The sequence below is a fragment of the Trifolium pratense genome, linkage group LG6 (genome assembly GCF_020283565.1).
Source record: "Trifolium pratense cultivar HEN17-A07 linkage group LG6, ARS_RC_1.1, whole genome shotgun sequence".
Classification (NCBI taxonomy): Eukaryota; Viridiplantae; Streptophyta; class Magnoliopsida; order Fabales; family Fabaceae; genus Trifolium; species Trifolium pratense.
The window spans coordinates 8,930,976-9,003,064 of record NC_060064.1 but is presented as its reverse complement, the minus strand read 5'-3'; the positions used below and the strand labels follow the sequence as shown (position 1 = coordinate 9,003,064).

The 72,089-nt window shown below is 34.2% G+C and overlaps 4 protein-coding genes and 2 pseudogenes across 6 annotated transcripts; 3 read left to right on the top strand and 3 right to left on the bottom strand.

Moving 5' to 3' along the window:
* The first annotated feature begins 5,498 nt into the window (after positions 1 to 5,498).
* LOC123891679 (homeobox protein Hmx-like) lies at positions 5,499 to 6,173 on the top strand. The gene has a single exon (XM_045941588.1). It carries the CDS (start codon positions 5,499 to 5,501, stop codon positions 6,171 to 6,173), a length of 675 nt encoding a protein of 224 aa, XP_045797544.1.
* A 2,064-nt stretch (positions 6,174 to 8,237) lies between these two features.
* On the bottom strand, positions 8,238 to 18,901 carry LOC123889731 (acyltransferase-like protein At3g26840, chloroplastic). Of its 3 annotated transcripts, none has more exons than XM_045939200.1 (14): positions 18,199 to 18,901; positions 14,389 to 14,440; positions 14,177 to 14,232; positions 13,918 to 14,076; positions 13,395 to 13,499; positions 12,543 to 12,649; positions 12,069 to 12,190; positions 10,992 to 11,100; positions 10,711 to 10,841; positions 10,172 to 10,541; positions 9,851 to 9,964; positions 9,371 to 9,456; positions 8,875 to 8,984; positions 8,238 to 8,803 (listed from the first exon to the last, which is right to left on the bottom strand). In XM_045939200.1, the coding sequence occupies exons 1-14, from the start codon at positions 18,581 to 18,583 to the stop codon at positions 8,613 to 8,615; spliced, it is 2,097 nt and encodes a 698-aa protein (XP_045795156.1). In that variant the 5' UTR covers positions 18,584 to 18,901; the 3' UTR covers positions 8,238 to 8,612. The 3 variants fall into 3 exon arrangements, with proteins under 3 accessions (XP_045795156.1, XP_045795155.1, XP_045795157.1); XM_045939199.1 differs by having other exon boundaries at positions 10,711 to 10,844; positions 18,199 to 18,878; XM_045939201.1 differs by lacking the exon at positions 18,199 to 18,901 and adding an exon at positions 15,912 to 16,660 and having other exon boundaries at positions 10,711 to 10,844; positions 14,389 to 14,548.
* Positions 18,902 to 26,938: 8,037 nt separating this feature from the next.
* On the top strand, positions 26,939 to 28,948 carry LOC123891678 (protein MAIN-LIKE 1-like). Its single transcript, XM_045941587.1, has 3 exons — positions 26,939 to 27,155; positions 27,374 to 28,057; positions 28,223 to 28,948. The coding sequence occupies exons 1-3, from the start codon at positions 27,027 to 27,029 to the stop codon at positions 28,946 to 28,948; spliced, it is 1,539 nt and encodes a 512-aa protein (XP_045797543.1). The 5' UTR covers positions 26,939 to 27,026.
* A 1,624-nt stretch (positions 28,949 to 30,572) lies between these two features.
* On the bottom strand, positions 30,573 to 32,054 carry LOC123891677 (PKS-NRPS hybrid synthetase cheA-like). Its single transcript, XM_045941585.1, has 2 exons — positions 30,817 to 32,054; positions 30,573 to 30,732 (listed from the first exon to the last, which is right to left on the bottom strand). The coding sequence occupies exons 1-2, from the start codon at positions 32,052 to 32,054 to the stop codon at positions 30,573 to 30,575; spliced, it is 1,398 nt and encodes a 465-aa protein (XP_045797541.1).
* A 2,133-nt stretch (positions 32,055 to 34,187) lies between these two features.
* On the bottom strand, positions 34,188 to 48,759 carry LOC123890131 (annotated as a pseudogene).
* A 6,496-nt stretch (positions 48,760 to 55,255) lies between these two features.
* Positions 55,256 to 56,769, top strand: LOC123890130 (annotated as a pseudogene).
* The last annotated feature ends 15,320 nt before the right edge of the window (positions 56,770 to 72,089 follow it).

The following is a 72,089-nucleotide window of genomic DNA, read 5'->3' as shown; positions in this document are numbered from 1 at the left end:
GCTATATTTATAGCAAAATAAGGTTAAGAGAGACATGATGGAAACAACACAATAAAAAAAAATATTAACTATTTAATGTTTAATTGATCGTGATTTGTGGGTCATCAGATATAAATGGTAAGGGAAAATGCTAAAGCTAATGAACTAATATAAAGGCTAATTACTTCATTTGACATATTCCTTTTATCCCTTTTTTTTTGACATATTTCTTTTATTCTTTTTATTTCTTTTATAATATAATATACATGATTTTTCTTGACCCAAAAAAAAAGATACATGGTTTTTTTTTTGGTGAAATATTGTACATGGTTTTAACATTGCATTAATATTGCTAAAGAAAAATATTGCTTTGTTTTTCGGTAAGTGCAAAAATAAAAAATAAGCGTAAAAATAAAAGTTTTACTAATGCAGTAATGCTATATAATTTTTATTTCTCCATATACATAAAATAATACAAAATAATTTCGTTGATTTATATAAATTAATTTTTTTTTGACAAACAATTTCATTTTTTTTAGTTGACTACCTGTTACGTATTGATGATATGAGAGAAGATTGGAGAAATACTTTAATTGTAGTTGATCAATATATTAATATTCATAATAATATTGCTAAAAGAGTGATTGCATTCTTTGAATTCTTTTGAATTGTAGTTTCCTTGAATAAAATGTTTTTTAATGCATCAGATTTGAATTTGAATTGAGGAGAATGATATTGAATTATTAGGAAAATTGATGTTTTTAATGAGTAAATGCAATAATGACATTGATGGCCAAATGAAGGAGAGAGCAGAGTTGCTGAGGCAAGTGAGAGACGAACAAAATAATTGCATATTGTATTTCTTCTCTTAATTAATATATCTATATCAATATTAAATATGAGGAATGAGGTTGAATGAGAAGATGAGAGAGAAAGGGAAATAAGTCTGGCTTATTACATATTATAAATTTATCTTCATTAATGGGCTTGTTTAAGAAAATGAAATATGGGCCCGCTAATAATAATAATTGCCAAACGTTTATTAAATGTTTTTTTCTTGATGGTTTCTCTCCCAACCCCCCTCAATTCTTTTCTACCCCCTGAATTTCCGTTTTTGCCCCTGGGGGGTACTGCGGTTTATACAAACCGAAATAAGCTAACATTCTGATAAATTTCGGTAACCACTTACCGAAATCTGGGACATTTCGGTTCGCAGGTACCGAAACAATTATTTCGGTAAACTTCTACCGAAAATGGCCTAATTCCATCGACCAACGTACCGAAATCTAGGACATTTCGGTTCGCAGATACCGAACAAACTGACGTTCGTTTTTTGTGTACCGAAAACGCTAATGTTCGGTTTGCAGTTACCGAAATGGTCTAATATTTGGCTTCGGTGAATACGAACCGAAGTTTTTTGGCAAAAATGTTTCAAACCGCAAAGGGCAAACTTGGATTTTTGGGGGTAGAAAAGAATTGAGGGGGGTTGGGAGAGAAACCATCTTTTTTCTTTAGTTTTTGTTATTTATCTTCATTAATGGGCTTGTTTAAGAAAATGAAATATGGGCTTTAAGAGTCCAATTCAAACTTCTTCTCTAATCTATAGCCAGAGAGATGTTCTAATTTTTTACAGATCTGCAATATGAAACGCTAAAACAAGATTTAGAAGAAAATTTGAGGAAAGGGTAAATCATCGTCACTGTCGCCATTTCGTTAAATTGGAGAAAATTGGTTTACAATTGTATTGCTCTTGTATGGAAATGTTAAAGAAGCCATGTGTAATTTGGGAATAAAATTTCTGTCATAAAAAGTGAAATTGCATAATCACGTTAAATTGCCGCAGAAGCTTCAACTTGTAGCTTCAGGAATGCTCGCGTTTGAGTAGAAAATCACGTCAATGGGATTCATGTTTGCTTTAAGCCAAACAACTCAGAAATCGACGGAATCACTTTTGGAGTCGAGAAACGCGTTTGGTAATAAATAGGAATAAATAGTTAAAAGTATAATAGGAAAAATAGCATTAAATATTTCATTGATAATGTAAAGTGATTTATAATTTTGTACAAATTTTTTTCTCTCAAAGTGAATTATAATTTTGTACGGAAGTAGTATCGAGGATTAAAAAAATAATTAATATCCAGTCCATCTTTTTCCTAGTAGCTAGTTAAAAATAACGTCACATATATGACCATAAAAGACTACGTGATGCCTTTGTTTCCTATGGCCAAGCATCAAATATGCCTTTGTTTAACATCATTCATGGGACTTCAATCAAAGAGTGGCTGCAAAGATAGTGCAAATTGGAGGCATAACATAACATCATAGAACAAACCCATTAAGGAAAGTGTGGAACATGAAGCTATGGACCCATTTGATTACGACCATATTGAACCATCATCTAAATCTCCGGTCTTGAGAAATGGCTATGACCACAAACTCAATTCATGGCCCCAAGGTTCTTCACAAAATATCACAGCATGTATATTCATTATCTATAATAATATACATTTATTGATTCAATAATAAAAACAATTATTATTTTTTTAAATAGACACAATATAAAGCCATTACAAATTGAAATTTCACACACACAAGTAGAAAAATCAAGGTTCGAATCCGGGTCATAACGTCCGACACTCCGACCTAACAATTTCGGTATTTTTTGTCAGTTGAGAATGAGTTAAGATTAAAAACAATTTCGACCTAACAATTTCGACCAAACTGTTTTTACTATTTAATTAATGAGTGTCATCATTTGATCAAAATATCGCATCATATATTATTTAATTCGATATTAATTTAGTTCCCGTGAACTTAGCTCAGTTTGTAGAGACATTGTACTATTTGTGCAGGAATCGGGGTTCGAACCCCGGACACTCCACATATTCACTTTTAAGATGAAATTTCCAATTACTAGACTATTTGAATAAAAAAAATTATTGATTCAATAGTAAAAACAAATTGACCTAAGAAAAATAAAATAAATTTGTACATGATCAAAATTTTGTTTCACTTATCCATTTTAAGACTTGAACCTATTATAACAAACATACTTAAGCCACTTCAATTAGTTTGTAGAGGCAGGTAATTGAAGTGAAGGCAACGTTAACACAACACAATAAGTCACTCAGCCACCTTTCAACTAATCAAATGTCATTATCATATCTAAGGCTCGACGTGGTGGCCTTGTGGCTCTTTAATAGAGTCCTTTCTTTTTATACAATTATTAATTCGACTCAATCTGTTTTTCATTTCTTTTCTTTTCACATTCACTATGCAGGTTGTTTTTTAACGGCAACTTCTAACATGGATATCACTTCTTCGGGTGATCCATGATGGATCAGTCATGAATAACGTTATTATGAATACGAACTTTATAAAATCTACCATTTGATTGAAATTTTATATCATATAAATCATTTACAAAAAAAATTAAAAATTATTTGATATGTTATGGATTTTACAAAATTCGTATTCGTTATAATAGTATTTATCAGCACTTTTTTACTTTTCACAATCACATTTGCACAAATAGAAATGTACGGTGGAGTGTATCATGTATGTAATTGTGAAGTCCCGTTACTCCAAAAATGGCGAAGTATCGTGTCCGATACGTACTCGATACCGATATTCATTCGATACTCTCCGATACACGTAAATATATAATCCCCGGTTACATTTATAGTTTTTTTTTTTTGAAGCAGTTTTTATTTATTTTTAATAACATGGAACTAGGCCGTTCAAAAAAAAAACATGGAACTTACTAGAGATATCAAAACGGATTATTCAACCCTAAACATAACGGTCCACGGATTTTATTGAACTAGACTAAAAATTCAATTTAAAAGACGGATTCTAAATATACTATCCAAACTCGTCCATATACGGCAGTAGCGACCTCTAAACAGGTCGGTTTTTATTTAATTTCACCATCTCATTTTCAAGCAATCGATTATCATGATTGTTGACTACAAACAATTTGTTTATTTAATTTCATGCTTCCTTTAAATAAATATAGAATGTACCCAAAAAAAAAACCTCTTATACAAATATGGATCGCACTCTCCTTTTGAACTGATCAACAAAGAAGATAATGAGATGTGTATTTTTCTAGAAAGAGAGAGTAGTAAGTAATAATAAGGTACATACATAGCTGAAAAAGGCACATTCATTCATATATCATATCATATCATATATGCCTTACATAAGTCCTTCCTAACCGTTTAAGTTTGTTGTCGCACAATGAGAGGATACGACAAAATTATAAAAAAAAACTAAAGAGATTATTATTTATGAGTTGGCACTGTACATGTGTGTGTGCTTGGCGCTTGGTGTCAGAATCAAAGAGCACAAAATATGCAATATTGGTTTTGCAATGCAACAACGTAGTAGTAACAGCATCATTCATGACTGTGAATTTGTTGTAGTACAACTATTATATGTTATGAGTGTGAGTAGTGAGTGAGTGAGTGCTCTCATCCCACTACTTCTTCTTTGTCTTATTCATGTCTTTCTATTCCTTTTTCTTCTTTTTTGTTATTCCCATTCTACCCTTCTTTCTCTCTACTACAAGATATAAATAACAAAAAAATTTTAGAACAAAATTTTTTTTTAAAGTTTTTTAAAGTTGAACACACAATTTTAGAACACATTTTATAAAATTGAGTTCCTTAATTAGAACACACGTTAGCATTTTACAAAACAATATCACATTTATCATTATTGATTTTAGTTATGTTTATTGTGCATTTATATATATTTAATTTTAAATTTAATTTTTAAATAACGTATCGCGGTCGTATCATATCGTGAATTTTGAAAATTTCCTCGTATCGCCGTATCGGTGTTGTATTGTATCGATATCGTGTCATGTATCGGGGTTTCATAGGTTTATATTATAAAACAAATTTATGAGTAAATTTTTTTTTTTTATGTGCGTGTGTCAAAAGCAGATGCCACTATTAAATATGCTTCATTTTTCACTATTGATTGCTCAGGTACAAAATAAATAAAACTAAATATGTAAAACCTACAAACAAAGTATAAAAATAAATGTAAAAAATTAACCTCCTTATTTAATTTAATTTTTTTTTTCATTTTCAATCGCTTCATATTATATTCTTACATCTAAAAAAATACCCATTAAGCTCATTACTAATAATACTCGTACATGTTGTTACAAAGTTACTAAAATTCCAACACCATCAGAAAATAATTTACTTGTAATTTTAGCTGACTCACCAATATCAGAAAATAAGAAAAACAAAAGTTTGTTGATTTTCTTACCATTGTTTAAAAGAGATTCTGTCCGAGAAAAGGGGGGATAATGGATGGATATCCATAAAGGGTAGGCAAATCAGTAATTTCAAAATTTAAACCAATCATATCAAGTGACAAGTTTTATATAACAAACAAACAACACCACTCTCTGCTCATTCTTCACTATACTCAGAAAAAGAAAAAAAAACTCTTCAAATTTGTTTCTTTCTTCCAAAAACACAAACAATTTCTCTGCAAATATGGCAGATGATTCTTCATCCATTTATGAGTATTTTAAGCAGCAGCAACAACAACAACAACTGCAACAACAGCAACCATCTTCATCAACAAGAAGTGGTGGAAGAAGATCTTCATCTTCAACAGCAAAAACTTTTCAATGTCTTTTTTGTTATAGAAAGTTCTACACTTCTCAAGCTCTTGGTGGTCATCAAAATGCTCATAAGCTTGAAAGAGCTGCTGCAAAAACAAGAACCATTAACCTTAACAACTACACCACCACCACCACCAACAACAACAACAACAACGTTGGTACTGTCTCTTTCTCTTCACCACAACCACAACAGTCACCACCTTCATTTTCTTTCATGAATGAACCAGAAAACTTAACTACTATGTCTCATCAACAACTTGAACCGTTTCATCCTCAATATGAATACCCTTATTGGCAAAACCTTGAAATGGAACAGTTTCATCAAACTCAACATCCTCAGTTTCATCAAAATCAACAGTACCATGTTACAACAAACACTTTTCCTATGGATCCTTTCAATGGTTCTTCTTCTGCTTCATACTACACTCATCCTGATGAGCAACATGTTTTCTACAACAATGCTACTGATGATGTTGCTGCTGCTGGTTCTCCATCTCATGATGCTTCTGAAAATGTGAATCTTGACCTCACACTTCACTTGTGAGAAAAAAGTTTTCATTTTTTTTTAAGGTTTTATTGTTAGTAATTTGTTTGTTAAAAAAAACATTATCCTCTTTTCTGTTATGGTTTTCAGTAGTTAATTAGTACTATGATGATGATGAGTCATTGGTGGAAATATGAAGAGGGTTTTTTCTCTCTCATGATTCTGTTATGGATGTATGATCAAAATGGAATCTTAGGGTTTAATTTTGTTTTCAAGTGTTGAGTTGTTCTGTTCAAATCTCAAGCTACTATCTTTTAATATCTTTGATAAATTTAGTTTCTGTTTGTTTAAAATCTCATTTTGTTTAGTTAACATACTGTTTAATTTGCTTGGATGATTTTATTTCTATTATTCATTTTCAAATTTCAAAAAGATGAAGGAACCCATTTTGTTGGTAATGTTATTATGTTAATGGTAAAAATTATATTATAAGGTGAATATATAAATTAATTTGTACTTTTTGAGTGACCAATTAATATTATTTTCTTGACGGTAGAGTGACCAATTAATATGTTAAAAGAAATTTTGCATTTTATTACATGTATTGTACTCTAATATTTGATTTGGAATCGTACAATATTCTGATTTTATGAACCATCAATCACTTTTGTGGTCATTACAACAAATGTTGCACTTTCACCAATTGTTTATGGATGATTGATTTTGATGGGGTGGTAGACTCATAGTTGAGAGAATTTAATGAATATTCACTACTATGTGATTTTGAAAGTAATCAAAATTTAATCATGTATAAAACACATGAAATTAATGATCAGAAGGTGATGCCCACGGTTTCAAATCAATTGTAAAGTGGATTCCTACTCAAAAAGTGAAATGTGATAAGACCTTGGTGTTTTAATCTTTATGTCATTGTTATTTCTTTAAGCTTAAAGAGGGATCTTCTCAACATAGTTCATTGTTGTGCAATGGTGAAAGCTACTATAAATAGCTGCATTACGATGTTATAAAAAACGTTTCGAAACGACACATTCTAGCTTTTCTTTGGAGCTCAACTTTATTGATAATAATAATAACTCAAATTGCATGAATGAACTATAGTGTTAGAAAGTTAGAACATCGCTTAATGATATAATCTAAATAATTCAGTTTAGGTAGCTTTTCTTTCTTTTAGGAGCTCTATTGTGCCACATTGTGCAAATTAAATTTAAGCAATAGTTTAAACTAACTCTTTTGCTAGTTTCTTTTTAATAGCTAATTCTTTTGTTAGTTGATTGTAAGCAACCAGTTCTTTTGTTAATATTAGAGCACATATACCATTTGGAGTGACCAAATGAAATCCAAATCAATGAAATTATAAAAATGATCGCTCAGAAAAAAGATTAGGATGCCTAGTTTTAGGTCATAAATTTGGTTTCAAACAAACAATAAATAGTTTAGTACAGAATCACAAAACATCACACGAAGATCAAGTTTGGATTTCATTGTCTAGCTAATTTTTTGGGTAAAATGAAGCCACATATGTCTAATTTCAAAATCATCAACTGATTGTTTAGAAAGAAATTTTGTACTAACATAAATAATAAAAAGAGTGACAGTTAGGATATAGGATAATAGATATTAGAGCAGTTAAGAGTTGTTACAGTCTTATGAAAGTTAGTTAGTATTGAGGGTTGTTATAGGGCTATTATATTTTGACAATATTTTAAACAATATTCCTAAGATACTTGTTACCGAGAGCCGTAGTATAAACAGGATAACACGATTAGAGTGAATTATTACTGTATATATTTGTAATCATTGTGAATAGAGTAATGACTCTATTGTGAAGGGAAAACTCTTGAGGATAGATTTCTCTACTACTCTCTCCCAAGAATTTCCCTTTCACAATAGAGGTACTACTCTATTCAAAATATTTACAATATGTATTCAATAATAATCCACTCTACATTGTGTTCTCCCATTTATAAAAACAGCCCTACAACAACCTCAATTAACTAACTAACAAACTATAACAACACTAACTAAGTAACTAACTTCTAAAGACAAGTTTTCAGATTAAAAATAAATTTCTCAAAAGAAACAATCATCTAAACATAGGAAGTCTTAGACTGAATTCCAAACACTTCTGATGTATATATGTGTAGTAGAGACTAGAGACATATAGTTTCACTATGGGTTATTGGAAACGATATACATTGATACTTCCTCCCATTGCACATGGTCCAAGAATAAAAAATGACTAATTTACATACAACTTGAGTGTGTTCCTTTCTCAATCATTTATTTGTTTTGCATTTGCTGCAATTTTATTTAATCTATAGGAAGAACTGCACAATGGTCCAACCTTCTATGAGCTATCATGCCTTCTGGACAAAAACAATGCCTGTAAAACTATTGGCAAATTACAAAGTTTGCCTTTCTAACCTATGGAACTTTCGATAACAAAATTATAAAATTACCATACTTTGTACAGAAATATCAAATTTCAAATGTTGGAATATCGGATGTAAAACCATGTGTAGCTTGGTATAATAACCGAGATAGTATACTTCTGTAAGGGTCACTTTCTCGTTTCTCCTTTAAATAAGCAATGCATCTCTCAACCTCAGATTGCACTTCCAAATATAATTCTTGAGATTTCTCCCTGTCCTTAAGTTCCAGTTTCCTTTCTGTCAAACAATATGATAAATTGAAGTTGGCAAAACAAAATTTACCATCACATCACAGGGGAAGAACATACCTTCTGTTTCAATTGGTTTTCCAAAATAATAGTAGAACCGGCCCGGAACTTTAGGCAAAATTCCAGGCATATGCACTTGTTGATTTGCAACCTCGCCACTAGCACCAGCCCTACATTTCACAATAATAAATAAAGGGGCATGGGTATAACACATTAAAAAAATGGAAAAGAAGAAAAGTATAAATGTATTTAAGAAACGCTTGTTTCATGATTTGGTAAAGTATTTTTTGGTTACATTCATGATTTGGTGCGTATCAACAAGTTATAAAAATAGGAGAATGTTAACTTGTGCCCTTAAGGGCACATGTTAAGAAGATAAATGTGGAAAAAAATTTATTGAACTTGTGGTGTATTCAATTATCTAAAAATTAAATTCTTTGTATCATTAAATGCTATATTTCTATTTTTAGGTAGCTTAACATGTGCCCTTAGGGCACAAGTTAACATGACCCATAAAAATAAATGGTATGAATCAACAAAAAACAAATTTGAATACCTCAACTGCATAGCCTCATTTGTAAGGCTTTCAATTTCAGACTTGAAATAAGGAATCTTCACCAAGTCATCATAATCAATCACAACCTGAAAAGAAAAATGTGACATGGTGTTATGGTATTCAAATTCAGGTTCAAGACATCCACAGATCTTGTCAAAATGAAATTCAAAATCTTTCAATGATTGCATAACACATAATTGGACGACAGGAAGGATTCAAATTCTGGACTATATCCCAGGTGATGCGGTTGCGAAACATATTGGTTGTGGTGACTGCCACAACCACTTCAGCAAACAATGGTTGTAATGCATCTGCGACCGCAACACAATTGAAAACTCTGAATGACAGTTTACAATAGCATTACAGTAGAATTATACTCCCTAAGAATTGGTCACACTTTGCCTTCAACAATACAAGTATTTTCGGAAAAGAATAGCTTCGTAATGGAAAAATATTCGCTGAGTAAAGACTTAAACTTACTTGGCCAAGATCATCTTCTCCAACAGCACCGAAAGGTACGATTTTCGCTCCAAATCTAGCTGCCATCCTGACAAACTCGGATTGTTCAGGCCAGAATAACTTGTATTCTTCACCCTGAAAATTATTATCAGTGGAGATTTAGAACCAGCCTGTTAGTACATTTAGAATATAGAAACAAGACAGTGCGACGAAAAATAGCTTGTATACTGCATTTAGGTGCACCTATCCAACACATGTCACAGACTAGAAGTAAAGTGAGCAAACTCGGCTTGCATAAGAAAGATGAAACTCATAATAAAGAGCATACTTATTGGGATTTACCTTCCTATGAAGAGCCTCGCGCATCCCTCCAGGATATAACAGGACATGTGACTTGGAAGATAAAAGTTTGAAGAGGTTAGATGGTGCCACAGGAACAGCACCCATAATTCTGAATGTGTCAAAAGAAGATATTTCTGGCAATCTTCCTGTTTTTCGTTTCGCAAACATCATGGGATGTGCTATTCCTCTTACAAGGATATTTCTTTCATTAAAAATTCGAGAAACCAAGGGAACTAATTCCAATCCTAGCAACATGTGGTATCCAACAAACAAAACAGGTCCCTCTGAAGGAATTCCAGCAAGTCCCTTTACAATCGTTCCATCCTCCAAAGTCGAAAGCATTACAGCACTTGTGACAGCATTAATCAAACTGGAAGCATTTCAAGTTAAAGGTGGAAAATATAAATTATTAGTTTGATTACAGTACAATTCAATTAACAAAAATGAACAAAGAATGAATTTAAAGATATAAAATGTCATCAAAACATCAACATATCATGCAATTCATCATGATAAGCTGCAGGTTAAGCTTTCCTTGCCTGTTTGATTCTATTACTTGTTTGGCTTCATAAGGTGTAGGCGGTATGAAATCAGAAACATAGTCATGATACTTGCCACGGCGGTAGTAAGAAGTGCCCTTGAGGATCGTTACCAGATCAATGCTGCCTTCCTGCTAGTAGTGAACAAGGCACCATGTTAGGGTTTATTAAAACTTGCGAATGATATTTGATATCATTTTTTATCAGATGATGATGCATGCCCAAATTCAAACACAAAGACAAGCATGTCTGGAGAAAGATAGAAATGGAGAAAATTATACCAGTAATAGGAAATGTCCACTGTCATCAAATTTACGGAGATCACAATTAGGCAGTAACTTATGTAGTCTTTCACCTTCTTGTTGGCTAGGTAGTAATTGATCATTTCCACTAAAAGGACAAATGAGAAAACCCAGTTTCATTTTTCAGGAGTCATATACTTAAAAAGGAAAACATGCTGTGTATATGTGATAATATTGGCATTATATATATATATTGGTATTGCTATACCAGAAATTCTTCTGAACAACATGGGGAACTTAGGGCATTTTTTATTAAAGTAGCCTTTATAAGGTCGTTTTGTCCAAGGATACTATTCACCATTGGCATTTATACCAGCTTGTATCAATGATGTTTTCCTTCATATCGAGCAACTTCTTGGATATGTTACTTACAGTTACGAAAAGTCTTTATAAATCATAACTAATCTATCATCTCCGCAAGTCTTAATATGGTCTCTCTCAGTCTCCTAGAAGATGGTTTGGCAAATCCGTTATTGTGGTTCAACAGTTTGGCATGACTCAAAGTGAGGTTGACCATTCAATTTCTATCGTCATTTAACTATATGGCTCATTTACTTGGTTGCGTATGTTGACAAGATCATCACTATAGGTGGTGATTGATTGCCATGGCATCACACAGGTAAAGACCAAACTACCCCTGTTTGATATTCTTATTGATCCCAAGTGAAGCTTCTACTAAATCAATGGCAGCCACTTTTAGACCCAAAGAGGTAAATACACTAGTTGGGAAGCAGAATTATGTAATTGCCGGCTCTTTCTATGAAGGAGATTGGGATGCAATCACTCACATTCTGAGATAATATCCCGTGGTATGTAACTAGCGCAAATTTTATCATATGTTCTTTGTTTCTATTACCTTTCAACGGTTTCCATTATTCAGATCATGGTTTAGAGGTAATAAAGTTTGAAGGAATTGTTTGTTAGCTCTTGGCAATCTTTCTTCCCATTTCTTTTTTTAATAGCATGTCTACTAAGTGAAGCATTGAAAAGTCAACATGCATATGATTCCATATTATGTATGACTGATGTAAGATGTACAATGTCAATAGAATGAACCTGCAAAGTATCAAAGTCTGAGATTTGATAGCGTAAAGACGTGAATTGGCATATTCAGAAGCTGACTTAAGCATCTTTAGTTTCCACAGAAGTGTTTCTTTTGGTAATATGTCTGCAAGAACCTGTGAATTCAATCAACAGATTTTCAATATTGAAAAGTAAATGAAGCGAAAGCTCAAATGAGCACCAACAAGCCAGAGAAAAGAAAATGCAGTCACGTCCAATCACATTCTTCAAAAGTCCGGCATATTCTACTTTTACAATGTTTTTTTAACAACAGGCTTACAATGTTTTAGTCACAAGAAAAGGAAGAAAATATGCTAGCCAATTTTTAATTAATATCTCTTCCGAAATATGCTTTAAGCAATGTCAATGTCATTAACTCTATTAATTACTCAGAGTCTCACAAAACATGCTACATGTATTCAAAAAAAAAAAAGAAAAAATCACACTAGTCTTTCAATTGAAACTTACAGGAAGAGATGATGAGAAAGTAGTGAAGTCCTCTATTAGATCTCTAGCTGTATTTTGTAGAGGAAGCCCTTTAACGACGTTATCCAACACCATCCTCAGAGGGTCTCCTAATGTTATAAGAAAAGTTGAAGGCATAAATGGAGAAAGGTACCATTTTCTTTGGTGAAAGATAAAGACAGAGTACAAGTGCTTAAGAATATTGGAGAGGAAAGTATGGCTTTAGCATAAGTTCCAATGTCATTGAAGTCATGTACTTGCTTGCTAATTTAATTAACTTAAAAACTATGATTCGTGGATAAATTAAATATTACCAGAAGCAACAAAAGTATAAACTTTTTGTTCAAGTGGTTGCCATTAAAATACCAAATTGAAAGGAATGGAGAAAGGGAAAAAAAAAAAAAAAAGAATCAGAAAACACAAGCAAAAGGCATGAAGAAACATTCATATTTTAAAGGAAGAAAAATCAATCCACAACAATCTCATAAGAAGTAAATGGTGGATAAATTCTTGGAGAGTAGGGATGCATGCACATAATATGAAATTTATATGTAAATAACATGTAATTCATTAACATTTCTCATTAACAGATAAAAAAGAACACGAGGGATTACACCTCATTATTACGACAACTGTGTTTCAAAGTTTCAAGAGTAGTCCCGTTTCTAAACTAATTACCATTTTTCAGTTTTAGGCAAACCATCTAATGCATCTGTTATTTTCTACATAACACTCAACATTTTTCAAGATATATAGAGCTCTTAAGATGGAAATTAGACCCAAACGCACATGACATGGATCATGAAAAAATAGTTCATACAAATGAATAAAAAATACAAAACAAGATGAACAAACCTGCTGTTAAACTGAGAATGTTAGGCAGGGCAGAAGAGAGTGAACCAGGCAAAGCTTCCAACAATGGTGTTACAAGTTCCAACTGGGATCTGCTGAACGAAGTACCTGCCAATTGGAAAGTCACAGTCAGATCAGGTATTTTGTGCATCTTTTGAGAATTTAAATGATTTGCAGTTACAACGAATAAACTTGAATACTGTCGAAGAACTTTCACTCAGAAAGCTTTAGCTAAGGACCAAACACACATTCACTGCACCATTTCCATGCGTAGCATAATTCAGAAAACACTAACCCCGTCCTCCACCATATTCTTATTTCTTAATCAACAAATGACATCGTTATGCAGGCTAAAATTTGGTTCATTAATTACGAGACTTGTCATTAACATATCAATAAGTTGGCACAACTTTTCATTGTTGTGAAGCATGAGCAGGATCATACAGTTGGGTCAACACCGACATTGACATGATACAAGCTCGAAACACTCAATGCCATACCAGGTATATTTATACTAAGAAGTTACCTGGGTTTGCCAAAATTAGTACAAGATCAATATCACGGTTACGAGCCGCAACAGCCAGCGCGAGGCACCCTCCTAAAGATTCTCCAACAAGATATATGGGCCTATTTGGTGAACGTTGATATTCTGATCTAACTGTTTTCTCAACTAATTTCACAAGGTCTGCAACAGGGAAATAAATAGAACATAATGAATTAACGGATAGTGTGAGAGGGTTCATCATGAGTACTAAATAATAAAATGAGGTACGGAGAAAAAGGACCTATAAATGGTGTTCGATCCGCAACTGGAATATGCAAGCACCACAAATCAAAAATCCTTCAAAGAAGAACAATGAACAAAAAGAGTATTTCTTAATTACATGAGCTAATGATATTATATAAGAGAATCAGCTAGCTAGAAAAAACTTGTCAAATAGAACGTGCATTCGTAAAATGACAAATTGGTTAAATAAAATGAAGACAGATGACAAACCTTCCCAGTTTCTCATGATGTGAAACAAGTCCCAGTCCCATGCCATCAATTCCTGTAAAGTTTTGGAATGCAAGTGATTCATGCAAATAAAATTATTAGTAACCTTGTTTCTTATCCCATGGAAATATTTTTTGTAACATTATTATTGATTGTAGAATGTTTAGTGATGACGGATCGTCACACTCTCTAATCCATGCCTATTTTAGCAACATTAAATGCATTTTAGTAGGTTTTAAGCAATAAATGTAAGAGAATTCTAATCATAAGCTTGATTACTTGTTTTGCAAGATAACAGGAAAAATTGCAGGAAATTGCTGATTTTCACTACGCTGGGGGCGTAGCCCATCACGCGCCGCGTGATGGAGATCACAGGGAGCCAAGTTTTTCACCTTGATCACGCGCGGCGTGATGCCTGACCACGCGCGGCGTGAAGCTTTGTTCAGAATTGGATTGCTCTCTGACTTGATCACGCGCGGCGTAGCACTGACCACGCGCGGCGTGAAGGAAGGAAGGACAACTACGCCGGGGGCATGTAGCTATCACGCGCGGCGTGAAGATGGCAGAGTTGAAGATCAGAGACCTCAGATTTGATCACGCGCCGCGTGATACCGTTACACGCGCGGCGTCGTTGAAGAAATTGCAACCACGCGCGGCGTGATAGATCTGGCTCGCGGCGTGGTTGCGATTATTATATAAGGATTCTGCATTTTCTGTGAAAGGGGTTGGAAAATTCTGCAATTTTGATCTACATTCTGGGTTTGGAAACTTCAAGATTGGGATTCAAGACTCCAGAGGATAGCTCCAAGCACATCAATAGCATGGATTCTCAAGCCATGAAGTTGAAGCGAGGACGCGATCGAAGCAACATGAGGAGCTAAACTTCTTGTGGAGGTAGGATCTAGGATAGCTTAAGATGTAGATGAATCTCATGTAATCTGCTTAATCGTAAGGATTTACTCTGTTAACAGTGTTTACTTAATGCAATTCGTCTCTTAATGCTTTATGATCCTTTATTAGTGTTGTAATGATTTTGAGTTAAGTCACGTGCGAGAGTATTGATTTAATTTCTGAACTGAATTGCATTGAGCACTCGAGTGTTTCCGGTCGAGAGATTGAGACATAGAGTGTAGCGAACGATCGACGCGCTTTCATATCATTCGTTGTAGGTAGCTTCCGCCCGAGAGATCGGGGGAGTATCGACAACGAATAGAGTGGATTTTGACAAGAGATTGCGATTCACTAATTTGTTGATCCAGTTGTGAACACTTGAGTAGATTCCTATGATGTAGTAGATTGCATGTGGTTTAGCTATAGACTAGGTGATTCCGATGATTCTACCTCGCTTTTCCATTATATCAAAGCACGTTTTCTAACAATTCATCACACAACATACCCCCAATTTATGTGTATTTCTTGCATAATGTTTATGAACACTATTAGACTAGTTTAATCACACAATCCCTGTGGATCGATATTTTTATTACTACGTGGTAATTCGTTCACTTGCGAAAATTATCCATCATTTAGTACAAAAACTAATGTTATTAGTAAATTTAGAACTTTCTTATCCCTTGTTTGTTATATCTTATATCATGTGTACTTTTGAATGGATTTTTGTATTCACAGTTTATAACTGATAAGTAGTCCCACATTGGTTGCGAGATAGCATGAATGTGTGTTTATAAGTGAGGGAAATTCTCACCTTAAAAGCCGTTTTTGTAAGGATAGCTTAGGTCCACCAACTCTCAATTCTCCGATGGTAAATTAAATTTCTCAAAAAATATTTGGGGATCAAAACTTACTAAAAAAATTTAGAGGAGCTAAAAGCAAAATTTGAAATATTTATATGATGCATGGGTACTCTATTTTAGACAAGGTACCGGTACACGTACGGTACTCCCCCGGTACGTACCCTCAAAGTACCGAGTTTTTTTTTGTGTTTTTTCATGCGGGTACGCGCGTGGTACTCTCGGGATATGCGCGTGGTACTCTCAGGGTACACGCGTGGTACAGATTTCATAAAAAATAGTTCCCATTCTTTTTTTTTTCCTCTCAATCTCATTCTTTTTTTATTTGTTTATTTTTTAATAAATATTCATTTTAGTTTAGAATTAGAACTTATTCAGTCCCCTTCCCTTTTTATTTCTTTTTAAAAGCAGAGCCGCATAGTACTATTTTACCCATAATTTCCTAAATGCGTAAACCACATTATAACTACTTTTAAAGTTTGCTATTTTTTATGTTTTATTATTTATTTTAACAATATAATTCTATTATTTTAATTATATAATAACTATATTAAAAAAATTTATACAGATGTACCCGTACCTTAGTTTTTTTTTTTTTTAATGTCGTACCACTTACTCGCACCTATGCAACATAACTTGTGATAATTTACAAAATTAAATTAATATTTTGAAATTATTAAATCCGTGTCATGCGTTGTCAAACACTTCAATATGTAAATTTTTGCACATGACCTGTCCACGTTGGCAAGGGACGAAGCTCAGAGGAATAGTTATACTATTCATTCATTATTATAGCCAACTTAGGAGTATTTTCTAAAGGGTCATGTTAACTTGTGCCTTAAGGGCACATGATAAGCTACCTAAAAAAGGAAATTTAGCATTTAATGATACAAAAATATTTAATGATACCAAAGCAATCTACAAAAGTATTGCAATAAATTTTTACCATATTGGTCTTCTTAACATGTGCCCTTAAGGGCACAAGTTAACATTCCCCTTTTCTAAATTGTGAAAGTAACTTAATTTACAGTAAAATTGAAAAGGGTGATTTTATTTCTAAACATATTTACAAGGCGACGTCTACCGTGCATTAGTGGCTCATATCTTTTACCGTGCAAGACTTAATTTGTCCGTTGGATCAAAATAACTGCAAGATTATAACATGTAGACTATTAAATATTCATTTTGTAAAAAAAAAACTAAGTAATTACTTTTTGGACGTTCTCTCTCCTCTCTCTTGAAAAGTTTCATCACTCATTCTTCTGTTCATCACAGGTTCACAACTTCTGCCGTCGTAGTTCTTCTTCATAACAAACATCACCATTTATGTTTGTCATCACCCTTCATTTGAGTCATTTTTACTATTTTTTATTTTGACCTGGATGATTGAAATTGTATGGTTACATACCGCCAGAAGTTTTAGATCTGGATACTTAAATTAATCTTCTGTTGATAAAATAATTTTAAAAAATTAATTGATTTTAGCCTTTGAGTAAAGGGAATGAATCAAACCAACCATCATGTCCCTTCCTTAGTTTCTTGAATGCAAACAAAACTTTGTTCACTTTAATTAGATGGTTGGTGAACAAAATGGACTTGGTATTTAAAAAATGGATCTGGCAAGTGTTTCTCTCTATTATGAAATCAGACATTTTTTTATTTCAAAATTAAAGAGAACAACTAAGGAGGAATAGTACAAAGTGTGGCGACGGAGGAAGAAGATGACGGTGAGATCGATCGCCGGAGATGTTCACGTGGGTGGGCGGCAACAAGTGAGCCAAAATGGGGTGTGCAATGAAATTGGTAGAGAGATAGTGATGAGAAATGATTTAGTGCAGCCAGTGTACCGTAATATGTTGTAGGCCTCTTTGATCAAATGGTAAAAACTTGTTGTGCATCATACAAGACTTAAGTTACTAATGCACGTTAGAAAAAGCCTACAAAACTAAAATTAGATCTTACTAGACTAAAATGTAAATGATGAAAACGAAATGGGAATACTGAAGGAAAAAAGTCAATTAATTAATTAACTAATTAATTAAATGATTAAAAGAGAACTGACCCGGCAAAAAGAGCATAAGTGGGGACTTATCCACCCGCGAACGGCACTCCAACGGTGAAAACCACCGCGGCGGTCCACCATCCGTTACAATCAACTCCTCTGCCTGCTCCAAATAATCCTTCCAACCATTCCGTGGCTTCTTCTCCTCATTTTCTTCCAAACGTTTTCGTGTCTCCGCCACAACGCTTCGTTCTTCTCGTTTCACCTCCGATGTGATTCCTTTCTCCGCCTCCACAAAAGTTGACGGAACTCGGTCGACGGAAATGGCAAAGCGCGAGGTCATGCTCTGAATCCGACCTGAATTCAGTGTCCCTAGAAGCGGCAGTGCACGGCGGAAGATTGGCGAGGAAACGCCGGGGGAAAAATAAGCTCCGGTAGCAGCCATGGCGTTTTGTAGCTTATGGCGCCTGACGGAGATTTTTGAATCTGAAAAGTGTTGGTAGCAGCTAATGTTTTGGCTTATGTGAATTTTATAATATCTTTTGGGAATGAATGATTAAGAAAATGAAAATGTGTATCGTATTTTGTAGACTAAACTAAAGGTGATGATGATGTTATGTTATAATTTGAATAAATAAATAATGAATGTAGAAAAAAATGAGACTAAGAAAAAGAAAAAGAAAAAGAAAGTGCTTGGTGAAGAGTCTTCGGGATGCGTGTGTCCAGTATCTACCACTATGTTGTGCGTTGCCTAATGTCTTCCTTTCTCTACTCTTCTTTTTGTTTTATAGTTGCACAAAGACATTTTTTTGTCGGAAATTTTATTTTTATCTATCGGTTCAATTAAATAAATTTGAATCTCATCCTAAAAGCTAGTTTAAATGATGGAATTGTTCAAACTCGAGAATTTGAGTAATGTGAAACTTCAGACAGCATTATCACTCACTCTCACGCTTAGCATGGCTCTAGGTCTAATTTTTACATTATAATCATTAACTCAGCTTTGATACTAACTAGTAGTTAGGTAGTTAGTAACTACCATGTTAAATTAATTTTGAATCTCAAAAGATAACTTAAAGATTGATATTGTCCAAGCACATTTATACACTAACAGTCTAAGAATCTGAGCAATATGAAACATCAAACAACTTTTTTTTTTTTGGTAAAGAAACTTCAAACAACTTTAACACATAGATATTGGAGAAGAAAAAATAAACATAATCGCAAAACAAGAATACAACATAAAAACTCCAAAATCGGAAACTTTGACAAGACTACTAGAGAATTATTACAATGTGAAAATTGTTATAACATATAGACTATACTCTTAGTCATCTCACGACCTAGTACACTCACTCTTCAAACCAAATATCTAACTACATCTCACAACATCTAGGTCCAATATATAAGAGAAAAACAAAAAGTCAAATATAAGTTTAAAGTGTTACTGCATGGTACATCTAAAAGCAAATAATTTAGGTCCAATATATATATAGCTTTGATCACCCTCTTACTTCATCACACTAAGCAATGTGACACTTCTCTAATAACAATTGTTAATTTTTAACCTCATTCTTTATTTAAGAGATGAGCAGTATAGGACTTAACAATCAACTCCAACAGTTTCAATGAATACTTAAATATTTATACTGTGATTATTTGATATTGAACATGATATTTTCCGATAACTTATAACTATTCATTAAAGAAATTGCATAACCAACATAATTTAGCATGAAAATATAAGCTTTTTTTTTTACAATAAATATATATGGACATTGATTCTAGTGACTCTTTTACTAGCAAATCAATAATTTTTAGAACTCGTCTTAACTCAATTGAAAGAATTACATGTCATTGTGTAACACCCTCAGCTAACTACCCTTAAAAACGTGATCTTAAAAACTTTTTAAAGATAAGTAGCCGGAGCGCTACGGAAAAACATTTTCAAAAACGATCGTGCACATGACACGAAACGTCGCAGCGGAAAACATTAAACATAAAGGATTTTCAAAGCAATGAACATGATAGTTCAAAAGATAATTCATTAACATAAAACATAAGTTAATATGATCGCATCGATATACGACGGAATACAAACGATCCCCCGACTCGATGTTACAAATTACCAGAGCACTAATATACATCTCAACCAAACTAACTTAACAAAACTATACAAAGGTAGCCTACACTAGCTCCTCACCAAAAGTGCTCCACACCAAAACGATCTACAGCTAAAGCTCGATCGAAACCTCGACCTGAATACCTGAACCCCCAAAGGTCCAGCACATAACAAATAGGTAGAGAGTTAGTAAACATAATCACATACATACGAATATAGAAACGCACCTATATTCAACCTATCACGTATTACTAACTCACACACATGCTTCCATAAGCAATACACCAAATAACACATACTCACAAATACACAACCAGATAACACATACTCACAAATACACAACCAGATAGTTTCACGTCATCTCGGACAACACAAAGAACTCATATAACACATAACACATAATTGCACATTTACTCAAATGCGACTAATGCCAAACATTCAATGTCATGCCAACCTAGACACGACTAATGCATGTGGTACCATCTTCTTTATCAAGGAACTTACCATTGATATTCTTCTTTATTGGACAAGTCCAATATCCTTCTTTATCAGACAAGTCTGATATCCCTAAATAATGCATGAATTTATGAATGCCATGCATTTACCAAACATATGATAATCACTTAGCACGAAGCTACTGCTCACTACATGGATAACATAATCCATTAAACTTCTTTATCAGACAAACTGATATTCTTCTTTATCGGACAACCCGATATACAAAATACATATACTTCTTTGACATTTTATATAAATGCCATCACACAACACAATTATTAAACATATAATAATTCCAAACCAAAACGAAACCAAATACATGGATACACACACTTTACAAACATCAGCAAAAATTGCTGTCACTGAGGCCTTCGCTAAGCGAGGGCTTAGCGAGACATGGCGAACCATACCCGCAAGTCACCTGCTCATGGCGAGCTTTGGCGAGCTTCAGCGAACCTGTTCGCTACAGCGAACTCCTGGTCGCTTAGCGAACCACACCAGAACAGAATATCTGTTCTTGAGTTATCTAAGGCGGTTTAACCTCAAATCAACTCAAAAATTCATCTAAACATGTTATAAATGCATAACAAGTGATCAATCATGTATATACCATACATATATACATGTATCAACAATCAAAAACACCAAAACACATCACACATACAAAATCATGTCAATTTCTTGCAAAATAAGCAAAGTTGCATAAACATGCAAAACCATCATCAAACATATACATATTCCCTCCTAGATGTTCATTAAGCATACTAAGATGAAAAGACATGTTTATGATAAATAAACTTCACCCAAACCCCAAAGAAATTGGATGAGAGAGTTCAGGAATGGAGGCTAGACACCTCCCCTCTCTTGGATCACCCAAGCTTATGCTTAACCACTCTCACCTTAGATTGAAGGATGATTCTTGCCTCTAAGCTCTTCTCCTTGCTCGAGTTCTTCTCCTTGCTCTCCTAGCCAAAACCCTAGCTTAGCTTTCTCTCTTGCTAACTTCTAACTTCTCATGAAAAGTGAATTGTGAGACTATTCATGGTTTTGACTTGCTACTTATACTACTCTCCAATTCTCTTGGTTCAAGCCCAATAGCCTAAGCCCATTAAGCCCTATCACACGCCCAAGGCCCACTAACACGACAAAGGTTTCGCTCACAAACTTATGTTCGCGATAAATAATAATAGGTCGCGTAAATAGATATTTAACACTAACCCAAAATATATGCAAATATATAAAATATCGATTTACTAAAAATCGGGTCGTTACAACTCTACCCCCCTTAAAAGAATTTCGCCCTCGAAATTACCTAAGAGATAAAACAGAGAACGAACCCTCAACGCGGCATCTTCGGTTTCTTGCATACCGGACTCTTGTGACCTTCCTCGCCACAATTGAAACAAAACACTTTCACCCGACAAGCATCGGCCTTGTGCCCAAACTGTCCACAACTGAAACACTTGTCGCTTCTCCTCGGGCAATCATATGACATATGACCCCGCTCTCCACATTTGTAACAACTTCCACTTCCTTGCTTTTTCTTTCCATTTCCATTGCCCTTGTTCTCATACGGCTTACCACGATCCAAACCTTTTCCTTTCCTATCATTCAGAGCCTTATAGTAGTTGGTCTTGGCCTTGCTATCTTCATCACAAATCCTTGCCTTGGTCATAAGGGTCGGAAAATCCCTGATTTCAGAAAATCCAATCAAAAGCTTGATATCCGGACGAAGTCCACTCTCAAACTTGACACACTTATCCTCTTCGGCTTCCACCGTGTTGTAGTGTGGACTAAACACACACAAAGCTTCAAACTTAGCCGTATACTCGGCGACCGATAAATTTCCTTGCTTGAGCTCCATGAACTCGATCACTTTCTTATTCTTCACATCAGCCGGAAAGTACTTCCTTAAAAATTCCCTTTTGAAAGTTTCCCAAACGATGGCAACACCGTCCACTCCTATCCTGAGTCTCACATTCCTCCACCAAACGATTGCCTCCTCTCTAAGGGCATAAGTTCCCAAAGTAGTCTTGTTCTCCTCAGAACAACCCATTGCTTCAAAGATGATCTCAACCTCATCTAACCACTTGATAGCTCCCTCCGGGTTATAGCCTCCGGTAAACAAAGTTGGTTTATGCGACATAAACCTTTCCAATCTTTTCTCACTATCCCTTCCCGGGTCATTATCCCTTACCACCAATGTAGTCAAAGCAGTCAAAGCTTGTGCAATCTGAGCGTTGGTCCTAGCAGCAGCCATGATTCCTGAACGAATCACAACTCGACGTTAGAATGTATTAACAGTGTACCCAACACATGCTTCATACAAGAGAAAGAAAATCCTAATGGCTCACATGAACCGACCTGCTCTGATACCAACTATTGTAACACCCTCAGCTAACTACCCTTAAAAACGTGATCTTAAAAACTTTTTAAAGATAAGTAGCCGGAGCGCTACGGAAAAACATTTTCAAAAACGATCGTGCACATGACACGAAACGTCGCAGCGGAAAACATTAAACATAAAGGATTTTCAAAGCAATGAACATGATAGTTCAAAAGATAATTCATTAACATAAAACATAAGTTAATATGATCGCATCGATATACGACGGAATACAAACGATCCCCCGACTCGATGTTACAAATTACCAGAGCACTAATATACATCTCAACCAAACTAACTTAACAAAACTATACAAAGGTAGCCTACACTAGCTCCTCACCAAAAGTGCTCCACACCAAAACGATCTACAGCTAAAGCTCGATCGAAACCTCGACCTGAATACCTGAACCCCCAAAGGTCCAGCACATAACAAATAGGTAGAGAGTTAGTAAACATAATCACATACATACGAATATAGAAACGCACCTATATTCAACCTATCACGTATTACTAACTCACACACATGCTTCCATAAGCAATACACCAAATAACACATACTCACAAATACACAACCAGATAACACATACTCACAAATACACAACCAGATAGTTTCACGTCATCTCGGACAACACAAAGAACTCATATAACACATAACACATAATTGCACATTTACTCAAATGCGACTAATGCCAAACATTCAATGTCATGCCAACCTAGACACGACTAATGCATGTGGTACCATCTTCTTTATCAAGGAACTTACCATTGATATTCTTCTTTATTGGACAAGTCCAATATCCTTCTTTATCAGACAAGTCTGATATCCCTAAATAATGCATGAATTTATGAATGCCATGCATTTACCAAACATATGATAATCACTTAGCACGAAGCTACTGCTCACTACATGGATAACATAATCCATTAAACTTCTTTATCAGACAAACTGATATTCTTCTTTATCGGACAACCCGATATACAAAATACATATACTTCTTTGACATTTTATATAAATGCCATCACACAACACAATTATTAAACATATAATAATTCCAAACCAAAACGAAACCAAATACATGGATACACACACTTTACAAACATCAACAAAAATTGCTGTCACTGAGGCCTTCGCTAAGCGAGGGCTTAGCGAGACATGGCGAACCATACCCGCAAGTCACCTGCTCATGGCGAGCTTTGGCGAGCTTCAGCGAACCTGTTCGCTACAGCGAACTCCTGGTCGCTTAGCGAACCACACCAGAACAGAATATCTGTTCTTGAGTTATCTAAGGCGGTTTAACCTCAAATCAACTCAAAAATTCATCTAAACATGTTATAAATGCATAACAAGTGATCAATCATGTATATACCATACATATATACATGTATCAACAATCAAAAACACCAAAACACATCACACATACAAAATCATGTCAATTTCTTGCAAAATAAGCAAAGTTGCATAAACATGCAAAACCATCATCAAACATATACATATTCCCTCCTAGATGTTCATTAAGCATACTAAGATGAAAAGACATGTTTATGATAAATAAACTTCACCCAAACCCCAAAGAAATTGGATGAGAGAGTTCAGGAATGGAGGCTAGACACCTCCCCTCTCTTGGATCACCCAAGCTTATGCTTAACCACTCTCACCTTAGATTGAAGGATGATTCTTGCCTCTAAGCTCTTCTCCTTGCTCGAGTTCTTCTCCTTGCTCTCCTAGCCAAAACCCTAGCTTAGCTTTCTCTCTTGCTAACTTCTAACTTCTCATGAAAAGTGAATTGTGAGACTATTCATGGTTTTGACTTGCTACTTATACTACTCTCCAATTCTCTTGGTTCAAGCCCAATAGCCTAAGCCCATTAAGCCCTATCACACGCCCAAGGCCCACTAACACGACAAAGGTTTCGCTCACAAACTTATGTTCGCGATAAATAATAATAGGTCGCGTAAATAGATATTTAACACTAACCCAAAATATATGCAAATATATAAAATATCGATTTACTAAAAATCGGGTCGTTACACATTGTATGCCTATTTTTTTATTTGTGTTTACAATGTTGTAAATGAGAATTGAATGTCGGAGTATCTATTATTTTTTGTTTTTATATAATCATTGTACGTCAATGAGGGAAAAGATCATATTCATTAATCATTTAGAGACATTCAAAAGCATTAAATCAGCTTTAAGAGGATGAAAATTCAAGAGATGTATATTTCTAACATCTTGTTATCATAGTAAAAAAATACTTCCTCCATTTTTTTTTATAAGTGTTCAGTTTTATCAGATTTAGTGTTTCTATTTAACTGTCTAGTTTGTGTTTTAAGGATACGATTTGTCAATTATACCATTTTTTAATTTTTCTTATCTTTTTCAATAATTGTTTTATATATTTGAAAAACTAAAGTCTTTTTTTAAACAAAGTTTGTTTCTTTTTTTTTACGATAGGAATGTTTGTTCCTTAATTTCTTATTATATTTAGATTTAAACAGAATTTGTTACCAATAATAATGGTTCATTTTTTTTTTGTATAACAATAAATTATTTGAAAGAGTGCAAAAAAAAATTAATTTATTGGTGAATTAAGATAAGGGTATAATAGGAAGATAATGTGCAAAAATCAGCTTTCTTAATTTTGTGTTATCATTCTTACTGGACACTTATAAAAAATGGAAGGAGTAATAATTTTCTTTTTATTACTATATGAGCTCGTTTGATGTGTATGATAAGAGACATAAAAAAAAATAATTTACTGACTTTTTTTTGGTACATGTTTACCGACTTATTATTTTTTCATTTTTTTTGTTTACAATGAACTGTGGATCGAACCCAAGACCTACAACATATTACCCAAACCCCTCATCACTAGACCAATCCTAGTGGTTTGTTTACCGACTTATTCTATAAAATGTATTTTAAAATAAAAAAATTAAAATGAAATTTTCATTATCTGTAAAAATAGTATTATTGGTGCAAATTATTAAGACCCATGGGGTGCAGTTGCACTCCCTCAAATGTATGTGGCACCGCCACCGACTATATTTGGTCAAAAATATTAATTAGATACATAAGTTATTCAATAAATCTGAAAAGAAAAATTTGTTTATATATGAGATAGGAGGAAGTAATAGGTGTTCCTATGTTTTCAAAGATATAAACGTAATTAAATTAAATGGGCCATATAATAAGAAAATAAATAACAGTTCAATAAAGACCCTTTGTTAACTTATGGGATCCCTTGATTCATGTATGGAAAAAAAATTTTCCTACCCCAACAATCTTCACTTTACCCCAACAATCCTATTTGAAATGACAAATATACCCTCATATATAATGTAAAACTGGAAAAAAAAAATCATTATTTACCCTAGTCAAAAAAGTGTTCCGGTGTGAGTTCGGCGAATTTGAGAGAGTAAGTGGAATTTTACATACCGGTACACTTTTTCGAAGTGTGCCGGTTCGATTTCTTTACCGGTACACTTGAAAAAAAGTGTTCCGGTATGAATATTCATACCGGTACACTTTTTTTCAAGTGTACCGGTATGCATATTCATACCGGTACACTTTTTTTCAAGTGCACTTTTTTTCAAGTGTACCGGTATGAATATGCATACCGGTACACTTTTTTTCAAGTGTACCGGTATGAATATTCATACCGGTACACTTGAAAAAAAGTGTACCGGTATATTCGACGTCTGCGTATCGTATTACATACCGGTACACTTTTAAAAAAGTGTACCGGTTCACAGTGATTTTTATTTTTTTTTAAATTTTTTTTTTCAGTGGTGCGTACAAGAGGAGGAGACGGTAGAATTAGGCATAACAGAGGACGCGGAGAGTCTCGGCCACATCAGGAGGAGCCGGAAGACGATGAGATGCCGTCAGTGCATCAGGAGCAGGTTGAGGAGCAGGCTGTGCAGCAGGCTTGGCCTGGAGGGCCGATCGATACGAGTCTTTTGACTCGATACGAGCATCATGTTGCTCGTCATGTATGGTTTGGTCAGGTACTACTTTGTTTTTTTTGTTATTATTTGTTAAGTTATATTGATCATTTTTTTTAATTTGTATTGTTTATACTCTCGTTACAACTGTTAAATCCTTATTTTACATACAAATTTAGTGTTAAAATATTATTATAGTTCATTTTCAATGTCTTATGATATGCATCCAATTATCCGGTCTAATTTATTATTCACAATATTTTTTTATTAAATATATGTAGGAACGTGTCGAAGGTGACAAAATTGAGCTACGAATAGTATCTTTAGGAAGAAAGTTAGCTGACAGGATTCCTGATCACCATCCTCAAGTTATTCAAGGGTGGTTGAATATTTCGGGGTTGTGCTGGCTTGAGCGGACTAGCTTGAAATTTACCGATCCGCATCTTATATCCGCATTTGTTGAGAGGTGGCACCCTGAGACATCGTCATTTCACATGTCGTTCGGCGAGATGACTATTACTTTGGACGATGTGGCATGTCTTCTGCATCTACCTGTTAGGGGTCAGTTTTATACTCCTGTATCAGTTTCTCAAGAACAAGCTGCGGAACTTACAGTTGAGTTGTTAGGAGAGGAGTATGAATTTGCATTGCGAGAGACTGTAGCGCAGAGGGGTGGTTATTTTTCACAGCAGTGGCTATATGAGAGTTATAATAGGAATGCCAATTTCTACGGGAAATATGACTGCGCAGCTAGGGCATGGATGTTGATGTTGGTGGGATCTACCATTCTGGCCGATAAGAGTTATACACGTGTGGATGCCAAATGGCTACTTCTGTTTAGTGATTTGTCTGCAGTCCATACATATTCGTGGGCCAGTATTGCATTAGTTTGTTTATACGATAACTTGAACGATGCATCCATGTTTTCTACGAGGGCCCTTGCAGGGTATGCGACACTTCTTCAGGTATGCGACACTCACTACAAAGACATAATTTAAATATTGCGTAATTAAATTTTTTTTCTCTTTGCTGTGCAATTAAATTTTGTTTTTATCTTTGTTGCGTAATTTAATTTTCTTTTCTCTTTGTTGCGTTGTTAACAATTTTCTTTTTTTTCTTTTTTGTAACAGTGTTGGATCCACGAGTATTTTCCTACCCTTGGTAGGCGGGCTCAGTCGGATCTTAATTGTGATAATCCTGGATTTCCTCGAGCTATGCGGTGGATGTATAAGCAAGGGAAGACCAAGCTCCCCGATTATCGGCCTATATTGAATGCACTGACCCCTGATGACGTGATATGGCGTCCGTTTGAGACTCACAGAGGTAGCATTCCTTTTGATCTGATTACTCTGTATAGTGGTCATCTGCGTGGATCCACGGTAGTTCCTTACTTGCCCGAGAGGTGTATTAGGCAATTTGGATTTGTACAGTATATACCACCACCACCACCTCTAGCTCCTGCCTACTCTGATATTGATAGCGACTGGATTGGTTATCACGCGTCCGTTGATCGGATCCTTCAGCCGACACGTCCAGTGACATATGCTAGTGAGACTGTACCTGATTACATGTCCTGGTACTATAGGGTATCACATCCTAGACTGTGTCGCCCTGTTGATGGACCACATGGAGCACCACCAGTTCCGCACTATGCACCTGCACCTGATGCCCCAGTAGACGATGCACCAGCAGATGATGCACCACAAGAAACTGCACTACAGCGTGAGCGGAGATGGAGAGGTATGGCTCGAGGCGCGCTTGAGACATTTCTTACGAGGATAGACGCTGATAGGGATGATGAGGATTTTGAGGAGCTTTTTTTTGCACTAGATGTATGTCGTGGTGCATACCCATGACTAGTTTTTTATTGTTATGTTTTTTTGAACACGGGTTTATGTACTTTTATTTTTGGATTGTGTATTTTGTTGAACTATTTTTACTATATCGTGTACTTTATTTAGATTATGAACTTTATCGATCAAATGTTTTTTATACTTCAATACATTATTTTTTGACACAAATAACGTTGCTAAAGTAGGCATTGCATTTTATTGACATAAAATATTTTTTAACACAATAAACGTTACTAACGAATTTAGATATTTGATAAAACATAAGTAATATAAATATTCGACATAAAATAAACAATTAAAAATTATTCAACAGACATAACACCACTAAGAGGTTTCACCGGAGGATTTAGAAGGTTCCAATATTGTAGGCGTCCGTTTAAGTTTGACATCCAAGACCTTGCTTCATGTGAACAAAATTTCTTCCAATCAGCTGTAACTTCGGGCAACGGAAACCCCTTTGACATGTTTACCGGAACCCAATGATTTCCATTGACAAAACCAATACAAAAAAACCTTGCTGAAGAGGAATATGAAGTCATCATAGGAAAGAAAGTCTTACTAGGTTTACCCAACGTGACGAGAATAACATTATACCTATTTGCTACCAAGTAACCCATAGCAGGTATGGTGAACCATCTAGTTGCTACCAACGAATCTCTCACAACCTGCAAATCTTGTCTGAATAATTTCTCATACAAATTGTTATTATTTCTAAGCTCTTCATCTAACTCCTGGCGGACGATGGACCAACCTTCCTCTGTGTAACCAAGTAAAGATGCAACAGCTCTAAAACCACAATTTCCATCTTCAAGCACATCAGCAATGTCAACAATATGTGGATGCATATGATCAGGAAATTGCCCCAAATATTTCTGAGATGTCAGTTTTTTAGACATCTGAGATAGTTGTTTCTGAGATGGTTGAGATTGTTGCTTCTGAGAGGGTTGAGATAGTTCCTTCTGAGATGACTGTGATTGTTGTGTACACAACCTCTTCGATGTACCTAGATTTATGTAAAAACAAAAAAAGTTGAATATATAATAATAGAATATAGACATAAAAATATAAGCAATAACTATATTATCAAAAAAATAAATTAGTCACCTTGTGAATCACCATATTCTCTTTCAACGTGTTCAAAGTATGATGGATCACGATACACATCATAACATTTTGGTGCTTTGCCTTTATTTTTGTTCTTCACTCCTCCTCTGGTTTTTATTTTTTCAGGTGGTGGACACAATGAACTTGAGGCTGGATAAGCAAGTTCAAACACTTTACTCTTCAACGCTCTTTTACCAACAATATCAAGTGACCGAAATCGAGTCCATATGGCCTCCATTGCATTACTCATGTCCAACTCATATCCATCCTCTGTGTCATCCTCCAATGGTTCTTCCATAGTTAATTTCTTCCAGTGACCGTGAACTGAATCTAACGGTATCGGTACACCGCTGGTTGTATATCCACTCATTCACAAGCACAAGGCAACTCACATGTTGACCTAAGTTTGCAACCACACAAGTTTTTATTTGTTCCAACAATGTCAATTCTCTCAATCTCATCAGAAATTAGTGTCATAGCGGCCCTGGAGACAAAGTTTCTCAAATATTGAAAAAATGGACTGCTATGTGTCTTTTCTGTAATAGTAAAAACTTTTTTGAAAAGACTTCTTTATTTTGTCAACTTCTAGTCTTATGTTGTCATTCATGCCTTCCAAACACTTGCATAAGTCTCCTTTGCTGTGTTCCAACATTTTCTTCAGTCTCCAATGTGCAGACTCAACTCTAAATATCAAATTGCAAACAATAGTCAATTAAACGCCAAAAAAAGAAAAATATAATTTCAATTTTAAAATAAAAAAATTATACCTATTAGTCGTTGTGTTTCCTAAATGCATCACTCGATTGGTCCATGCTTCAACAAATTGTTCTTTGTGAGGGGCCAACCAGGTGTTATTGACATATTCGACAAAATTGCTTGAATTAACACATGCTTGCTGAAACGCATTCAACCGTTGCTGATACTCCACCTCATTCGGACTTTCAACAACATCTCTCCACAAATTTTTCACCTTCTGTTTCATATCCTTAGGTATTTGCACGGTGCATCTCGCATTCACATTTTTGATTATGTGCCACGTACAAAGCATATTAGTAGTATGTGGAAATATATCTTTAATTGCATTCATCAAAGCAAACTCCCTATCAGTCAAAATTACTCTAGGAAATATATCTTGCTTTGTAATCAATTGCTTCAGCTTACCTAACGCCCAATGATAATTGTCCGTCTTCTCAGATTCCATGTAAGCAAATCCAACAGCAAATGTCATGTTAGTTGACGTTATGCCAGCAATTTCAAGCAGTGGCTGTCTATATTTATTAGTTTTGTACGTGCAGTCCATAACCAAAACAATGGGAAACAAGTTCAACAACTTGATTGAATCTGGATGCGCCCAAAAAATATCACTCAAAACATCGGAGCCATCATCTTTTCTTCTATTCCAGCTGACATATTTTGCATCATCTAACAACTGCAGCAAGTGTTGCAGCTCTGTTCTGGAACCTCTTTCCTGTATTTGCATCATGTGTCTTTTCCTATATACAAGTGTGGCATCAACAACAAACTCTGGATTTTGATCTTTCAAATCTAAAACAATGTGTCTTGGTGCTACTTTACGCTTTGTCAAATCTTGAACACGTTTGTTTTCATCAGCGGTTAAACGTGCCTTGCGAGGATGACCATGATATTGGTCAGGTAGCCCGTGGTTGTGAACTCCATGAATAACCTGAACTTTCCATCCTGAACCATCTGTTGAAGGTGCAGCTCTAATTTTAAATGGACAGTTACACTTTTTCGATGCAGATGTCGTGGAACTTTCTGAAGAGTCATACTTTCCACCTTTGTCACAACCCAAAATCAACTTGTCATTTCTTCCTCTTATTCCGTTCTTTTTATCCGACCGAGTAATGATAATACCGACTTTATTGGCATCTCCAACATCTCGAGCCCATTTGACAACATCATCTGCGGTAGCAAATTTTTGATGAGTTGTAAAAACATCCGTAGTATCTACCAACATTTGACTTGTATCGCCGAGATAAGCCATATCTGTTTAAAAATAAAAAAAATAAATAAAAATTAAAAAATTAAGAATAACATACCGGTACACTTATTACATACCGGAACACTTTGACTACCGGAACACTCAAAAAAAGTGTACCGGTATGTATAATGATAAACGAAATATAATTAACATACCGGTACACTTTTTAAAAAGTGTGCCGGTAACATTAACGTACCGGAACACTTTTTAAAAAGTGTGCCGGTAACATTAACGTACCGGAACACTTTTTAAAAAGTGTACCGGTAAAATAAACATACCGGAAACGTTATAAAAAGTGTACCGGTATAATTAACATACCGGAACACTGTTAAAAAAGTGTACCGGTAAAGTTAACTTACCGGTATGGATAATTGCTTACCGGAACAGTTTTTCGTGAGGATGAAAATTCTACCGGAACAGTATAATACGACAAAAATTGTTTTTTTAAATTATATTAATTTTTAATAAGGGTATATTGGGTATTTTAAAAAAAATGTTGGGGTAAAGTGAAGATTGTTGGGGTAGGAAATTTTTTTTTCTCATGTATGATGTGTTCCAATCCCAAAAGTCCATCCGATATGAACTTTTATTTTATTTCTTTATTTTCTGTTGGCATGTCAATATTATGATGAAAAATTGACTTGGAAATGAGATATTCTGTGTCTTGTTTCAGGTTTGAGGGCCTTTGTTGATCCAATCTTTAATCATAAAAAATGTCATATTGAATTTTGTTCTGGTTTGTTTGTCAAGTGTTTTATAAGAAAATTATTATTTAAATTCCTGTAATTTTTCTATTCCTAATACACTTTATATGGTCCACCAAATCCGGATCGGATTTAGATCTTCTTCAATTTCTCTCATGTTTTCTCTCATTTTGTTTAATCTGATATGTGACGGCCTTTATTTTATTTCATTTGGTATAATCAAAGGCAAAAAAGTCTATGGTACAAGGAGAACACTTTTGTATAGTACGATATTTTAGCTACGCGCAAAATCAAATAGTCACATGGATCGGGAACAAAATTACAAAAAATGTAAAAACACGGCATCAAAATCAAATAGTTCGATTTTAAAAAGGAAAAAAATAACTATTTTCATGAATTTGAAAAAATATGAAGACCAAAAGTACGATTAAGGTATCGTTTGATCTAATTTTTTTCCCTCTTATTTAGAGCTTATGCAAACAACTTATGCATTTTTTATATATTATTATAAGTTTGTCAAGATAGTTTATGATAAAATAGCTTATAAAATTACATAAAACTTAATTTATATTGCATAAACTATTAAGTCTAAATATAAAGAGTGACCAAATGTCAGTTTTAGAAAATTATGGGCTTTGTATTGAATAATTTTTCAAAATATAAAAATCTATGAAATAAAATAAAAATTGTGAGTTAAATGAAGCTAAAGAAGAGTAGTATTCAAATTAATAAAAAAAAATCTAAGAAGTTTGTATGAGTTGGAGAAAATGGCAAAAATACTGACCAAAGGTCCATATAAATTTCATTAAAGTATAAAAAAATTTCACCCAAAACAATCATCCTGTTAAATATGCTTGGATCTCAACCCCAAAAGCTAGCTCAAAGGGTGAGGTTGCCCTCACATATTTATACACTTCACATCTCGGGAATCTAAGCAATGTGGGACTTCAAACAAATTCCAACAACACAAACTACATATTCAACACCCACCCTCACGCCTAGCGTGGTCCTGGGTCAAATGCACACATTCCAGTCCTTAACCCGGCTCTGATACCATGTTAAATATGCTTGGATCTCAACCCCAAAAGCTAGCTCAAAGGGTGAGGTTGCCCTCACATATTTATACACTTCACATCTCGGGAATCTAAGCAATGTGGGACTTCAAACAAATTCCAACAACACAAACTACATATTCAACACCCACCCTCACGCCTAGCGTGGTCCTGGGTCAAATGCACACATTCCAGTCCTTAACCCGGCTCTGATACCATGTTAAATATGCTTGGATCTCAACCCCAAAAGCTAGCTCAAAGGGTGAGGTTGCCCTCACATATTTATACACTTCACATCTCGGGAACCTAAGCAATGTGAGACTTCAAACAAATTCCAACAACACAAACTACATATTCAACACCAAACTGAAAACCAACCATAGAAAATCAGAGAATGAATTTCAAACACTTCTGTGTAGATACTAGAGACATAAAGCTTCACTATGGCAGGGAATGATACATTGATACATGGGTCAAGATTCCATGATCCAAGAATAAAAAATGACAAATTAATATACAACTTGAGTAGTTATGTTCCTTTTCCAATCATTTATTTATTGCATTTGCTTCTTTTTTATTTGAAGTATAGAAAAAATTGCACAATGTGGTTCAACCTTCTATGAGCTATCATGCCTTCTGGCCAGGAAAAAATGGCTAAAACTATCGATAATTTACATAGTTTGCCTCTCTAACCTAAGTTTTCGAGATAAACATACCATTTATTTTATGTGCAGAACAATCAAATTTCAAATGTTGGAATGTCTGATGTAGGACCATGCGTAGCTTGGTATAATAACCGAGACAATATACTTCTGTAGGGGTCGCTTTCTCGTTTCTCCTTCAAATATGCAATACATCTCTCAACCTCAGATTTCACTTCAAAATATAATTCTTGAGACTTCTTCTTGTCCATAAGTTCCTGTTTCCTTCCTGTCAAATATTAGCTCAAATTTTACCGCCACATTTCACAGCTACTCCATGTTGATAAATAATGAAATATGCATTGGGCATACCTTCTGTTTCAATTGGTTTTCCAAAATAAAAGTAGAACCGGCCCGGAACTTTAGGCAAAATTCCAGGTAAATGCACTTGTTGATTTGCCACCTCACCATTAGCACCAGTTCTAGTTTCACAATATAAAAGGAACAAAACTAATATATATGTATATATCATGTATCTAAGATGCAAAAGAAGGAAAAAGAAATTTATATACAAAATGTTTAGTACGAATCAACAAAAAGAAAATTTAGATACCTCAACTGCTCAATCTCATTTGTAAGGCTTTCTATTTCAGACTTAAAGTAAGGAATCTTCACCAAGTCATCATAATCGATCACAACCTGAAAAGAACAATGTGATATGGTGTTGTGATATTCAAATCTACAGGTTCAAGACACCCACATAAATTCAAATATGAAATTCGCATAGATTGTGTTATCTGTTTTTGTTAAAGTCATAACTAATCTCTAACATTGGTAGAAAAGGTGAATGTTTTATTCATAGTTCTAGATACATTATCGCAAGGAAAATCTCATTTTTCAAAGAATTGATAAAAAGGGTGTCAGATAACAGCCCAACACAATGGGCCGTACTGTGGCCTTGGCCACTACGCAATCGGAAACTCTGGATGAAAAGTTACAAGAACATTACACTAGTGGTAAACCAAAATAAAATCATAATGTTCATAATAATAGTTAGTAAGAAAATCTAGTAGAATTATGCTTTCCATAAAAATTGGCAACAATTCGCATTCAATGCCAACATTTTGAGAAAAATAATTACTTTGTAAAGAAAAACAATTGGTTGATTAAATACTGAAGCTTACTTGACCTAGATCATCTTCTCCAACAGCACCGAAAGGAATAATTTTGGCTCCAAATCTGGCAGCCATCCTGACAAACTCAGATTGTTCAGGCCAGAATAATTTGTATTCTTCACCCTGATAATTATCACACAATGACGGACAGTTTTAAAAATTCTAGTATATTTTAGATCGTAAATATAGACAGAGACAAAATGCACCTCAAAAAAGCAAACACTGAATTCCAACATTAAATGGGATATAACTAATAATACACTAATAATTTCCTTCCTTTTTCGATGTTGCGTTTTCTTTATGAATAAAACAGAAGGACCAATATCTTATATGTCTGCAGTCAGTATTCTACCCCAGACTACTTCTTTGTAATAAGTCAGATGCACCAGACAGTACACAAGAAAATGGAGCATTAATCCAACATATGGTATTATCATATTTCTTACAGATCTAACGCGTGGTATGCAATACCAAGCACCCAAGACTTATAACAATCCATGAATTTTCTTTTTTTTTATTCTTTCCTTTTACTCTTAAATGAACCAGGAAAAGTTATAACCGATAACTTGTTCGATTCATACAAATCAAAAGCTCTGTAAAAAATTCCTAACTAGCTGATTGAATGTAGTTCCAACTATCCAAGAACAAGTCAAAGACCTTAGAAGGAGTCAAGTGAACAAATATGGATTCCATGATAAAGATAAAACACATAATAAAGAGACTACTTATTGGACTTACCTTCCTATGAAAACCCTCGCGTAACCCTCCAGGATATAACAGGATATGTGACTTGGAAGATAAAAGATTGAAGAGGTTAGATGATAGTACAGGAAAAGCACCCATAACTCTTAACGAGTCAAAAAAAGATACTTCTGGCAATTTTCCACTTTTCTTCCTCCTAAAGAACAAGGGATGTGCCATTGCTCGAACAACGATATCTCGTTCTGTATAAAATTTAGAAAGAAAGGGAGCTCCGTCCAATGCTAGCAGCATGTGGTTCCCAACTAACAGAACCGGCCCTTCTGAAGGAATCCCAGCAAGGCCCTTTACAATCTTTCCATCCTCCAAAGTTGAAAACATTACCGAGCTAGTGATGTTGTTAATCAAACTGGAAGCATTATAATTGAAAGGTGTTAAATGGTATTAGTTTGATAGCAGATCAATTCAATTAACAAGAATGAACAAAGATGAATTGATCGGCATATATTGTCATCAAGACATCAATATAACAGAACTCATAACGGTAGCTATAGGTTAAGCTTTCCTTGCACACTTGAATGTTTATATAATAAATGAATTCTCTTGCTTTGTGTTAATGGCTTAAATGATAAAATTTATTCAGTTCATTTTACCTGTATTGTTCTATTGCTTTCTTGGCTTCATCTGGTGTAGGCGGTATGAAATCTGACACATAATCATGATACTTGCCTCGACGGTAGTAAGAAGTCCCCTTGATTACCCATACCAGGTCAATGTCGCCTTCCTGTCAAGGCCCTGATGTTAGGGTCAGTTAGGGACGGTTTACTTTGTGTTATATTTTTATTTCTTAAAATTTCTGTTTTTTTATTTTTTAACAAGGAGAAGAGAGACTCTTGAAGGGACCGATTTCTTGCATTTTCAGAAACAATAACAATGTTAAGAGTTAATTTCATTATTTCCTAAAATGCATCATCCCTAGCTAGTATTTTATCTTCTCTTTATCACAATGACTCACTTTAAAAGTATGTGTTTCTCCTTGTTAACTAAAAAAACTAACACAAATATCCAGAAATGAATAAAAAATGTTTTCACAATGTAAATGGGCCCTTAACTTCTAAGTGATGAATAAGATCATGACACATTCTTGAATGGAAACACAAGGAAAATCATGCCGGCAAACAAATATAATCATAGAAAATAATACCAGGAATAGGAAATGACCACTTTCATTAAATTTACGGAGCTCGCATTTGGGTAGCAACTGAAGTAGTCTTTGACCTTCCTGTTGGCTAGGTAGTAACTGATCATTTCCACTAAAAGAACAAATGAAATAACTCAGTTTCGTCGTACTGAAAGAGTCATAAACTTGAAAAGGAAAGCATCTTGTGTATATGAAACGGAAAACATGGTATGTATATGAGAATAAAGAGGTTTAGAGGTAATAAATTTTCATGAAATTGGTTGGTTGTTCGCACTTAGCACTCTTTCTATCGATTTCTTTTTTTAATAGCATTTCTGTCAAGTGAAGGCAATAGGCATAAAAAAGATAAAAAAGTACATATGAATATGATTCCGTATAATGACAGATGTAAGGTGAACAATCCCAAGGAGAATGAACCTGCAAAGTATCAAACTCTGAGCTTTGATAGCATATAGGCGTGAATCAGCATATGCTGAAGCAGATTTAAGCATCTTTAGTTTCCACAGAAGAGTTTCTTTTGGTAATATGTCTGCAAGAACCTGAGAATTCAATCAACAATAGATTTAAATGAAAAGCTATAGAACCATACAGGCTTGAAAGAAAGCTCAAATGAGCAAGAACAAGCCATATCAAAGTCTAGCATATTCCTCTTTTACTAAGTTTTAGTTACAATTAATGAAAGAGAATAAGCTACCCAATTTTCAATTAAGATTTGTTCTGAAATATGCTTATGCACTGTGCTTCACATATTCAAAGCATAAAGAAAAAGTCACACATTTCTCTTCCAATTGAAATTCTCTATTTTCTGAATAAAATTAGTAATGGAACCTCACATGAAGAGCTGATGAGAAAGTAGTAAAATCCACTATTGGCTCTCTTGCTGAATTTAGTAGAGGAAGTCCTTCGATAATGTTATCGAACACCGTCTTCAGTGGGCCGCCTAATGTTGAAAGAAAAGTTGAAGACATAAATGGAGAAAGGTACCATTTTCTTTGGTAAAAGATAATGATTAGAATACAAGTTTTCCATTATGACAAATGAATTTTACATAAAAATTCAGTCCTTAAGGATATTGGAATGGCAATTTAGCATAAGTCCCTAATGACATGGAAGTTAAGGACTTGCTAATTTGATAAACTAGAAAACTGTGATTCATGAATAAGTTAAGGTGAACACTTCAATACCTTAGACTTTGTTGGGTATGTATGTTCCCATCATCCCAATCTTTTAAAGACATGTCGTTTTTTATAATTATTATAAAGTGAATTTAAGTTTTGAATTAGTTTTGTTTTAGGGTGCCAAAGAATTTTCCATAAATTAAATATTAGTAGAAGCAACAAAAGTAGGGAAATAAAAAAAAAAAAAATAGGAGTAGAGAAATATTGTATAGAAAGGAACTCAGAAAGGGAAAATGACGAAAAGAATCAAACACAAGAACAGGCAAATGCATGAAACATAAATATGGTAAAGGGAGAAAACTAGATCCACAACATTCTCACACGGCATAAACCATGGTGGGTTAATCCTATGAAAGTAAGGATGCACATACATATATAATATGAAATTTATATTAAACAACATATAATCTATTGACATTCTGCAATAGCAGATTGAAGTTAAAAACACGAGGGATTACGCCCATCATTTGAAACAATGAAAATTACCAGAAACCTGCAACTGACTAAGTTTAAGTTGCTAATTATTAAAGACAATCTGTCTGGTAATAAAAACAACCAACAAATGGAGCCTTTCCTTAGGCTCCAAACATCAAAATGCATGTTTCAAGAGTAGTCCCTTTTCAAAATAAATTACCACTTTTCATTTTTAGGTAAATGCATTTCTTGTTTTCTGCGTAACATTCAAAATTTTCAAGATAGAGAGCTATTAAGATGGAAATCAGACTAAACACACCTGGCATGGATCTTGAGAAAATAGTTCATATTAAAGCAAGATGAACAAACCTGCTGTCAAACTGAGAATGTTAGGCAGGGCGGGAGAGAGTGAGCCAGGCAAAGCATCCAACAATGGTGTTAAAAGCTCCAAATTGGACCTACTGAAAGAAGTAGCTGCCAAATAGGATGATCATGGTCAAATCAGGTACTTTGTGATTCCTTAACTGATTTTTTGTTACAACAAAATCCAAGTGAGTATTGCTTAGGAATTTTCACTCAAAACTTTATCTATGAAACACATGTTCACTATACCCTTTTGAATGAATATCATTATTCTGAAAACACTAACATCCACCATTGTCATAATCAACAACAGACATTTTTGTCCAGGCTAAACCTTGGTTGCGTTAAATATGAGTCTTGTTATTAACATATCCATACGCTAACACCAATTATTCATTGTTGGGAAGCATTAGAAGGATATAATTGTATTAACTATCACCAATGTGATCCATACATTAAACTCCCAACTGAATCCAAGGCAAAATATATTTATTGAACTTTAATTTCTAATCAATGTGACTTATTTCTTCAACATCTTCGAAGAAATGTGGTCAACTCTAACACTCATGGAGTCACAACTCTCCTTTGCCAGAATAGTGATTGCGGAATTTAACTGATCAGGGTGTATGCATACAATTACAACACTGAATAAGTAATTAAAAATGGCTACTGCAGATTCGTTAAAGTTTAACTCTCTCTTTAGTCATGTTTATGGTGCCGAATTTTCTTAATTTAGCTATTCTTGAACAATTAAATTAAAGATATTAAATCTTATCCGCATCAGCAAAAACTAAAAGTTACCTGGGTTTGCCAAAATTAGCACAAGATCAATATTGGGGTTACGAGCCGCAACAGCCAGAGCAAGACACGCTCCTAAAGATTCTCCAACAAGATATATGGGCCTATTTGGTGAACGTTGATATTCTGACCTAACAGTTTGCTCAACCAATTTCACAAGGTCTGCAATATGGGAAATAAACAAAACAATAAATTATGCTGAAATACACTACTGAAAAAGAAACATAATGAATTAATGGATACTGACACGTTCAACATAAGCACTGAACTATAAAACACGAAAACTGACACGTCGACACTAATAATAATTTGAGAAAATGACATAATTCTATGTAATCATGTGTCGAACACTGACGCGTGTCCGACACTAGGACACGCCTAATCTGAGAAGTGTCTCTGTTTCATAGCTAAATAATAAAATGAGTTTCAGAGGAAAAAGGACCTGTAAATGATGTTCTATCTGCAACTGGAATATGCAAGCACCACAAATCAAATATCCTTCAATGGGAAAAAAATTTTGTCAAACAGAAGGTGTGCAATATTCCACAAATGACAAATTGGTGAAATGATGATAAACCTTCCCAATTTCTGATGATGTGAAATAAGTCCAATTCCTACGCCATCAATCCCTGTAAAGTTTGAAAGAAAAATAATCATAAATTTATGCAATTAAATTTATTAGTAAGCATGATGCTTAATTCCATGACATTATTACATCAAAACATACTTTAGTGGAAGTGGAATAAACTTTATGGTCCAGAACCAATTCAAGATAGATAACTATACTGCAATTTGAAAATGAGGTAACCCATAGTAGGAAGGAATCATAGATATTAGATATATGAAAGCAACCAACAATGAATTGGTGGTAAGGGTCTTGCTCCCCTTAAACATGTGGTCGGGGGTTCGATTCATGGCTCATGCGAATGGAGAGAATTCGTTAACGGCGGTGGAAACTTGATACCAATATAATAGTAACTAAAATATATATATATATATATATATATATATATATATATATATATATATATATATATATATATATATATATATATATATATATATATATATATATATATATATGAAAGCATTATGGGAAGAAGTCCCTAGTGGTGAGAGTTTGATAAAGTATTCCACGAGAAATCAAACTCGGGTTTGTTCTCATTAATTCCTTGAGCTCAAAACAACTCATTTTTATATAAATATACGTATGCCAATACATAATTTTGATTATGAATATTTTTAATTGTCTATTAATAAAAATTATAAAAATTTGATATTTTGAAAATATTTATCGAAACAAATCAAACAAGATCATATATGATAATATTTACATTTATATACTTTTAGAAAAATACGGTCAAAACAAGACATATAAATAGTGCATTTAGTCAAAGTAGGTTTTATAAAATGGGACGGAGGGATTATAACTTTATATTTAACTTTTATTTTTAAGCAAAGAAAAAAATATTAAATAAAAAAGAAGTACAAAAACATTGTGGGATGAATAGACTAATACAGACTAAATATCGTAAAATGAGTTAAATCCGTTGACACCGAGTGTCAATATTTATTTTGACATCAAATATTATCCATTGATTTGTTTTGATGACGAAACAAGGGGCAATTTGATTGACGTTTTACAATTTCAGAAGATATTTATCTATTTTAAAATATTAGAAGGAGTATTTAACGAATTTTAAAATTTTAGGAGGTATTTGACCTTTTACTCATTTTTTGACCTATTTTCACTAATCACGGCGGCTTCGATATTATTTTATTTCAATACCCATGTATTTTACTTGTCAAGGATGACTTCCTAATTGCATCATGGGTGAAACGCTACGAATTTTGTAGTTTTGTGTGGTTCCAACATTTTTAATCGCAGTTCCTTGACAATGAAATTGTTCTATGTATAGTGGCTATTTCAAATTGTTCTTTATAAGGTTTTCTGCACACAAAGTAACAATGAATTTTACTTATTTTAGTGGACAACCCGCCCATACAGCCGGCGGGGAGGATGGTAGCAATGTAACTCAACGTCAAATTATTTTCAGGAGAAAAGGGGATAGAGTAAAACCAGACGATAAAAGATCCAAAGAGATCTCGTCACATAACTTTTTTTAAGCTCTGGCAAGCCAAAAAAAGCTAGCTTTTAGCTTTTATCTTATGACTTATAAGCTAAAAAACTTGTTTGGTAACAGTCTTTTCAGAAAGAGCTTTTAGCTTATTTTACTGACTTATAACTTCTTTTTCATAAGCTATTTCAAGTAGCTTGTGAACTTATATCTTCTAGCGTTTCATTTTTTCTTCCTCTTTTACCCTTATTATTTTAACTAAAATTCATATTTACCCTTTATAATTTATTATCATTAGAATTTAAAATAAAATAAGTAAATGCATGTTTTAACAATGCTTCTTTTAAAATCACATGTATATAGTATGTTTTAACGTTGCCTTATTATCTATTTTCAAATATGAAGCCTAAAGCATATTTTTTTTCCTCAATTCATAGGTACGTACCTTACTATAATTTTTTTTTGAAACAACGTACCTTACTATAATTAACCATTATACTATATTGTGAATATATTTTGTTATTTTTTCATAAAGTATATCAACTGAAAGGAAAATAATTTTTTTTAAAAAAAAATTCAGCATATAAAAATTAGTTTGATAATAATATTTGAAAGATATATTTATTAAATTAATAAACTTAACATATTGTAAAAAAAAAAACTTAAAATATTAAATTCTAAGTATCTTAAATAGTATTAATTTGATAAAAAAAAATTATTGAATTAAAGATGTCCTTTTATGTCATTTTATATTTATCAGTCGGTTGAACCGCTAATTTTACCAAACACTTCAATCAGCTAGAAGCTAGAAGCTATCAACCATCAGCCATCAGTCACCAGCCATAAACTATCAGCTAGCTTATCAGCCATAAGCTATTTTTGCCAAACAGAGCCAGGGTCCGTTTGATTCGCTAAAAATAAGGGACTGAACAGGACAACTGTAGTTGTACTGTGTTTGATTGTAAAACTGTTTCAGGAACTGGACAAACTGGGAAGCAATGGACAGGACAAAAACAGAATTTTTTGTACCTCACTAAACCACAGCACAACTTTTTGTCCGCAGTACAATTTGTCTAAAATGCCAAAATACCATTTTATTAACAAAATATCGTATAAGTCAAAAAAATGTTCAATATCCCAAAAGTTTGTTATGTGCTGTTCTGTCATGTGTTGTGCTGTTCTGTCTTGTACTGTTCTGTCCAGTACTTACCCTTTAACAAATCAAACACACCATCTAAGTCTTTTGATCAAAACAAATCAACGGATATTATTTGGTTTCAAAATAAATATTGACACCTAGTGTCAACAGATCCTAACTCTTGTGAAATATGGGAATAGTTGATAAGTTAAGTTACGACGAATAACTTATAAGTTAGATTATAGTGGATAAGTTAGTTGATTATATTTGTAGCGTTTAAAAAGTTAGTTGATTAATTTTTTTAAATAAGATGATGAATTGAGAGAAATTATTATTGTAAAAAATATCGTTAGACGAGATTTTTGTGTGTTAAATGTGTATCATTCAAGCTTTTGAATGATTTTTTACCGTCATATTTAAGACATTATAAAAATATCTCTTACAAAATTTTAGATTTTTTTAATACAACGGATGCCGCTAGGCCAAATTACAACGGAACTCTACGACTAAAATAGACTCTAGCACAATTTTGCCATAAGAGGTTTATACAACCCAACGGAGGATTATTAAACATATGAATACACACGTAGGTAAAGTTAACGCGTGGTTTGCCTGCCTGTATATATGTTGTAGGGACACTTCTCACTTCGCATCTTAAGGCGATTGATGCGGAAAATAATAGACGCACAAGGGTGATTTGGAGGACAACCTTTATTAAAGATCGATAGCAACAATTGAATCTGACTCCACACAAACTCTCCTCTGATATCCCTTTTCCATGGCAGCTTGGAGAACTCATAATATACCCGAGACTCATAATATACCAGAGAGCTCCGCCATTATAGTGTTGAACAACTTCCTATTACCCATATATATACACCAAAGACATAATGATTTCTATGTACCCATATACACCAAACTATGCTTCCAAATAACAAGTGTTTGTTGTGTCAAAAAAAAATAAACAATAACAAGTGTCTGCTATGCTTTGCTGGATTTAAATGTGTATTAAACCAGCTCGCACATCATCATTGGTTCTATGATTAAAATTTTTGAATTTTTTAACTATGAATGAATTAAATATAATTTTTAAGTTATTTGGTGCTAAAATATTCACATTTAATTCATTTTTAAAAAGTTTATAAATTTTTATGGTGATATTATCATAATATTATAAACATGCCTTTAAAAATTATGGAGGATGCTGACTTAAAAATAAAAGACAAAAAAATTTGGCCGAAAATATTTAATTGACTATTGTTTGAAGAAAAGTTTTAGAGGACTTCGAAAGAAATATGATATATTTGCACGTCGTTTTAGTCTTTTTGTTAAGTCAGCGTGTAATTTTAAATAAATATTTTTCAACTTGTTTAGAACATTATAAATAATTCATCCACAGAAAACGAGCTCAAACTTTGATTTCTATGTCCATATTTTCGTTACTTTTATCTTAATATAATGGCTTCTAGATTAAGGTCGGGGTTCTCTTCTTGAACTCCTTTTTTATTCCGCAGCAACCAAACTCTTTTTTTTTTTCTTTCTTGAACCTTCTCTTTTTTCTTCCACCATTGCACCTCTTCCTTTTAAAATCCTTCACGATGTAGACTAGGGTGGTGATGGTGCGACGAGGTACCCCTTTGTGCCTCTGTTGCACCCCGTTGGGGTTGCTATAATCCTTTTTTTTTTGAACAAGCCAAAATGAAATATATATATATATATATATATATATATATATATATATATATATATATATACTAAAGCAAGTAGTTGAAGTAGGGTTGCTATAATCCTCTCTGACGTCGATCTCCACCACGCCGGCAGAGTTGAAGTAGTTTTCAAACAATGATGTGGTTCTCGTTGGTGTTGTTTGGTTGTCGGCGAAGTGTTCTATTTGGTTGTTGTGATGTCTGATTAGCTTTCTCGTTTCGAGACTCTGATAATTTTTTAGATTTGTTGAAATCTACAAGTTTCGATGTTTTGAATTTACCATCAGTATTGTTTAATATTTGTATCATCATTGATGTGGACTGGTTTTATTATCCTCTTCATATTCTTTGGATAGTCACTAGACTTACTGACTCAAAGATTTAATTCTTAATGTCAGCTTATTGAGCCACATTTGCTATTTGCTATTTTTGGGTCATAATTGGACTTTAGTGAAATTCTTAATTAATTTTCGGATTTTAATACATCATAAAAAAAATATGTTTTCAAGACAAGTTTTGATGAAAAAATTGTTTTTAAAAAATATTTCCAAAAAAAGAAGTAAGGTCTCTCTATTTTTTGATCCTATCTATTTTTGCAATAAAGGACGGACATAAGGGGGGTAAGTAGGGGCTGATGCCCCTTCCTTCTTGTCATATTTTTTTTCTTTCATATACTTGTTCCTGATATATATGTGTTAAAAAATTAGTAACGACCGTTTGGCGCAAATCATGCAACCACAATATAGTAATTGTAACAATTTACTACTTTAAAATATTTTGATAATATATGTATTAGACACTATTAAAGTCGAAAGTCAATTAAGTTAGTTCTGATTGTTTGCTACAAGTGAGAGATTGTTTTCTGCTATGAAGATTGTGAAAATTAGGTTGAGAAACAAGATAGAAAATGAATTTCAAACTAATTAATATAGATTCAGTTGTTGATGAATTTTATGATATAGAATAATATTGTGTATAATTTAGATAAACAATATGATGTATTTTTTATTTTTTATTGAATATATTCAAGTACTATTATAATTATGATTATGATTTATTTAATATTTATTATTTAATTATTCCGGCCCCCCGTTTTATATATTCCTGGATCCGTCTCTGTTTGCAATTATTAAAATTTTGAGAATATAAATGTAATAGTATTATACTATTATATTTGACGTGTCTAATTATTTAATATCATTCTAAAACCCATCAAAACTATAGTAATAAAAAGAAAAATAGAGAGGATTTTGCCTTCACGAGTATTGTTCAATTGGAATGAACATTACATCTTAACCTTTAACAAACTTTTATCTTTTCTTTTTACTTTTGGTTTATAGGTGGAATAACAAATTTGTCTTTTCTTGTATTTTTTTATTGGTATAAAATCCATTATCTTGCATTTTTAGCATATAATGACATGATTAAAGAATCGTAAAGGTTGAGTACACCTTATACTATTCAAACTCTACATTAATTTTGCTCATAAAAAAAAGAGCACAACTATTTACCACTAGGGGTGATCGCGGTGCGGTTTGGTTCGGTTTTGAGCATAAAAGTCATCCTAACCGCGAGATAAAAATGCATGCGGTTCGGTTTGGTTCGGTTGATTTTTAAAAATTCATCCAAACCAAACCAAACCAAACCAATGCGGTTTGGATCGGTTCGGTTGGTGCGGTTTAAAACATAACGATTGTACCGAATAATTTTAAGCATAAAAAAAAAATAAAAAATTGAAGTTCCAAAATAACATTGTAGTAGCAACAAAAATTATTTATCCAAAATAACATTATAGTAACTTACAATTTTAAATATATAAAAAAATTGAATTTTCAAAATAACATCACGGTATCGATAAAATTTGTTTATTTAAAATAACATTACAACACCAAAATAAAATTTCAGTACAAAAAATAAAAACAACTTGAAGTTCGATTAATTTGGTCGACTGACTTGGTAATTGGGCATGTATATTGGAATATAAATATATTTTCTTTTACGATATTGGAATATAAATATATAATAGTAACTTAATGCGGTTTTTGCGGTTATCCGCGGTTTTTGCGGTTTTTGCAGTTTGCGGTTTTGCGGTTTGCGGTTTGCGGTTCAGTAAGAAAGCCATCCAAATACATCCAAACCAAATGCGGTTTTTGCGGTTTTCGGTTTGGTTTGGTTCGATTTACGGTTTTACTTTTGGATTGGTTCGGATACGATCACCCCTATTTACCACGAAGTCAATTTCCACAAGAAACACGAAATCAATTTCCACTGCTATTTTTAGTTTCAGCACCGCTAGTTTCTCTAATCTTCTTTATGGTTGCTGCACTGTAGGCACAAGCCAGATTCATCTTTGCAATTTCAACCTCCCCCTTCCATTGTTATATTGCTTCACTATCTTAGTGGCTTCCATCGCCTAAACCTAAATAACCACCTCTCAAGCAAAAGATTTTAATTGAGAGATTTGCATAAAGTCCTAACTCCTAACTTTTCTTCTTAATCTCCCATCAATTATATAATCTATTTCCTAACCAGTGCAATATGAATTTGATAAAGGATAAACCAATGAGCCACAACAAAATTTCTGCCAAAAAATAAACTACAATCTCATAATCCAAATCGGTAAAGAGATATGTAAAGAAAAGCACCAAGAAAAAAGAGTGATGAAAAGAGAGTACCAAGAAATTAATCTAATGATAACAGAAAAATAAAAATTGCGGCTTTAGATCTTGAAAAATTGAATAAAGAATTGGGTTTAAAAATGTGAAATTAAGTTTTGGAGAATAGGAAAAAAGAACTGTGGAACTGCCACAATCATCATGAGAGGATATGGTCGTTGATGGAGATAATAAACAAAGATGAGAGATGAGGTTAAGCGGTGGTTAAAAAGAAGAAAAAATATTTGGGAGGAAAGATATGTTTTTGACTTCATTCGTGTTTTTTCCTTTTCCTTTAGCTTCGTTACAAAAAGCATTTCTCAAAAAAAAATTTCTAGTCAATTTACGTTCTGCCAAAAAGTATACAATATACGAAATTCTGAAGAATAAAACAAAAGGGATGGATAATGGATTATCCATTTATTATACTCCTCATATTTTGGTTTTGATGATTTTCAACAGAAAATAACGAAACAATGACTAACCCGGCAAGAAGAGCATGAGAGGAGAATTATCCAACCGCAAACCACACTCCAGTGGTGAAAACCACCGCGGCAGCCCACCGTCTGCATAGATAAACCTCTTTCGCTTGCTCCAAATATTCCTTCCAACCGCTCTGCTCTCTCTTTTTGCTTCTCCTCCGAAACTCGGTCGATAGACATGGCAAAATCGTGGGGGCTATGCTCGGGATTCTTCCGGAGTTGAATTTTACGGCTTGATACGGTCGCTCACGGTGGAAGGTTGAGGATAAAACGGTAGGGAAGAAAGAAACTCCAACGGTAACCATGGCTGTTGGTAACTTGGCAGCGGAACAGGATATATATATATGGTTTTGGTTGTGAAAATGTTTTGGAATTCAATGATTAATGAACAAAATGGCAATTAACCTCACTCAAAAAGATATAACTTATAAGTATATATATTATGGTTATAAATTATTGTCATATGGTTGTGATTGTAATCTTTGCTGTTGCAGTGTGAGACCGTTAAATGTATTTTTTATTTATTTGTTACTATGATATTGATATGAAGTTTTCATTAACGATGACTAATTTCCGAGGAACATGTGGGAGACATTAGGTGGATTTTTCCATTCTAACTAAATTTTTTCCATACGCATGAGTCATAAATCGAACGTCTGACCATATGATTAAGGAGATGAAATCTCTTATCATTTGGATCAATGTTGGTTGTAAGATTTTTTATTAATCTAAAGTTGATTGAAATTTGAGATAATAAGTTTTTAATTTTTATAAGAATATATGAACGTAACTGACATTATATTTTTTGAAATTGTTTGATACGATTCCTTCTACAATTTATGATATAGTTGTATATGTAGTTGAATCGAAGCGATTAAAATGAATCGAAGCGATGTATATGTAATTGAAGATCACATTACAATTACAGTATAAACGGTTGTATAAACTATAATATCAACAATAACATCTTATTTAGAGGAGACCATGTCAATGTATTTTCGTTGGCGGAACAAATTATTTATTTCGCTTGGTTTCGGGTAATAAGTCGGTTAGGGAGTAATGTCAATGTAACTTTTTCTGATTGGTGTAACAATTCCTTAGTTTGTTTTTTATGTATCTATGGTGATCGTCTCTAAATTGTAAGAGTTGAGTATCTCTTATACTCTTTATAATTCATTTTTTTGCTTATAAAAAAAAATAGATGTGAGCCACATTTTTATAATATTAAAAACCATGATATAAATACAGAGATAGATATACCAAAAAAAAAATTATGCAATGATGGAATAATACGTAATAAATATATAAATTATGTGACTTTTATTATCAAAAAATAAATAAATTATGTGACATTACTCAAAATAAATAAATAATTGTAGTATAAATTATGTGACTAGAAAAATCACACATGGAAAGAGAGCATTGGTTGATTGGACGCACTTGTGTGTTTGAGTCGTGAAGGGAGTGAGTCTTTGGTATGCAAGTGTCCGATGACTACTTACTACCACTCCAATGTTTTATGAAGACTATAAAATAATAAAATATTTTGTTCCTAGATGAATGAGTCGACTTAGTCTTTAGATATGGCTGATGATGCTACTGTCGATAAGTGGTATATCATCGACAAGTAATAAATACTATCGTAACGAATACAAATTTTACAAAATTTATTATTGAATTAAAAATTTTATATCGTATAGATCATTTATAAAAAAATTTAGAAAAATTAAAAATTATTTGATTTGTTAGTGAGACGTATTAAAATTAACGATATTTAAGAAAAACTCATAAAATTTTTAGATTTTAGATTCTTTTCAGAATCTCGATAAATAAGAATATATATATATATATATGGGGGCTGCTAATTTAGACCCAGTTGGGTCTAAATTAGCAAGGTGCACCTTTTGAGTTGGACAAAAATACCCATTTTTTAATTTTTTGGAAGAATAGAGCAACAGGGGCATTTCTGTAATTTTCTGCAATATTACACGGGCCCCCCACTTCTTTTTCTCCCCCCCCCAGACACGTGGCAGCTTCTCATTTGACAAAAAACGCGCGCGTGCAGAACACGCGCCGACAGGCGCGCGTGGTGGAGAGGAACACGCGGAGAGAGAAAGCCTTTTTAAAAGGCAGGCCACGTGTCACATTTTAATTGGCTGCGTTAATTTTTTTTCATTTTATACTTTAAAACTCGATTATTTCATCGTAAATTAATTTTTTATTTTTTAATTTTTATACCAAAATTCATAATTTTTTTTTCTCTACAAATAGAGACTTGGTTTGTTTGATTTGGACACCGAAAAAAAAAACGCAATTTTTTCACTACTTTAAACTCGATTATTTCGTCGTAAATTAATTTTTTATTTTTTATTTTTTATACCAAAATTCATAATTTTTTTTTCTCTACAAATAGAGACTTGGTTCGTTTGATTTGGACACAGAAAAAAAAAACTCAATTTTTCACTACCTTAATCTCATCAAATAACTAATAATCAACTTACTGAAACCATTTTACCAGCAAAATGGTTTCAGTTTACAACTCTCTGAAACCATTCTACCAGATAAATGGTTTCAGAAGCAAACACAATTAATAAATTACTCACTGAAACCATTCTACAGTAAAATGGTTTCAGGAATACAACTATGTGCAACCATTCTACAAGGTAAATGGTTTCAGAAGCAAATAACTAATAATCAACTTACTGAAAACCATTCTACCAAGCAAAATGGTTTCAGATTACAACTCTCTGAAACCATTGTACCAGATAAATGGTTTCAGAAGCAAACACAATTAATAAATTACTCACTGAAACCATTCTACCAGTAAAATGGTTTCAGAGTACAACTATGTGCAACCATTCTACAAGCTAAATGGTTTCAGAAGCAAATAACTAATAATCAACTTACTGAAACCATTCTACCAGCAAAATGGTTTCAGGATTACAACTCTCTGAAACCATTGTACCAGATAAATGGTTTCAGAAGCAAACACAATTAATAAATTACTCACTGAAACCATTCTACCAGTAAAATGGTTTCAGAATACAACTATGTGCAACCATTCTACAAGCTAAATGGTTTCAGAAGCAAATAACTAATAATCAACTTACTGAAACCATTCTACCAGCAAAATGGTTTCACCAAAAGTTATTAATAATAAACAAGCATTGCTATGAGTTAATCATTCATACTTATTTGTGATATTCTTTATCATCAATGTAGTCCTCGTATCTTCACCACTTTTGATCTTATCCAAGTTGAGTTGAAATAGCTTCTTGTTGTCAACATGGCTACCATAGTTACCGATCCATCTACTCCTAACACGGTCAGATAAACTCTCCTAGCAGTAGGTAGAAGTCCTGGATAAGGACCATTACCTAAAAACACAGGGCTAAGTATAGGAGAAGATCTCATTCTGAACTCTCTGATGAACCATTGTACCAGATAAATGGTTCTCAGAATAGCAAACATTAGTTTTTACCATTATCGTTTTATCTCATTTAAGGTAGTGAAAAATTGCGTTTTTTTTTTTTCGGTGTCCAAATCGAACGAACCAAATCTCTATTTGTAGAGAAAAAAAAATTATGAATTTTGGTATAAAAAACAAAAAATAAAAAATTAATTTACGACGAAATAATCGAGTTTAAAGTAGTGAAAAATTGCGTTTTTTTTTCGGTGTCCAAATCAAACAAACCAAGTCTCTATTTGTAGAGAAAAAAAAATTATGAATTCTGGTATAAAAATTAAAAAATAAAAAATTAATTTACGACGAAATAATCGAGTTTAAAGCATAAAATGGAAAAAATCACGCAGACCCATTCATATGCTGACACGTGGCTGCCTTTTTCAAAAGTAAAATTTTCTCTCTCCAGCTTATAATCTAGTGTGGCGCAGACAAGATGGTAGGATGATCTGGGCTGTCTGATCAATCAGACAGCCTTAATGAGATCACATCTTGGCTGTCTGATGGAAATCAACGGTCTGTAACCATGGTCCTTCCGTACGCGCGCGACACTGGATCCACGTCTATTAATTTTTAAGAAGGTGGGGGCGCGTGTCATTATTTTTTTTTTTATGTAAAATTACAGAAATGCCCCTGTTGCTCTATTCTTTCAAAAATTAAAAGAATGGGTATTTTGGTCCAACTCAAAAGGTGCACCTTGCTAACTTAGACCTAACTAGGGTCTAAGTTAGAAAACCCCTATATATATATAGGGGGCTGCTAATTTAGACCCAGTTGGGTCTAAATTAGCAAAGTGCACCTTTTCAGTTGGACCAAAATACCCATTCTTTTTAATTAATTAACCAAATTACCATCAATGGACGCGGATCCAGTGTCGCGCGCGTACCGCAGGACCATGGTTACAGGCCGTTGATTTCCATCAGACAGCCAAGATCTGATCTCATCAAGACTGTCTGATCAATCAGACAGCCCAGATCATCCGAATCCATCAGATTCCAGAGCGTGCACCACACTGGATTACACCCTGGAGAGAAAAGAATCTACTTTTTAAAAGCAGGACACGTGTCGCTGTCTGATTGGCTGGGCGTGATTTTTTTCCATTTAATACTTTGAACTCAATTATTTCGTTGTAAATTAATTTTTTATTTTTTTTTATACCAAAATTCATAATTTTTTTTTCTCTACAAATAGAGACTTGGTTCGTTTGATTTGGACACAGAAAAAAAAACCCAATTTTTCACTACCTTAATCTCATTTTTCACTACCTTACATCAACTCACTGAAACCATTCTACCAGGAAAATGGTTTCAGAGTACAAATCTCTGAAACCATTCTACCAGCTAAATGGTTTCAGAAGCAAAACACAATTAATAAAATTACTCACTGAAACCATTCTACCAGTAAAATAGTTTCAGAGTACAACTATGTGCAACCATTCTACAAGCTAAATGGTTTCAGAAGCAAATAACTAATAATCAACTTACTGAAACCATTCTACCAGCAAAATGGTTTCAGATTACAACTCTCTGAAACCATTGTACCAGATAAATGGTTTCAGAAGCAAACACAATTAATAAATTACTCATTGAAACCATTCTACCAATAAAATGGTTTCAGAATACAACTATGTGCAACCATTCTACCAGTAAAATGGTTTCAGAAGCAAACATTAGTTTTTAATTACCGTTTTATCTCATTTAATTAACTAAAAATAGTTTCAGGTCTCCAAAAATTTCATAAAATATACCAAAAGTTCCAGAATATTATCTACTATTTTCCTGGTATAATGGTTTCAGTGAGTTGGTTGAGTGGTGCGTGTTAAATTACAACACACAACTAACGTATTTAGTAGACAAAAAATGAGATTAAGGTAGTGAAAAATTGAATTTTTTTTTCGGTGTCCAAATCAAACGAACCAAGTCTCTATTTGTAGAAAAAAAAAATTATGAATTTTGGTATAAAAAAAAAAAAAAAAATTAATTTACAACGAAATAATTGAGTTCAAAGTATTAAATGAACAAAAATCACGTCCAGCCAACCATTGTGTGACACGTGTCCTACTTTTAAAAAACAAATTTTTCTCTCCCCAGGGTGTAATCCAGTGTGGCGCACGCGCTGGAATCTGATGGATCAGGATTATCTGGGCTGTCGGATTGATCAGACAGTCTTGATGAGATCAGATCTTGGCTGTCTGATGGAAATCAACGGTCTGTAACCATGGTCCTTCGGTACGCGCGCGACACTGGATCCGCGTCTATTAATGGGTATTTTGGTTAATTAATTAAAAAGAATGGGTATTTTGGTCCAATTGAAAAGGTGCACCTTGCTAACTTAGACCTAACTAGGGTCTAAAAAATATTTTTAGCCTCACTTTTTTTATGTTTATATTTCCCTTTTGATATTTTGCTTCTTTGTTTTTGTTAATAGTTTTGATATTTTGCATCTAATTTTAATAGTCAATAAATATTATATTATATATTTTGTATGATTCTAATTTTATAGTCAATGAATATTTTTTAGAACTTAGTTTAGTATGTAATTTTTAATTTGGTCTGAATTAGAAATTTTATGTCTAATGTATTAAAGTTTTATTTTATATTTAAGTTATGACATTTTATCTTTTTAATGTGTGAAACTGGGGAATATTAAGTAATTATTTATATATTTATATTTATATAATAATTAAAAAATATATTTAATTAAAAACGGTCCGACCCGATTGAACCATGATCCAATCAATTGAATCTTGAACCGATAAACTTACCGGTTTGATGATCAGTCCGGTTTTGATTACCTGCTTCATACTCAAACAAAATCTCTTTTTCTTTATAAGAAAAAATAAAATTATAAAAGATATAAAGTGTGATTCCATTCGTACAATTCAAAAATACTTTTAGATGCTATCTAGATATAACATAAAGGGTAATTACACTAATCAACATAACAAAACCAAACCTCGTTAATCTTTTATATTATAAGTTTGTATACACAAGCAAACCATAAACCCTAATTTGTTTTCCCTATTTTCCCTCCATTTTATCTTGCAATTTTTATTAAAAAATAATACAATTTTGTCTTGATTAGGATTCGAACCCGCAACCCTTCAATGCAAAACAATATTTCCAACCACTATGGCAAGTATACCAATTGTGATTAAAATTATGTGCAATAATTGATAAGCACCATCAATTTTAAAAGTATATCATATCAAAATTATTGTTGACTGTATTATTCATCACGAAATATTTTTATGTCTTTCCTAATCAATGTTTTTTTTCTACCGGATCATAAATTTAGAGAATAATTATCATGTGAGATTTGGAAAGTTATTATCACGTGTGATTTGAAAAGTTATTATCAAACTCAATTCTGCTAAATCAATTTTTTTTTGCAATACAACCAAACACAACCATAGTCATGTCACTAATCACATTCATTATTTTGATTTTAACATTGCAGATTTAATATTAACCGATGATCAATTAATACAATATGCAATAGCAAATATTGAGATGATCTTACGTAGTTGTGGGAAGACTTTAAAAGATTATCCTCCGTTGCCTAGAGCAGACACATTATTAGTTCCTGATATACAAAATAGTTTAATACACGACGAATTGAATTATAACAGAAAATCATTAGCTGAGGAACATGTTAGATTGATGTCAACTATGACTTTAGAGCAACGTAAAGTATATGACACAATCATGACAAGAGTTAACGAAAACAAACCTGGTGTGTTTTTTTCTATGGTTATGGCGATACAGGGAGGACATTTATCTGGAAGGCCATGTCAGCCGCATTACGCTCAAAAGGTGAGATAGTTTTAACAGTTGCCTCAAGTGAGATTGATGCATTGCTTATACCTGGCGGTAGAATAACACATTCAATGTTTTGTATTCCTCTAAATGTTGATGAGTTTTCACCATGTACCATAGTTCCTAAAAGCCCTTTGGCGCTATTAATACAAAAAGCAAGGCTCATTATATGGGATGAAGCACCAATGATGCACAAACACTGTTTCGAAGCTGTTGATCGAACTTTAAAATATATTCTCAAGTCTGTTGATGAAAAAAATAAACATGTTCCCTTCGGTGGAAAAGTTGTTGTTTTTGGCGGAGATTTTAGACAAATTCTACCAGTAATACCCAAAGGTACAATGCCAGAAGTTGTTCATGCTACTATTAATTCTTCGGTTCTTTGGGATTTTTGTGAAGTTTTAACATTGAGTAAAAACATGAGGCTTTTCGGTGGTGCTTCGAGTGCAGACGTTGAACAAAGAAGATTGTTTTCTGAATGAGTTTTGGGTGCTGGCGATGGAGAAATTGGAGATGACAACGACAATGATTTAGAACTTGACATTCCATCAAATTTATTGATTCCAAATTCAGGTGATCCTCTTGCTTCTATCGTTGAAAGTATTTATCCCCAACTTTTACAAAACATGAACGATATAACGTATTTCCAAAATAGAGCTATACTAGCTCCTAAAAATTCAATAGTCGACACAATAAATGATTATATGTTGGATTTAATTCCTGGTGAAGAAAAAACATATTTGAGTTATGATACTCTAACTCCACTCACACAAAATGTAGACGGTCAAACAGTGGATGATGTTCATACTCCCGAATTTTTGAACACGATTTCTACGTCGGGACTTCCAAATCACAAGTTGAATAAAAAATTAGGATTATGCAATGGAACAAGACTTATTATTACAAGATTGAGAAAACGCGCTCTTGAAGGAAAAATTATTTCTGGAAATAATATTGGTGATTAGGTTTTCATACCTTGATTTTCTCTGACACCATCTGACGTAAGAATTCCTTTTAAATTTCAACGGTGACAATTTCCTATAATGATTTCTTTTGCGATGACTATTAATAAGAGTCATGGAAAATCTTTAAAGCATGTTGGGATATATCTTCCGTCGCCAGTGTTTTCACATGGTCAGTTGTATGTTACAATTTCAAGAGTTACTTCTAGAAAATGATTAGAAATATTGATCATCGATGACGACCGTGAAGATACGACTAAGACTTCGAATGTGGTTTATAAGGAAGTCTTCCGTAATATAACATAATTTTCTTTGTACGAATATTTTTCCAAAATAATTGTTGAACTATCGTTTAATGTTACTCAATTTTTTTCATATATCTTACATTATTGGAATTATCATATCTTATTTAATCATTATATAATTTACGGCTAATCAGACTTGTGCACTGCACGGGTCGATGTTCTAGTTTTGATAATTGAAAACCTCTTTCAAGGGAAATTTTTGTCCACGTCTATCAATTATTTGTGTGATTGAGTATTTTTATCTTATTTGTTTTTTCTTTATATATATTTGTATTAGACACTTTTAACATATTCCCTTTTATTTATTTATTTTCTATTTTTGTGAAATTTTGTCACTCTCCTTTTGTGTAGTTTAGTCTAAAATATGGTATCTTCTTTTTCCCAGCTATTCAATAAGAGAGTAAGAAGATGACTATACGTTATTGAATTTGAAAGTTGTATATGATTCCAAAAATCGATGCCTTCGTCAACTTGACTTCCATTATATATAATATAATATGAAAAATCCTAAACAATATTTCTAGAGTAATGATCCCAATAATACTTTGTTTTTATTTCCATTTTTATTTCCTTAACTATTAGTTCCATAGTAATGTTAAACATGAAGAATGAATTTAGTTCTAACCAAAATATTGAATTCAAGTGATTAATGAGCTTATTTTATGACGGATCGTTCGGGAGAACCCGAAGTCGATTCTTGATTAAAATAATTTTCAGCCAGACTTTACGAATTTACTAATCTTACGGCTGAACTCTAGATTATTAGAGACTCCTTCCTCAAAAAATCAGAGAGTTAATGAAAAAAAGAAAGAAAGAAAAAGGAATGGATTTAGTTGTTTCATTGCAATTCATGATTAACTTACTAACATTTTGCTTTTAGTTGCAGATTCATTATTTTTGTTCGCCCCAAATTTGATGTAATTGAATACTCCCTTTAGTCCATACTCCTTAATATAATAAAGAATCCACTTGAAAGAAGTGATGATAAAACTATCAATTATTTACTCACGTCCTATTTTATAAGAGTTATTTTGACTAAATGACACTATTTACTTATCTTATTTTGACTGTATTTTTTTAATAATATATGAATTTAAATATTAGCATATAAGATCTTGTTTGATTTGTTTTGATGAATATTTTCAAAATATCAAGTTTTTATAATTTTTATTAGGCTAAATTGCAGTTTTGGCCCCCCACGTTTCATAATTGTGCGATTTTGGCCCCCCACGTTTCAAATGTGCGATTTTGGCCCCCCACGTTTCAAATATGCGATTTTGGTCCCCCACGTTTGCCCCCTTTTGCATTTCTTGGTCCCCGTTGACTATTTTGACCAAAAAATTGATGACATGGAATATTTTTTACACGTGTCTTAATTGTATTGGTCAACCAAAATTTATTATTATTTTTTTTAAAAAAAAAAGGATAGGTCACATGACATTTTCAAGAACATTATTCTCCACCACAAATATTATGTTGATGCACTTGCTTCTACCAAATTCTCATTAATTGGTTTCAAGAATTGATTATGCTATATTGAAAAACCAGAATCTAAAAACTTGGTCTCATTAATTGGTTTAACAAAAAAATCATAATTCAAAATATTTCAAATTCAAAATATTCATTCATTATACAAAAGGACATTGCCGGAAAAAAAAAATTAACCCCCAAAAAAAAAAATCACGTGACCTTTCCTTGATTATTTTTTTTTAAAAAAATAATAATAAATTTTGGTTGGCCAATACAATTAAGACACGTGTAAAAAATATTCCATGTCATCAATTTTTTGGTCAAAATAGTCAACGGGGACCAAGAAATGCAAAATGGGGCAAACGTGGGGGACCAAAATCGCACATTTGAAACGTGGGGGGCCAAAATCGCACAATTATGAAACGTGGGGGGCCAAAATCGCACATTTGAAACGTGGGGGGCCAAAATCGCACAATTATGAAACGTGGGGGGCCAAAACTGCAATTTAGCCTTTTTATTAATAGAGAATTAAAGATATTAGTGATCAAAATTGTGCGTTGACATACATGCAGTAGTCAAAATAGTTTTTATATTTTGAGACAGAGGGAGTAATATATTAATGAGTTGTAATAATTTAATTGATTGTGCCCAACGATTAATGCTTAAATGATGACTCACCTAAGAATTTTTCGTATGGTAATTGACTTCTAGTTACAAGGCTAGGAGACCAACCAACCACTACAGTCAAATCCAATGTTTTACCCCATTTGGCCCACCACAACAAAGCTACATCATCCAACCACACAGAAATTTTTTTTCCCTACCCCAACATTTAACCCTCTACCCCTACAAAAAAACTCATTATTCCCATTATACCCTTTGTATTATTTTAGTTCACCCCTATATTTGAGCAAAATTACAAACTGGAAAAATCAAACAATGAGTCTTGAAGTTTACTGGAAAATTTCGAAATAGTTTAAACATGTTTTTCGGTAAGAAAATTGCAAACCGGAACAAATATAAAAAAGTTTTCCGGTAAAGTGTTACCCACGATTTAACCGTGGCTAGGGTTGGGAACAGGCCAGGCCAGGCTTTGATAGGCATGAGCCTGGCCTACAATTTTTCTTCAGGCCTGAGCCTGGCCTACGACCTATCAAATGCTATTTATTTTGGCCTGGCCTGAGCCTTTTTAAAGTATGACCTGACCTTGTAGCCTATTTAAAAGCCTGTGTTACATAAATGTCTCTATATAGTCTTTTTAAATAGGCTAAACAGACCTTAAAAGACTATTTCACATTTAAATTTTTATAAGTCTGGCCATCAGGCTTTGTAGGATTTTTTAGAAGCATGAACCTGACCTATTTATGTAAACAGACTTTTTTCAAAGCCTAAGCCTGACATTTTTAATAAATAGTTCAGGCCAGGCTTACACAGGTCAGGCCGAAGGCGCTTGTAGGCCGCCTGGCTTATTCCCAACCCTAACCGTGGCTAAATATAAAATCTGGAAATCCCAAAACTGAAAACATCAATCTTAGTACTCAAACTTAGTGTATCTTTTGAATCATTTGTAAACCCAACAAGATTAACCAACCTGGGACTTTGAATTTTCTACAAAATATCAATTTTGTTATCAACTTCATTGGTGATTTCAGTTGAAGATGATGAGATGGGTCTGTTTATTGAGAAGAGAGCGAGGTCTAGATGTTCTTTTTATAGCTACAAGTTTACCATGAACAATTGCTTTGTAGACATAACCATGGTACCTTTACCTAGAAGCTTGTTGTCTGAGAAATTTTTTGTTGCAGCTTCAAGATCACTGTATTGAAATTGTTGGATCTTGATGGATTTTTCTTTGTCTTTGTTTGGTTTTGATGATGATGATAGAGAATTTGAGGTTGAGATGTAAGATTGAGCTTTGCAAGAAAGATTGAGGTAGCTCATGATTAAGTAAAAAAGTTGAAGGGTTTTTGGATTGTGTTGATGAATGAATGAATCAAAGGCAATTGTTGAAGATGAAGAGGTGGAAAGAATGAAACCAAATCATAATAACACAGATTTGGATAGAAATTGTGTTATGTCTGTTTTGCGAATGAGTGTTACAACTTAGTACAATTTAACTCCCGATAATTTGAGTACTAAGATTGATGTTTTTGGGATTCCCTTAAACCGTGGCTAACACTATACCAGAACACTTTTCAACAATCATTCCAGTTTACAATTTTCTTACCAGAACACATGTTTAAACTATTCCGAAATTTTCCAGTTTAGCCACAGTTAAACCGTGGCTAAAATTCGAAACTCATTGTTTGATTTTTCCGGTTTGTAACTTTGCTCAAATGTAGGGGTGAACTAAAATAATACAAAGGGTATAATGAGAATATTGGGTTTTTTGTAGGGGGTAGAGAGTTAATTGTAGAGGTAGGAAAAAAAATATTCCCAACCACAAATTGCCACATAGACCCAAACCAAATGATATTGCACGTAGCTAGAGCTGTAAAAATGGGCGGGACTATTGAGCCGGCCCACTAGCCCTGTATTTTAAGATGGACCGGGCCTCAAAAAGCGCAAGAAAAAATGTAACACCCTTAATTTTCTCCTTGATTTTTTCTTTACAAAATCAATAATCAATTTATTCCAAAAAGAGTATTACGCGCTAAAGTTATCTCAAATGGAGAAAAATATATTTCAAGAATCATTAATAAACAACTGAATTTAAGTAGAGTTCCCTCATAGGACTTTCTAATCAGAGCTAAGCATCATCATCATATACCTGAAAACCTACGATTGCACATCGTAGTGCGAACCAGAACGAGGATGAGATGAATTCACAAATAAAATAGATCGGAATGCAATTAGAATGAAGCATCAATAAACATCGTCGTTCGGATGATCAAACATATACAAGAAAATAATTCATGGAAACCACAACAATGCTCAACATTTAAATTCATGGTTTCCCCAACTCATTAAAAATGTTATCTCAACGTAATTCCTAACATCGTTCCTTAACGTAATTTCTCAATTTATGAGACATTTAAACTAAATACAATAATCATGACTCGACATAATTTAGGACCCAACAATGTACGGTGTATGATATGAATTACTATATGCTGGACCTAGACAAAATAAATCACACTACTTACTATTACACATTTCTATTCATATTTCCAGCCACTGATGCAAGAAAGTAGAGCCTAGGAAAACTTAATATTCACGGATCAAACTAAAGCATAATATAGTTCATTAACAAATATAGGATCATACTGTTTATATATATACTAAGTTACTAACCGATGCATGAATCTATTTATTTGTTTAGTTTTTATATGAAATAATGATACAGACCGAACCGTAATCTAATGTATACAAATATATTCTTAGAAAATAAAGTCCTTACGGCTAATACGAGTTTAATTTGCGATTCACCAAACCCCTTACCTTAGTATGCAGAAATTCACTAAGTTTAGTGAGTCCCAGTGCTACTCTCGTTTCTTCTCTTGTGAAAGTTTGGATAATCCTATTTTTGTTCTCAGGTCATTCTATTTATAGAGGAAGGTTAGGTTTTTTTTCTCCTAAAGAAACGGGAAATCTCATGGGATTTGTTTCAATTTAAATTTTGATCATGTCTCTTAATTATTTGTTTTTAACTTTTTTCTGAGTATATTTCTACGTGACTTTTCTCCAATTTTTATTTTCTTATTTAATTATTACTTTTTTTTTTTGAAAAATATTTAATTATTACTTAAACATACTAAAACTCTCTAAATATTATTTGGGCACACCAAATCAATCAAATAATGCTAGGAAAATAATAACTAACTAAACTTTAATTAAAATATTAATTTTCCAATAGTCGGGGCGTTACAAAAAACAATCGGCCTTTATGGGCCGGTCCATCGGGCCTATATTTTTCATGGATCGTACTGGGCTGGCTCACCAGCTTGTGGGACGGCCCATAAAAACTAAAACAAAAATTTGTGATATAAAAATTTAAAAAATAAGTTTCATTTGGGATGATGAATTTTATAAAAGAAAACGCAAAAAACAAGGAACCTAAACTTAATGACTCTCAAATACAAAAGAAATGTCCAAAAACAAGTAACCTCAACAGGCATAAGTTATGGTGCATAAGCCTTGTTTATGCACACCATGCATAAATACCCCAGATTGCTTAGCGCGCCCCCAGTATGCTTAATGCGCCCCCATATTGCTTAGTGCACCCCCCAAATTGCTTATCGCCCCCAGTTTACTTAGCGCGCCCCCAAATTTCTTAGCGCACCCCCAAATTGCTGAGCGCCCCCCCACCCCCAACATAAATAACACACAAAACCATTCCACAAGCAGAATGGTTTTGGATTACAACCCTCTAAAACTATTCGACTGTAAAAATGGTTTTGGCATTATAAGTACATCTAATGTGAAATCATTCCGCAACAAAAATGGTTTTGGGGGGCGCGCGAGAAAATTTAGGGGGCGCGCGAGAAAATCTGGGGTGCGCTAAGTATATGTGGGGACGCTAAGCAATTTGGGGGGTGCGTTAAGCAATTTTCATTATTTATGCATGGTGCATAAGGAAAAAGCTTATGCACTATAACCACTCCCACCTCAACACATCAAGCACAAACAACAGCTCACAGCTTCCTCCTCTAGGGTTTTTGAAATCGGCGAATAACTAATTTGCTCCAGTGATACAAACGAAGTCTGGGAGATCGACTTTCACTTCTTCGGGTAGAAGTTAGACGTTGTATCATTTGTTCTATTTTATTATGCTTGGTAAGTTTAATAGTATGCAAAATCAAGTGTTCAAAAGACTTATCCCGAGAAGTTACCTAATTTATAATTTACTTTGTCATGTATTTTGATTTGTTAGGTTATGATGTAAGCTTAAACTTTATTATCTTTGAGGGTGCAATTTGTAATTCATCATCTACAAATCTTTCTACTTTTGTGTGGGTGTTTTGTAGTATTTATTATCTTTCATGAAATCATTGACATCCACTTTTTTATATGGATATTAATTCGTGTGATATATATGTAGTTTTATTGTCCATTGAATCTATTTTTTAAAATTAAAAAAAATATGGAAATTAGACGGGTCGGCTTATCAGATCGGCCCATGGACCATGTAGCCTTTTGCTAATAGGCCGGACCTAGGTTAGTAGCCCATAAAACTTAACGGGCCGATCCACTTAAGCCCCTTTATATGTATGGGGCAAGTTTTTATAAACGGTTTGATCCAACAAAGGTTGTTATGTTCATATCATGTAAAAGAACTGAAGAGGCTGCGGGTGATTAAAAAAAAAGAGTCACGTTTTACAAACAACATGCTATATTTCCTAAACAAACAACCTCTCATAACAGCAAAACTCATTGAAATGATTAAGAAGAAGATGAGGGAAATGAGTATTGACCAAACACCTAATTTGTTGTGTAGTGAAGTGAATGGAAATTTAAATATGCTTAGTTTATTAAATTACTTGGGTTGTAGTCTACATTATAGACAACTATTTACTTTAATTAAAATTCAATGTTATTTATTAGGAAAAAGAAACAAAAAAATAATGCAAACACAACCATGTAATAGAGTAGCTATATATTATTTTTTCCCTATATAGCATTACCTTCCCTTTTGTTTATCCACGTCCAAAACATGAGAATCCAACAAGCCCGCGGAACCCACCAAACAAACAGACTCCCACGCGTCGTAACAAGCATCTCATGCACAATTGCACATCTCTCTCTTTCACGTTTCATATGGCTTGAGAGTTGACATTGAATTCAAGTGTGATGGAATTCAAACCCGTATTTTATCCGTAACAGCTATTTGTATGCAGAGCAGCTTTTCCTGCACACCTGCACCTTAGATGGAGACTTAATAGACACAAGTATTACTGTGATAAAGATGAGATTATGATTTTATAGTATTATCATATTTAATTCATACTAAAAAAAACTCTATTATTTCTAAAATCAGAAAACAAATTCTCAAGTATATGTTTGTTTGATGGGGTCCTCAGGTTTGTTGGATTCTCATGCTTTGTCATCGTGTAGACAAGAAGAGTGCGAGTCCGCCGGCGTTTACGGTGGTTGAGAGCGTTGAGACCCCTGTTGAAGCGGAGGGGTGTTGTGTACCTGCAGGCACTCCGACGCTCAAGTCAGTTTGTGTGTAAAGGTTTTTTTGGCTAAAATAATGCGTACCTTGTGAATGAAGTGGAGACACATATATATAGCCCCCAGCGCAGGGGCAAGGCCCTTGATGGCATTAATGGCCATCAAGTGGCTGCCGGAAAACGGCTTGGAAGCCTTGATGTGCAGTAAATGCCCATCATTCCGGTTTACGGCCGTTACGATACGTAAGAGTATCTGACCGTTGGAGGGTCGAGCACGTCTAACGGGCTCTTCGTACATGCTTGCTCGGATCGTATGTGTTCGACATCCTCTTAGGCTCGAGCGTGATGCTCGGCCCAGAACAGGAGCCCCCCAAGTTGTTATGCTCGTTGATGAGGATAATAACTTGAAGCTTGACCGATTCACCTTGTGTTTAGATCTTTCGACTTGTCGAACACAGTTATTTTCGAGTTGGTTCACGGTGCTTTTGAATTTTCGCGGTTCCCTTTGGTCAAAGTCAAGCTTTGGAAAAGGGAAAGCGTTTTTTCCAAGCGGTCAACCCTGGGTATCAGTAGCCGCCTCTTGCATTTATGGACGCCAGGCACGGTGTTGGGCCTTTTGGGCGGCAAATTTCTTTATAAATACTTGCTGCCTTTTCTTTTGCTTTCCATATTTTGTGCTTTGAGTGTCAGCGATGGATAGGAAGGATTCCAAGAAGGTTGCTGTTGAGAACTCCAAGTCCCAAAGGGGAAAGAAGAGAGCGGAAGTGTCCACAGCTGTGGTGGCTCGTTCTCAGAAGGCAAAGGAGGCCAAGGTGATCATCCTCTCTTCAGAAACTTCCGACACGTCAAGCTCCGATGAATCAGAAGATTTTATTGAGGAGTTCCTGAGGGCTCACAAGTTTCCTCACCTCTATCCTCCTTCCCCCTCTTTCGGTGAAGGGAAGTCTCAGGAGGAGGTAGAATCCAAGATGAGGCCGACGGAGGTGTTGAAGATTGATTCGGACTCCGATACAAAAATTCCCCTTTAATAGCGTTTTTTTATAGTTTTGATAGCGTTTTAAAGCGCTATTACTGATACCGCTATTATAGGTTTGATGTCTATAATAGCGTTTTTAAAACGCTATCATATGTCTACATTTAATAGCGCTTATTGAAAAAACCGTTGTCGTAAGTGGTATACTCTACCTTGAAGAGCTTTCGGAGAAGGCTTTTATAGCGTTTTATTTTAAAAGCGCTATTGTAGGTGATATATTTAATAGCGCCCGTGAATAAAGCGTTATTATAGTCCTTCAAATACACAGGCTTTAATAGCGCCCGCGTCACCTATAATAACGCTTTATTGAATAAACGCTATTAAAGGTTCTTCTTTTTAAAAAAAAAAAATCAATTTTTTTTTATCAGGCTATACATTGAATATGAAAAAAGAGCCAACAAATTTCATTGATTGTAATCAAACACCACAGAATGCATTCAAACAGTGTAGCATACTAAGTATTGGCTAGAAAATATGCTACTCAAATCTAATTACAAGATACTAGAATACAATATGGATATCTTCAAATCCAATTACAATTTACATTTAAACTATAACCAATATATGAATTACAGAGCATATAGATGCATTGCTAAGCCTTGGTAAGCAATGAGTTGGAAAAATCACAAAACTAACTAAATAAAAAAAAGACACCATTGATACACCAAAAGTACCTATGTCCACTAGACCATGACAGCCACAAACTCCAGTGAAACACCTGCTAATATTATAGTCTAACAGAGCAGAAAAATTGCAGCAGAGCAGAGAAAAAAGAACAAATTTTGCGGCACCTGTGAGGTCCCAACTAGACTGAAGGGGGGAGACTTTGCTGAGAGGGTTTGAAGGGTGCGGTCTCGCAATCAGCAAAGGTTCTGAGCTACTTCTGAATGCATGAACTAACACACTCAAATCAAACAAAGTAAAATGAGATTTTGAAGTGATAAAGAAAGATAGTAAGAGTCTGAACTTACTTGACGTCGTCGTCGACGAAGGTGCGAGCGAAAGATTTTAGTAACAGATTAATTCTAATCATCATATCATAGAGACTAAAACATGCTAAATAAAAAATTAGTGATTTTGCAACAGTTAAAGTATCACAACTTATCATTATCCGGAACATTAATCGTTTAAAAAAATCTTCTAACATGTTTGAAGCTGTAAAATGATTATAACATCATATATAAATCTAGATGCAAGAAAAAGTTAACCAAGACCACGACACCTAACTCACCCTTAAAGCACCACCAAATTGAGGAGGTCAAATTGTCTTGCATTCTTTTTCCTCTGCTATTTTCCAAACAAGCCAGCATGCACCTTTCTCATGTTAACCAGAAGTTATAATGCATAAATTCTGCAGCAAGCCATCCAAAAAGCGCAAAAAAAAAAAAGAACATAAATAAAACAGCTCCTTTAAAGACCAAAAAAATCAAACAAGAACCTACCACTGCTACTGTTATACTTAGGCTTAAATCAACCATTTGAGTGAAACATAATGTGTTTTCTAAAATGAATTGAGCCAGAAAACTGAAATATTATACCAATTAAATTTCATACCTTATTACTTTTGGCCCATTGATCACATTTAGGATCATATAGACAACCCATTCCTTCTTCACCACACCTAACATATCCCTAGAGTATGTACAAGATTAGTGGGAACCAAAGTACTACAAGAAAAAAAAAACATAAAATTGAGTTAGAATTGAATTTCAAACTAATTCTTAGGAAACTATTGCACTAACATAACACAACTTGACTCAAATTTTTAATACTGTAAACATAACATTACTAAGTTCAATCCTTAAAAAAATTACTAAATTCCAATTAAACATAAATATATAATACGTTAATTGTATGCTATAAGTCCAACATGCATTAACATGTCATGTGGTAGCTTTTAGAAGACCCAATCATCCAATTAGAACAAACAGAATTATAGTGGTTTAAGAAGTCAATTTAGTTACATTAACCAAATTACTTGATCTTGTTGCAGATGTGCAACAAAGTTGTGTTTCTATTTTAGCAAAATTGAGAGCAATGTCGGACATTTATTTGCAGCCTGATATATAGAAAATGATTTTCAATTGATAATTGAATGGAAATGCAATAAATTGGGGAGACGATGTGATAAAAATTTAATGTGAAACTTACCACATACAGAAAATGAAATGATGAATGGATGCATTAACTTAATCAATTTAGGAGATGTGCTGTGGAAATAGAACAAGGGATGGACGTAAACTCGTAAGCTACCGAGGGTAGGGATAATCGTCCCGTGATAATAAGGCTGCATTTGTTCCGATATAAAAAACTGTAGGAGTATACTTATTATCCTTGTCATTGGATCATCTGAACCTGCCTAGAGCCTATAAAAGAAACACATTATCACTAAAGAAGCACAATGACGGTATAAGAGTCAGCCCAAAATCTAAAAAGTAGTAATTATATTTGGCATTTTCACAATAATAAGTTGCTGGGGAAACAATAAAGAAACATTTATTGACATTGTGACCCATAAGATCCCATGTCCTCCAGTTCTGGCAAAGTTCATAGTAACATGATATGAAACCAAATAAGTTCACAATATTTGTTAGGAGTTAGCCACAACTATATGGATGTAAATAAAAACAGGAATGTTTGAAACTGTGAAATTGTTGTACCAAGTCGGTGGTATATGAAGCTATCAAATGTATATTTATCCAGATAGCTTTAAAGATCAACGAATAAGCTTCCAATTACTACTGCAGAATGAAATAAAATCATCAGTCTACGACTACAATAATCAAAAAAATTAGAATACACAACACTAGGATTTAAATAGATTACCTACACTAGTAGAATTGGGGAATGATTAATCAAGTTCATTGTACAATATTGTATAAACTTGACAATATAGGCTCAAAGAGGGCTGCGGATAAACATTAGCACAAACCAACAATATCCTCAAACAACAGAACACTGAAACAAAAGCAAAACCTTAGTATAAACATGCAGCAGCAGATGAAATTGAAAGAAGTTCCTCTATCTATGATGGAATCAAGCTTAGGGAGTGTTTTCAATTGTTTAATGTGCTTATCATAAAGAAGCTTCTTCGTAGCGGGTCGGCGACTTCGCTGAAATCAAAATAATTTATGGAGTTCATGACTGGCTCTGAAATTTTTGTAAATATTACTTAAATTGAAAATTCACAATAACAATACAATCATTAGTTATTACAATATAAATCAAATTAATGTACTCACCATGTATAGATCCAGGGCTGGGAAGCAAAACCTTGTTCATGATTTAGGAAAAGTAGAGAAAATGTTGAGTTATAAAGGTTGTTACACAGAGAATTGTCGTTCCAGATATACTGAGAATCACAAGATTTACGGTTCGACGGAGACGGAGGTGTTAGGATGAAACGAAGGACCTAAGGTTCGACATAGATTGAGGTAGAACGAGGGTATACGGAATTAGGGTTCGATGGCATCATGTTGGGTTGAATCGAAGGACTTTGATAAGGATGGAGATGGAAGATTGAATAGATGGTGCTGTGACAGCAAGGAACAATGGAGAGAATAGGAGAATTGGAACAAAGGAACGATGCAGTTGTACTTGTGAGGATAGGAGATAAGTTTCTTTTTTAAAAAAATAAAAATTGATCTATGTTTTTTTTATTATTCATCAACCAAGAGGTTAAAGGTTCGACACCCACCCACTACAGTTTTTAATTTATTAATTTTATTTACTATAGCGCTTTTTTACTATAGCGTTATTATAGGGTATCAGCATAAATAGTGCTTTTCAAAAGTGCTATTATAGAGGTTAGCGTTTATGGCTTTAATATCGCTTTTCTCAAAAGCGCTATTGTAGTGTTCCTGAATTCAAGGATTTAATAGCGTTTCTACTAAAACCGCTATTATAAGGCTCCGTTTCTATGTTTTAATAGCGGTTTTTAAATAAGCGCTATGAAATAGGCGCTATTAAATCTCTTTTTTGTAGTAGTGGAGCATGAGGATTAGATGCTCGGGTCCTTTGTAATTTTTCTTTCCTTGTATTGGCTTCCCCTTAATAAAGAACGTTTTTACTTTAAATGTTCCGAGCACATTTTATTTGCATTCGTGCTTTATTTATGCTCATTTAATTTCATAATGTCGCGGATTTTCCAGACGATTCCGAGCGGACTTTTCGATCGAAAGTCATACCTTTTTCGAGCATGTTTTCGATTTTGCGAGCTTGTCGAGGAACGCGATGTTCTTATTTGGTAGTTGCGGCCTTCCCCGTATTTTTAGCGAAAATAAGGGGATTGAATCCCGAGGATCTCGCATTTCCTTTTTGGCTGCGATTTTCTCGGGACGTAGTGTCTTGGGTTCTGCGAGATTTGCGCGAGCAGAGGGATGTGACCTGAAAGGACGAGTCACTTCGCTTCCTCCCGCCACGTGTAAAGGCTATCTGAATAGCACTCGAGTGGCTATTTAATTGAGATTTGAATCTCGAGGTCGTCGACAGCCGTCGGATTTTCGCGCCTTTTCGTTTCTCTGGAGATTAAATCTGGGCTGCTTATCTGCCATAGATCCGGTCCGTTGGATTAATCTGACGGTTCAGATGGGGAATGGCGCAAATTTTTTTGTGCAGGCGCGTTGGCCTATATATATAAGGGAGGTTTTTTGTTTGAAACTTTACAGTTTCTCATTTCCCCTATTAACTTTCTTGCTTCCATTCCCTCTGGTGATTTTCGTTCCGTTTGCTGCTACACTACAAGCGCCTTCTCTTCATTCCTTTTTAACCAACAAGTAAGTGCCTCATCCTTTTCGATTTTGCTTTGACTGTTTGGTTAAGTAGGACGTGGTTAGTTCACGCAGTAGGTAGTTTTGTAGTGTGTTTCTCATATAACTTGGGTAGTCTTTTTTGAGGGTTGTAGGTGGTGATTAACACCCTTTTCCCCCCCAAATAAGGATTTTTCGGGGTTTTAAGGCGAAAAATCGCTGCTTTTTACCCACTGATGGTTGGGTTTTTGCTTTAGAACAATGTCGAGCACCACATGCGTTTCGTGCTCGGTTGTTTTTATGAACTTAGCGTCCGGAGGGATGATTTTGTCCCTTTCAGTTTTCGCGTAGTCCTTTAAGTGTTGTTGAGATCCTCGCCCTTTCACTTGATTTGGCGGTGGAAGGGTGGATTTGAATGTCGAATTCATTTTTCCTTCCTCTGCTTTTTCAGGTTTTCCTTTAGATGGCTGAAGGGTCTCAAAGTCAAGTCTCGTTTATAGATCAACAGCCGTCCTCGTCGATTCGTGTTCGAGCCGACCTTTCATGGGTGGCGGATGAACCTCGAGAAACAGAGTCAGTTTATAAGAACTGCGAGAGTGATATCCCGGAGTCAATGTGCACGGATATACAGACTCCTCCTACCGAAGATTTCGAGGTGCGGATTCCTACTGCTCGTCACAGGATCTGCAGTAATTGGGCCTGGGGGACGATTCCCATGTACGAGATCGCTTTTAAGCATCTGGGAATTAGGTTGCCCTTTACGGATCTTGAGGTGTCCATCTTCCGCCATCTTCGCTTAGCCCCTTCTCAACTTCATCCGAACTCTTTGGCCTTTATCAAGGCTTTTGAAAAGACCGCCGAACACTTGGGTCTGGGTCCCACCAATCCTTTATTCTTCTATCATTTTGGCCTTCAGCGAAGCTGTCCTCGGGGGGAACAGGCGAAAGGGAAACTCGCGAAAGGAGCCCCGCTACCGGACACCAAACATGGATGGGTTTCTTTGAGGCAACAGAAACGCCTCTTTGATATGTACGACGAATCGGTGCGGGGGTTTAAGTCCGTTTTCTACGGGGTTAGGCCCATAACGACGAAAGGCTGGAATAACTTCGTCCGTAGGGGGCACCATATAGACGAGCTGGGGCAGGAAGTGCTCGATGAACAGGGGCTCCCCATAGATGAGGATTTCGCCAGATTCCCATTCTATTGGCGTAGAGATCATTACTCCATGTCGACCAAAGAGTTTGTTTTTAAGCTGGGGGAGTTGTCCGCTGAGGAGAGAGCTGATTATAAAAAGCTGTTAGAGTTCGTGGAGGGCTTACCTCCTTACCTTCTGAGCGACCCTGAGGGCGAGCCTTTATTCGGAGAAGATGGTCAGAGGTTGACCAAGACCAAGTTGATTGCAACCGAGGAGTTGATCGCTTGTGACACTCCGGAGAAATTATCTATTTTTTGGAGTATGCTCGTGGCTTTCTTTTATCTATTTTTACTACTGTTTTGCTTCCTTTATTTGCTCGTCTTTGTTTTGCTAACTGTCAATCTGATTTGTGTAGGTACAATGACCAGTGGTGCCGCCGCTCTCCGCAAAGCTCGCGCTGCCAAGAACAAGTGGGAAGCGAGTAGTGCTGCTACAACCTCTTCTGCCCCCCAGTCCCCGACAACCTCTATTGTGGATCGTTCGAAAAGGATACGGCTGGAGGAGGAAACCTCTTCTCGATAGGAGCGTGAGGTAGTGGATCTCTCTGGCCAGGATGATCCTCCGAACTCCGGTCCCCATAGGTTGTCCGCTGGCGTTCCTGCAGACGATTTCGTCCTTCCTCCCATCTATGCCCATGGCGAGCTGCTG

Excerpts from the sequence above, each read along its gene's own strand:
- LOC123891677 (XM_045941585.1), bottom strand. The coding sequence starts at position 32,054 with ATGGCTTATCTCGGCGATACAAGTCAAATGTTGGTAGATACTACGGAT. Across the intron at positions 30,733-30,816 it reads GGAAACACAACGACTAATAG|AGTTGAGTCTGCACATTGGA; the intron begins GTATAATTTTTT and ends TTTGATATTTAG.
- LOC123889731 (XM_045939199.1), bottom strand. The coding sequence starts at position 18,583 with ATGGCTGCTACCGGAGCTTATTTTTCCCCCGGCGTTTCCTCGCCAATC. Across the intron at positions 14,077-14,176 it reads GGATCGAACACCATTTATAG|ACCTTGTGAAATTAGTTGAG; the intron begins GTCCTTTTTCTC and ends TCCCTGTTGCAG. Across the intron at positions 10,542-10,710 it reads CAAGTAATAGAATCAAACAG|TTTGATTAATGCTGTCACAA; the intron begins GCAAGGAAAGCT and ends AAATGCTTCCAG.
- LOC123891678 (XM_045941587.1), top strand. The coding sequence starts at position 27,027 with ATGCCGTCAGTGCATCAGGAGCAGGTTGAGGAGCAGGCTGTGCAGCAG. Across the intron at positions 27,156-27,373 it reads GTCATGTATGGTTTGGTCAG|GAACGTGTCGAAGGTGACAA; the intron begins GTACTACTTTGT and ends AAATATATGTAG. Across the intron at positions 28,058-28,222 it reads GGTATGCGACACTTCTTCAG|TGTTGGATCCACGAGTATTT; the intron begins GTATGCGACACT and ends TTTTTGTAACAG.
- LOC123891679 (XM_045941588.1), top strand. The coding sequence starts at position 5,499 with ATGGCAGATGATTCTTCATCCATTTATGAGTATTTTAAGCAGCAGCAA.